This window comes from Nymphaea colorata, chromosome 13, assembly GCF_008831285.2.
Source record: "Nymphaea colorata isolate Beijing-Zhang1983 chromosome 13, ASM883128v2, whole genome shotgun sequence".
NCBI lineage: Eukaryota > Viridiplantae > Streptophyta > Magnoliopsida > Nymphaeales > Nymphaeaceae > Nymphaea > Nymphaea colorata.
The window spans coordinates 9664103-9732920 of record NC_045150.1 but is presented as its reverse complement, the minus strand read 5'-3'; the positions used below and the strand labels follow the sequence as shown (position 1 = coordinate 9732920).

The 68818-nt window shown below is 40.5% G+C and overlaps 7 protein-coding genes and 1 long non-coding RNA gene across 10 annotated transcripts; 7 read left to right on the top strand and 1 right to left on the bottom strand.

The window, feature by feature from the left end:
- Positions 1 to 631: 631 nt before the first annotated feature.
- Positions 632 to 3219, bottom strand: LOC116267132 (probable membrane-associated kinase regulator 2). Its single transcript, XM_031648718.2, has 2 exons — positions 993 to 3219; positions 632 to 886 (listed from the first exon to the last, which is right to left on the bottom strand). The coding sequence occupies exons 1-2, from the start codon at positions 2335 to 2337 to the stop codon at positions 807 to 809; spliced, it is 1425 nt and encodes a 474-aa protein (XP_031504578.1). The 5' UTR covers positions 2338 to 3219; the 3' UTR covers positions 632 to 806.
- LOC116267133 (uncharacterized) lies at positions 2435 to 3927 on the top strand. The gene is made up of 2 exons (XR_004175521.2): positions 2435 to 2575; positions 3213 to 3927. It is a non-coding gene; the product is annotated as an uncharacterized LOC116267133 (long non-coding RNA).
- Positions 3928 to 18839: 14912 nt separating this feature from the next.
- LOC116266542 (RING-H2 finger protein ATL67-like) lies at positions 18840 to 20607 on the top strand. The gene has a single exon (XM_031647779.2). It carries the CDS (start codon positions 19393 to 19395, stop codon positions 20002 to 20004), a length of 612 nt encoding a protein of 203 aa, XP_031503639.1. The 5' UTR covers positions 18840 to 19392; the 3' UTR covers positions 20005 to 20607.
- Positions 20608 to 32564: 11957 nt separating this feature from the next.
- Positions 32565 to 39344, top strand: LOC116266753 (uncharacterized). Of its 2 annotated transcripts, none has more exons than XM_031648076.2 (16): positions 32565 to 32783; positions 34298 to 34419; positions 34512 to 34600; positions 34687 to 34725; positions 35240 to 35333; positions 35805 to 35847; positions 35933 to 36033; positions 36154 to 36218; positions 36446 to 36942; positions 37023 to 37110; positions 37186 to 37314; positions 37537 to 38105; positions 38200 to 38335; positions 38429 to 38491; positions 38575 to 38709; positions 38824 to 39344. In XM_031648076.2, exons 1-16 carry the CDS (start codon positions 32578 to 32580, stop codon positions 38935 to 38937), a joined length of 2490 nt encoding a protein of 829 aa, XP_031503936.1. In that variant the 5' UTR covers positions 32565 to 32577; the 3' UTR covers positions 38938 to 39344. The 2 variants fall into 2 exon arrangements, with proteins under 2 accessions (XP_031503936.1, XP_031503935.1); XM_031648075.2 differs by having other exon boundaries at positions 35793 to 35847.
- A 242-nt stretch (positions 39345 to 39586) lies between these two features.
- LOC116266754 (F-box protein At5g52880) lies at positions 39587 to 47349 on the top strand. Of its 2 annotated transcripts, none has more exons than XM_031648078.2 (7): positions 39587 to 39906; positions 40063 to 40302; positions 41022 to 41176; positions 41664 to 41751; positions 41835 to 42025; positions 46420 to 46571; positions 46961 to 47349. In XM_031648078.2, the coding sequence occupies exons 2-7, from the start codon at positions 40127 to 40129 to the stop codon at positions 47099 to 47101; spliced, it is 903 nt and encodes a 300-aa protein (XP_031503938.1). In that variant the 5' UTR covers positions 39587 to 39906; positions 40063 to 40126; the 3' UTR covers positions 47102 to 47349. The 2 variants fall into 2 exon arrangements, with proteins under 2 accessions (XP_031503938.1, XP_031503937.1); XM_031648077.2 differs by having other exon boundaries at positions 39587 to 39944.
- A 1823-nt stretch (positions 47350 to 49172) lies between these two features.
- LOC116267321 (APO protein 2, chloroplastic-like) lies at positions 49173 to 52773 on the top strand. Its single transcript, XM_031649005.2, has 3 exons — positions 49173 to 49329; positions 50792 to 51153; positions 51533 to 52773. The coding sequence occupies exons 1-3, from the start codon at positions 49267 to 49269 to the stop codon at positions 52359 to 52361; spliced, it is 1254 nt and encodes a 417-aa protein (XP_031504865.1). The 5' UTR covers positions 49173 to 49266; the 3' UTR covers positions 52362 to 52773.
- A 4160-nt stretch (positions 52774 to 56933) lies between these two features.
- Positions 56934 to 59957, top strand: LOC116266782 (reticulon-like protein B1). Its single transcript, XM_031648136.2, has 5 exons — positions 56934 to 57240; positions 58742 to 58922; positions 59044 to 59185; positions 59271 to 59340; positions 59457 to 59957. The coding sequence occupies exons 1-5, from the start codon at positions 57045 to 57047 to the stop codon at positions 59621 to 59623; spliced, it is 756 nt and encodes a 251-aa protein (XP_031503996.1). The 5' UTR covers positions 56934 to 57044; the 3' UTR covers positions 59624 to 59957.
- Positions 59958 to 64694: 4737 nt separating this feature from the next.
- On the top strand, positions 64695 to 67685 carry LOC116266780 (reticulon-like protein B3). The gene is made up of 5 exons (XM_031648135.1): positions 64695 to 65055; positions 66509 to 66689; positions 66805 to 66946; positions 67036 to 67105; positions 67202 to 67685. The coding sequence occupies exons 1-5, from the start codon at positions 64710 to 64712 to the stop codon at positions 67366 to 67368; spliced, it is 906 nt and encodes a 301-aa protein (XP_031503995.1). The 5' UTR covers positions 64695 to 64709; the 3' UTR covers positions 67369 to 67685.
- Positions 67686 to 68818: the final 1133 nt, after the last annotated feature.

Below are 68818 nucleotides of genomic sequence, written 5' to 3'. Positions count from 1 at the left end.
ATACAAAGTGCAGGAGAGAGAGGCAGAGTACGAAATGGCGGAAAGCGATGAAAAAGAGGAGATTGATCTCCGGTGGAGGGCAGCGTCCTCTGCGCGCCTCTGCACGCGCGCTCAAGGGAGAGAAGACGTTCCCCACTTGACTGACGCCTTCGCTGTTTACTTTCTCTCTCTATTGCTCGCTCTGTTGTGGGGAGCAAGAAAGAGACGAAAACAGAAAACGGAAGGAATAAAAACTATGGAAGAACGCGACGAAAACAGAGCCGAATGAAAAGACGAAGCCGGGAACAAGTCCAAGAGGGCGGAGAGATAAAGAGATGAGACAAATTTCTGCCTGAAAACACCAGGAGCTCACGAGAACCGACTCTCACTCGCTTTCTCGGACTATTGCCGCCATCCTCCTACCCTCCCGGTAAAACCGAGGCCGAATGAGCAAAAAGGACTCACAGCATTCGTAAAAAAGAATTACTGAGATGCTTCACAGCCGCTTGCTTGTTGTCGATCAGAGCGTGAAAAAGCTCTTGGTTATATTCGCTACAGAAGTTCGATAATATGTAAAGATCTAATCAGATTATTACCAGTAAAAAGACTTAAATTTCGAGATAATAGAGAAAGAAAGAAGCACTCACTAAAGTTAGCGGAGGATCTGATGTATTCTACACCTAACTTGTCTACAAAATCAAGAACAAGAAGAAAAAAAGAGATCCGCCGAGTGGGCAGACGATTCTTGCTACATTTGGATCTTGTTTTATAATCCTAATCTGTGATTTTTTTTTACAGAGTGGTGACATCTACACACCGTCGGGTCATCAATAAGTAGAATCGCCTCCGGTTTCTCTGTTCCGTTCCTCCACTTTCTCCTTCTGAGAGTTCGAGGATGGCGGAGGCTCTGCAACATTTAATAAGAAAGAGGAAGCAGAGCGAGAATGAGACAACAGTCAAGACGCCATGAAACTGTGTGGAAGCTGAGCTAAAGATGGAGGGGAGATACTAACCGTTGACGGATTTTAGCGACCGCTTGCAGTGAGCGATGGCGCTCTGGATCCCGTCTTGCTGCTGCAGAAGCGAGTCATCTCGCCTCTGCGACTGCACAAACACCGTCGGGGCTGCGGAGGCCGATGCAGAGCGACTCTTACCGAGACGCTTGTAGACGACACGGAGTCCGGCCGGGAGGCTCCCCTGCCTCGACGGAGGAGCGGCGGGGGCGGCGGACGCCGGAGTTGTTTCAGGTGCGGCCTCCGGTGACGCGGGCTTCGCCGGGGTAGCAAGACTCAGGTGGCCGGAGATGCTCACCTTCTCGCCGTGCTTCTTGGAGACGCGCTCGTACAGTGGCTTGATCGCCTTCAGATACCGCTGCATGACTACCTTCGCCCGCTTCGCCTCCTCCGTGAGGCCGCCCGGCTGTGCTTGGCCGGAATCTCCACCCGACTCCGGCGTGTCCTTGGCCTTGCTCCCGCTCCGCGAGTTATCCCTCGTGAAAAGTGACGCCAAAGGTGCCTCCTCCACCTTGAGCTTCACAGTAAAGAACCGGCTTTGGTGCTGCTTCGCCTTCGTCGACGCGATATCCTCAGCCGTTTCTCCGGCGGGGGACTCAGCCGGAGGAGTCACTGTAGCGGCGGCGGCGGCGGAGTTGGCGGCTGGAAGCTGAGGGTGTTTCTTCAGGCCCAGGAAGAAAACCCTGAACCTAGTGGCTGACTTCAGGAAAGACACGGGAAACTGAGCCTGTTTCCCTTGAGACTCGTCGTTGAAGATTACGGCCGCCCCGGAGGGCTCCAGAGGGACAAGCCGTCCCTTGATAAAGAGCTCCTCGTCGTCGTCCTCAGCAGCGGGCGAGTGGTTCGAGTCCGTCTGCCCGTTATCCGACACGGTGACGTCAAACGACTTGATCTCCGTTAAAGAGTCCCTGGCCTCCTCATCCTCTGCACCTTCCCCATCCCCTCCGCTGCTCGTGGTGCTGCTGCTATTGCTGCTCCTCCCCTCTTCCTCGTCCGGGACGGAGAACTCCAGGTCGAAAAATGGCCCATCGTCATAGCTCGGCTGCAAGGCGGTGGCGGAGATGGTGGTGGCAGGAGTACCAGCACTACCTCCACCACCACCACCACCACCTCCTCCTCCTCCTCCCCGCCAGTACCTCAGCATACTGAAAACTTCCATAGTTGGGAGAGCCAGAGGGGAGAAGGCAAGTACAGGATAGTTGTAAAAGAGCTTGGTGGTGGTGTTAATGGTGGTGGGGCAGCCGAGGGCTAAACGTGGTGACAGAGGATGGCCTCCTTTTGCCTCAGGGCAGAGCAAGCGGGCTTTTGACAGTAGCGAGAATAGCACCATCCGTCTCTCCCTCATTTATTTTTCACTTGACTTGATTATTTTATACAGTTTCTGCAGGGAGTCATGTGAGCCGGTGAGTCTTCTCCTCAACCTCGGGCAGCCCAGCGGCAGGAGCAGGTATCTTACGTACCGTATCCTATACGTATACGGTATAATATTAAAATTGTTTGTGACAGAGAGCGTCCCGGGACGTTTTTGTCACCGTATCGTCTCCATCTTCAAGGACCACTCTGCTGTTCTTGATTTTAATATGGTAAGTTGGGGATTAAACTGGTGCCATGAAGTCTTTACTTTCCTGAACCTGATGTTCTTTTACTTCGCCCTTAGTAGCTTGTCTCTTCTCTTGACAGCGAAGTTCTAGGACCTTTGTAGGTTTCTCTACTGTGTTTTATGTAGTTTGCTAAGAGAAGCAGTTGATGGAGGAACCGTTTGTCCGGTTGTGTTTTGCTTAGATGTACTTGGGTAGAGCCTTTTTGTACTAATGCATCGCTCATGCGGGTAGGTTTTAAAATAAAAGCATGCTTTTTAAAGAAAGAATCACACATCAAAATAAGCATCAAGAAAATTTGATTTTGCACCAAGAAAAAGCAAGCTTTCTGCCAGTCATCTGTAAAGCTTCGCAAGTGGCTTGAGGCTTTAGCAACAAGATCCCTACCAAAAGGATTTACATGCCTTGTGCGAAATTTTGCAGATCTTGGGAGTTTTTTGGCTTTTCCTTGGAAAAAAAAATCTTGGGGAGAGTTGCTTTTATTAAAATATGTATAAATATACAGAATATAAATAAAAACAACAATGCCAATATTCCTGAGTATGAATCAGATTTGTACAGAATTCTGGTTGCATAACCGATTACAGAATTCTACAGAAATTCCTTCTCTTGTTTTATGCAGCAAGACTCGATTCAGTGCTGACTATGGCCGGTTGGTTGCTCGGAAATTTCCCCTAAAGGGGGTTGAAAGTAAAGAGCACAGACAGTAAGGTGGTTGACACAGGGGGTGCTTTCTTTATCTTTTTTTTTTTTTCCTCTTCTTTTATTTTCTTTCCTTAGCAATGGTTTCTTTTTTCTCTCCTTTTCCTTTTCTTTCTCTCGTTTCGGTCTTTCTAGGCCTGGAACTCATGTGGTCCAATCTCTGGGAGACCGTCTTGCACTTGTGTGAAGACTTTTAACAAAGGTATCATCTTCCTTTAGACAAAGAATTTAATTTTTGGCTTACCTTTATCTTTTATTTGTTCTTTTCAGCGCAAGGAACCAGCCATGCTAAGATCAACACTTTTCTTCTTCTTTGCAATAAAGTAGACAGTGAACCAGCGGCGTCGGGAAAGATGGTATGGGTCAAAGGGCCAGCCTGGGCACGGTGAACCAGAGACTCAGTTCTCTTGAATCGATGGCCATGAGATGCCTGTGGGAGCTCTCCTAAGCCTCGGTCTGTAATGCCAACAACTGTGTCAGTGTTTACGCCAGTGACGGCCCTTTGTGTCTTGGTTTTGACTCTGTCACGGCCAAAAGAACGAAGAAAGGCTGGCTTTGTACGCCTTAACTTACCCTAAATGTGTCATCTGTACGCTGACAGCATCCCAACTTAAGCACCTTCTTTTCTTAGCTAAGTTTCAATTGCTGTAGTTGGTTCGGTTGTGCGGCTTGTGCCTTACTGTGACTCGGTGACATGATGTTTGTGTGGTAGAAAGTGGTTTTTTCAAGTAATCAATGAGCTTTGACTGCACATGAGGAAATGACTTGGGCCTGTGTAAACATGGACAGACGATAACAGGTGACAGAGAAGGACTGTGCATCAGAGAGTGGCAGTGTGTAATCAGAAATTAGTGAGGATCAGGTCAGAGGTACCATAGGATCCTGACGATTTCTCCTTCATCTTTGCCTCCATTTCCAGTTTATCTTTGGTCATTAAATGTGTCTCTGTGAAATCGAGACCGCCGTGGTAAGGATTGCCTCTGTTTGAAGAGGGTCACCATATGCTGCAAATCCATGGTGTCTGTAGAGCATATGTCAATAAATGGCAGAGAGTGTTTAGTTCTAGACATGGTGGTTATCCGTCCATCATCTTGGATAAAGGGTAGCTACTCACTGTCAGGGAGGAAACCCTGACTGTTTACTGTCAGGCGTAGCTCTGCCGTGATCCTCACTCATCAAAAAAGTGTTGTGGCTGTACAAGTCAATTGCTTGAAAAGAGCTGTAGGTTGTGATACGGATGAAAATGGAAAAGGTTCTTTCATGATGGGAGCTCAGTAATCTTCTTTGGCTGTTACAATTCGTAGCAATTCCCCACAATTTAATTGCTAATTTGTTCTGGTTCACAATTCATAGGTTGGGACTGCTAGCCGATAATCACAGACATAGACATGAGTTTCATCCAATGCCATTTAGTTATACAACATACCTACGAGCAATAATCACAAGTAGAGAACAGATTTCAGAAAAAAGAATTGAAGAGTCGTAATCTTCTGTTTATTTAACTTACAATTCCTCTCGGCTTTTTGATATGAATCCTGAAACTCTCTCTCTCTCTCTCTCTCTGGGCCAGGGTCTTAGTCCTTGCCACTACCACGTTAAATTTGAGCAGTCCTTTCACATCTCAAACTCCAAAGCCGCTCTGCTCCTGTCCTTCGATTTTTTGTTTCAATTTCTAAGGATCCAACCATGGCACCTTATATTCCGGAACTAATACAGAGGCACCTTAATCTTTTGTTCATGAGCTGCCATCTTCCCACATAGAAAGAGAGAGAGAGCTGGATGAGTGCTGAATGTGGTTCTTTGAACTTTTCTCAAATAAGACACTAAGAACGAGCTTCATCAGCAAGCAAATCAACTGAACCCTTTTTCCTGTGGAATGCCAATTTGAAGTTTATCTTGTTTGGGCTTTTCTGGGCCGCTTATGAACAGCCAAGTTGCAGCACCTGCGGAGTCAATTCGAGCTGAGGCAGGACTATTTGTCTCAAGCAGAATGGCTGAAGAGACATAATAGAGCAAAAAAAAATCCTTTAGATAGAGGAGAGCAGGTGAAGGACATTCCAAGTGAAGAGCTTGTGTCCCAAACCTACCATTCTGCGCTCAACAATTCTTTCAAGTCTGGGTTCTCCTGCAGTCTTCCTCTTGGCAGTGAAACTGCAAAGCGGTGTGGTTCTTGATGCTCTCTCCCTCTGCCTCTCCCTAAACACCAGTAACCTTCTATATGTCAGCAAACTAATGCAAGTCGGGCTCAGAAGAACGCCACTTCCTGGTGCTTTACTTGCTCCATTAAAAAATTCATGAAACTGAGCTCCGTTTTTCACAGTCATGGGTAAAAGGGGGAGTCGGAACGAAAAGGGACATTTGGTACAGAGAAATGAGAATCTCGTCCACAGGAGAGTTGTGGAGGCAGGAGACCATCCATGCCACGTTCATCGTCAGGCACATGAAAGGTATTAAAAAAATATTGTCGACATTAAAGACGCGGGCGCAGCTGATACATGGACATTTAGATTTGAATTGGATTCGGCACAGTAAAATTTGCATAACACCTTCACCGCGCAACGTCTACATGCTTCCCCGCCACATCCCAACAAGGGGCCCCCATTGAGGATCATGTGCCCCCAGAGAATGGCAGAAACCATCTACAACGGAGGCAAGGCTACTCTGGTCGAGGACTTGTAACTGTACGTATGTGTGTGTTTATATATATATATATATATATATATATATATATATATATATATATATATATAACTGTTGTTTAAGCTGCTCAAAGAAAAGCCTGCTCAAAGAAAAGCCAAAGCCCAAGCTCGAGTCAGCAGAAGCTGTCCGAAGAAGAGCCGAAGCCCTTCTCCTCTCCAAGGTTGCAGATGTTTTGAGACTTGGGTAGACTAGATAAACTATTAACAGGCCCACCAATCCTACCAACTATACTATGCCCTTGAATACGAGCAAGACTCATGTTTTACAAACCCATTTCTGTAATCATCCACGAAAAACTGAGTTGAATCTATTTTACATTCATTTGGCTCCTTTACTAGGCCCAGGTAGAGTTTTTTCCATTTCTCTAGGGAACAAAAAAAGAGAACGAATGTCAGAAAATCATATTAAGCTACTACTCCAGAGCTCACGCTGCTCTCATGGGGTTTCTTTGATCCGAAATCTGGAAAAAACTTTGATAGAAAAATCAAACGCCGTATTGCATCCTCAATTTGCCTGTGAAAGTAAACCTGGTGACTCATGGCAGTTGGTGGAGATGAAGCCAACCACGGCCACGCTTGTGCACGGATGTGTGAGAGCGGAGTACAGGCTTTAAAAGCCATTAAAGATCAGGTATGGTGCTACGGTTGGTCTGTCACCATAAGTTTAATGGCATTCATCTCATTGATGGCTCCACTGGCCCTACAGTCCAATTTGGAGAGACAAGAAAAAATTAAGTCTAGCAAAATAAAGCAACTTGGCCTCTTTGTCTCGCCGGGAGATTGCCCAAAGTCAATGTAATTAGAAACGATGCTGTGCATTGACAGTTTAGAAAACAAAGACATTTTTTTCAAATCTCTAACCGCGTTAGAACCTGAAAGTCCTCTGCTTTGAACGGAACTGCTTCGATGTGCAAACAAGATTTTGAAGAAAGTTTAAAATTCAAAGTACTAAACTGTGGAAGTTGTAGAACAGTATTTTTGTTTATTGCATGCCAACAAGAACTGTTCCCCACCTAGTTGGGCTCTGCACTTGACGTCTTGTAGCTTAAGGTTTAAAGCAAGAGATGCCTGCTTGCATCATTAGCGCATGCCCACCTGCGTCATATGTGGCTCTAAGTTTACGTCACTCTTTTTTCTCTTTGGCTCTACCAGTTCTCGAGCCTTGAACATTTCGTTAAACTGTCATCAGGTGACACCATAAGGCCAAGTGAACACTCTTGGGGCCTTTTCAATGGAGTAATTTCATCACAAAAAAATCTGTGAGCATATCTTGGTAGTACATATCTTTAAACACTGTTTTAGAGGCAAAGCTTCGATTTGCCTAGTGCTATAACGGTGTTTAATGCGTGTTTAGGCGCAACTAATCGAAATTAGTTTTGTGTAAAATTCATTTTTGACCAAATAATGTCTTCAAAAACAATGGTGGAGTTAGGATTTTTTGGTTGGGGAGAAATCTGATGTGAGCATCCCATCCAATTTTTAAGTATCACAATGTAATTTTGAAATTTAAACTGAAACTTTTAAACTGGTGAAAAACCCAAGTTTTCACTAAAACCTGGTTTTAACAAAACGGCATTATTTTTTTGTGCTTGTTGGGAGTAAAATGTGATTGCAAGATAGAAGTTGGGGCTTGTGTCATGGAGATGTGGAGTTGGTGATGGGAGCTTAAAATCAAAAGCAAGTGGTTGAATGCATGCTAGAAAATGACATTTTTTATGGCCATATGGTGCTTATAGAAAAATAAGAACGTGGAATTTCATAATGGTAAAGAAATGCAGATTCAAGTGATGTGTGCTCCTCTGCGGGTGATATAAGAAATCTAGTTTGTAATGCAACTTGGGGTCATAACTTCAAGGGGAAGACTAAGTTATATGGGTAATGGATGCGAATAAATCATATATATATGTGTGTGTGTGTGTGTGTGCGTGAAAATTAGCACAAAAAAATGAATGCATCATTTAAATAAAAAGTAACATAAATAAAAACATTATATGTTAGTGAGCAACCCTAAAAAACATAATGAAAACTGAGTTAGAAAAAATTAAAACAAGTAAAATTAAGAAGTTTACATTCGCTTCGATCTAAAAAGTACCTAAATGTGTCCAAATACCCACTTTAAGTACAGGTGTGACAACATGGGAGATTAGACCTTACTGAAGTATCCATGTGATTTAAGGGAGATGTTGTCATGGATGTTTTTCCTTTTGAGTACCTGTTTGTTCTATGACTGCGCAAGTTTTCTCTGGCTGTGTTGAAGGAAAGGAAATTGTGTTCATGCTGGAGTTTAGTGGTATGATAATAAAGTCGTTGTTGAAATGCTCACTTGGTTTTGGTCAGCATGGCCAAATTCCTTTCTGCCAATTATCCATTTGAACTCGGCATTGTGGCTGATCCTTCTAGCTGGAGGACTCAGCTGATCAGAAGAGCAACAAGAGGCGGTCAAGGTAATGGCGTTGGACTGTAGGAAGATCTGAGAAGCGTCTCGGGTCTATAAGTCTCTTGAATTATCACTCACGCTGCGGCACAAAACTAGTCTTTCTTGTAGAACATGGACCATTTCCCTGGTAATTAGAATCCTTCGTGTCTCAGGTTATTGTTCTTTCGGGTGTGTTTGATAGTCTTAGACCTCATATCCGAGGCTGATACGAAATCCCTTGCATGCAAGACTGCGGAGTAACTTGAATTTTTTTAATTTGCCTTATGATAAAATTCTGAAAAAAAGTATTGTTGGGCCTTTGCACGAGTTTTGAAAATACTACTGGGTCCAAGGAAAATGGCTTCACCCCTGACAGCGATCACTAGTTTTGTAACATATTTAATCAGCTTGGTTTTGATTAGTAAAATAGATTTCTATGGGCAATTGATTACTGTACATTTGAAATCTACGGATGTGGATGTGATATGACATGTTATTATTAATATAATAATAGTTTTATGGTAAAATCTGTGGTTGATTAAATTAGTAGATCTTAGGTTAGGCCTAAGATCTATACTTGAGTCTCATCTTAAAATGCATGGTTCTCAAATCCTGAAGATTTTAGATGAGAGGCAATCAAACGCCCCTTTAGGGCATGCTGATTTTTCAGTGGGAAATGTGAATATACAATGTATGTCTTCGGTTATTATAGAGATTCAATGTTTGTTTAAAATTGGATCCCACAAAACAAGGATTTCAGATCCCCCCATATCTCATATTCATGGGAAATTAAACAAAAACCACACCGTGTGGATTTGTTTTCCAGACCCGCAGGAGGCAACGGCCTCAATGTATGTTTTCGATTCTTTTGATAGAAAATTTTGCATGTACTTCATAATGGGGATCATTTCGAGATGTCACAATAGTGTTGGATTTGGTATGTCGCATAATTTGGATCCATTTGGTTGGTGAATCGGATTAAAACCGGGCTTGCATTGCAAGCTTGTTAGCTGGATCCGGATCATCTCTTATCCAAACACGGTGTTCCACTTTGCAACGTTTTCACATCTAGTAACAGGGACGCAAACATCTCCAACATCAAAAATGAAATTGGGTCCAATTTGGGACAGCCAAAATCTTCATCTTCAATAAGGTTTTTCTTTTTCCTGGTTTGTGACGTAGAGGAACGGCGTCCACACCAAGAGACTTTGTCGCTGCTCGGAGGCGTAAACCCACACACCCCTATGGTTTACGCATGTTTGGGCTTAGACAGAGGGGCATCGAACCAATGACTGGCCTTATACTAGCAGCTAACCCGACCAACTATGCTAAACCCTTTGAAGCGATCAGGCTATCTAGTTACCCATCAAAAGATACAAGGACCTAGTGCAATGTACTGGAGCTGATTTCGTTTATTTAGTTGCTACTGCTTTTCAGAATTGTAAGCGTATAAACGCGATCTACATTATGACAACATTACCTGAATAATAAGTCTCTTCAACATAAGGGCGTTGTATAACGGGAAATTGCAGGAATCTTGAAGAGTTGAATCATTAATATCGCCTCGTACCATCAAAACAGGCAAGTAATTTTAAGATCCAACATTCACATTTTAAAGCAGATCTTATCTTTATGGTCAAAATTTTAGAAAAGTTTGTTAAAGTTTAACTATCAAAATCTCTAACACTTTTTTGTGCAGCTGTATTGCACCCGGTTCTTACTCCTTGAAAAGGCTGGACAAATGTTCGGAAATAAGTGGGGACTACACCCAGACTAGCTCAAAATTCTCACAATATTGGAGATGTCCACAAGATAGATCCAGTTGGTTGGACCCACTACACTAAGGCGAAACGGATCAAAATTAAAACTGGTCTCAGGTTTGGTACATGATTCGGGTACTTGAATCTGGATTGAACCCATTTTGAACCTGCATTTGGTTTTAAAGTTTGAAATATGGATCCCAATGCGTCTGAATCTGATTAAGCAAGACTCTCAAGTAAATCAGATAACTGTGCCCACCGAAAAAAAATATGAAATGAAAATTGAAATTTCAGTTCTACATGGGTAGAAAATCTATTCAAATTTGAAGTACAAAAGTGGGACCAGATGTTTGACGGGTTAAACCAGTGTGCCCAAGTGATCCACCTTAACGCTAAATCCTGATTGAGTTATGATGAGCTTGAATTAGCGGGTTAGGACGAAGTTTGGCTCCTTTGCAAGGCCAAACATGCAAGGATTGGACTTGGGTCAGTGAGAGTCTGGTTGTTAGTTTGATTCTTTTGAGTTACTTTTTTAAAATGCAAACAATGGCAGTTTGATAACAATGCATTCAAGAATCAAGCATCTTTAGTTTCATATATATATATATATATATTAATTGTCTTTTCACCTTTTCATTTCTTTAATGAGTTTTCAAATATTTTTAGCTGATTCGAGCAATTGGTTGAACTGATTTTTACAAATTTATTGGTAAAGATGAAAGGGTTCTTGATTTTTTAATTTTCCAAACAGAGACTAATATAGGGCCAAATTAAGCCGCATCAACTTGCATCAGTCGAATAGGCTTTCACTGCCGACGTCTTAAGAAATATATATAATAATGATAATAATTATCTTTTTTTCATCTAAAGTTCATTTAAAATAGCCGATACTGTTCGGTGCATGTCAATGCATATCGGCGAGACGGCGACGACACCTCAGCCGCTGTCGCTGGGCTCAGGTATGGCATCTCGTCTAGAATGTTAATGAATCGGATTCAGATCCAACTGAACTGCCTGACCGGATTCAGGTTTATCGTATTCATATTTGGTTTCAATTAAATTTAAATATTCATTATTTAGTATCCATATATTTTGATTGTGGGTTTTTGACATATTATAATGTACTTCATTCAAGTTCACTTGTATATTTAAATGTTAGATTTACAGTTGAATGTGAGAATAAAAGCAGGACTCAGTTCGTCATCCACATTGTGAATTTAAAAATAGAATTTAGACTTTTTTTTCGCATTTAAATATGAATACAGAAATATTTATATTAAATTACACATTCAATTTGAATTAAATCCATCGACAACCCTAGCCAGATGATCTCTGTCATATTAATATGCAAGATGCTTAGTACCTAAGAGTGGCAGCTCAACCCTTCATGCGCATCTACATTTGGCCCCCAACGATTAATTCACATAGCCAGGCATGTTTTCAACTTCGTTTGGATATTCAAAAATGTTTATTACCTCTTTCTTTTTACAAGACGTGTTCTGGTTAATGAACAATTGGTAGAAGGTCAATCTTTTGCCGTCAAATTTTATGTTGTGAGAGTAAATCTAAAAAAATTACCGGCCTAGTATCTATTTTCTACTAAATGAAGCACTTGGAAAGATTGTATTTTACAAGGTTACGTTACTCAAAAGCAATTATGTATCTTCGAAGAGTATTTCTCACTGGCCAAAATTATATATATATATATATCAAGGAAAATCCTGAATTGGATCCCAAATTGTATCCTGAATTGGCAGGTTGGCGTGAGCTTATCCATGCACACATCGAATAGGAATCAATTTTCTGAAAGATATTGGCTTTGGTGCTTTGGTGGGTCGCCTGAGATCCTTTCAATGACCTATGTTGAAGGGATATCTATATGATCTAATCGATTGCGCAATGCCCGCGGTAGCAATGGAACCAAGGAAAGTATACAAAAAAGACAGTTCTTTTCTATTATCTTAGTATTAGTTAGTGATCTCGGCTCGGTAAGTCCTTTTTTCCGTGATGAACTGTTGGCACCAGTCATATATTTTGTCTCTGTGAACCGATGAGAAAGGAGGGCTGAACGGGAAGAGGATTGTAACAAGAGTATATATGCATGTGCATTAATTTATGAGTGAATCATCGAATGAGTATTTCATCCTACTAGCAAGATGAATCCTTTCAAGGTGTAGAGTATGTTTTTGGTGCCTTGGGGTGCCGCTCCGATACGCTTAAACTTGTATATCAGTGGCTTCCTTTTGCAGCATAATGAGTTGATATTTCAAGGATTTGAAACGAAATTTGATCGCCTATCAATCCACCTCAACCGTTACACCAAACTTCTAGAAGACAATATTCGATCAATTTCATTGATGGTTTATAATATGTTGGTTGTAAAGCTACCAAATTATATTTTCACTTGAAAAATAAGAAACTTTACATGTGACCGAACTTCATAAGCCATCAACTAAATCGAAGAGACAAATCAATATTATGCAGCAGCAGTTCATGAGATTTTGTGTAAAAGAAAAAGGGAAAAGCAAGACAACGATGGCTGCACAAGATTATGATCAACTTCTGTGGAGTGAAGACATCGTTGTCAGTGATTGGGAGCTTGCTGTCACAGCCACAGACGCCAAAAAGAGTTATCGGTTGAAGCATGCTGCTTACTTATCAGCGGCGCTTTTGGCCGGCCTCGCTTTTGAGTTTTGAGCTTTAAGCTTTTCAAGGGGAGCGCCAATAAATGCAAGAAATTCCAGTTTAGAGCATTTACTCGCAACCAACTTTTTTAAGCTCAAAGCTGACGGCCAGGTGCATCGCGCCTCACGGGCATATCGCACAAACTAATGGTCACCAGAAAAGCCACCCTTTTGTTGCCGAATCGCCCTGAGAATTAAACTTCTTTCGAGTTCAAACCTTTTCGTGTCCACACATTCCGAAGATCTCGTCGTCGCTTTGCATAGTCTCGACTTTTCTTATCTTTATCTTCTCTTCTCTTCTCTTCTCTTCTGATTCACTTGATTCTTTTCCTTTTTCTTTTCTACGTAAGTCTTTTCTTGAGGGGATGACATCCAAGATTTATTGTGTCACCGCATATCTTAAGAACCTTTTTTCCGAAAATCTGGAAGTCTGACTGCCATCATGAATTCCAAATTCTGAAGTCCACGATATGGGTGGATGCTGAAATCCACAGTTTGATACAACTGTGGATTACAATTATCATGGATTTGAGGATTCCTCAGGTTTGAGATCCGTGGAGGATCAAACGCAACGCAACATAAATGTTGGAACAAAAGAATCAAGAATCAGGAAAAATTAATCGAACTTTATGAGCTGAAAAAGGCCGTTAACACCATCTGCATATCATATTCTTTTACTTTTCTTTAACGTGTAGGTAGCATTTGTGTCGCACTAAAAAAATTGGTTCATAAAAACTAGTTTTCAAAGAATTAGTCTTTTAATCATATTTTAAAAAATTAGTTTATGTGTTTGGCTAATAGGATCAAAATACATTTTTTTTTCTGACTCACTTAAGGGGTCTCCCGTGATTAACTCTCTTTTGGAAAACGGGTTTTACCAAAATTGAGTTTATTTTTTGCATCATCTAAATGTGCTTGAAATGGCGTTTTGGAAGTAAAATTATTTTTCAATTGCAAAAATTGGTTATGGTTTTCATATATTTTAACAATTAGATATTGAGCTTGGTGAGAGATGCTCTATCTTTACTAAAATAGCCTTCATAGTATGTGGGTTAGACCGTTTTTAATTCTGTATGACTTCCACCATTTTATATGGGCAGTTAGGTCATTAACTATGCACACATTGCAATGTGAAATTTAAAAACTATACATAAATTAAGGTCATTTATTGAATAAGTTAATGCATCTTTAGTCTCTCCTAGTTAATAGCCTAAGCTTTCTTCCTTCTCATTAATGCTCTCTCTCTCTCTTTCTCTCTCTCTCAAGTATTCTGAAATTAAGTATAGTTAACAATCATTTGCTATTAAAGTTATATTTTTGAATTCATTATACATAACACTAACCATTTGATGTGACTATGGTTGATGTTGGCTGGCGAGATATCTAACTCATTTTAACAATTTAAAAAAAATGATATAGAAAAAAAAAAAAGTATACTATAGAAACTATAAGTTCTATTAAATAATGTTATGTAATGACTATATGATATCAACTCGATCAATGGTCGATAAGATCCCACATATAAAGTTCTTTTTTCAAAAAAAAAATAATGACAATTTGTGACATGATTTAGAAAAACTAGTTTGTCAAGGAACACCTTTTAACTATCAACCAACTGCATTGAACAACTTGTAATCAAGTTACATAGTTCTCATACTTAATTAGCTAACATTTTTCAATAGGTTCATATATAAGAAAGGAAAGATCTTGCAACTGTAAATCCTAGTTAATTAAAGTATCTTACTCTCATCCTAATGGGTTGTAGCGTACTAGACAGCAAGGTGGTCTATCGCCGCTAAGGGACTTGTTTGAAGTTCAAATCCTGGTGTGGTTACTCTGTGCTCCTCCTCTGAAACATGATTGATTCAAAAGTAAGCTCAGAGAGTGGAAGACAAAGTGGAAGACAAAGAGCTAAAAGGGGCAAAACCCACTCATCTCCTTCTTACTAATTCACATTTAATGAAGAGGAATTGATAGCAACTAAGAAAGTCAAAGATGTCATGAATGTTGATAGTAAGTAGCAAGGGTCCCAATGGATCGATTAATTGGACAGCGTTCTCCAAGATGGATGATCGTTGGTAGTTACGAACCACTATTCCAATTGCGGGCTCCCATATTTCCGTTGAAGATCGAGCTCATCAAAACTCAACGACTCAGATTGAGTCGCGGGATTTTATTTTCGAAATATATGAATTGACGTATATGCTTCTCAATGGAAAATTGGTGTTGAGGTTATAATCTAAATAGTCTTGCTAATGGATTTGGCTATGTGTCGTTCATGATTGTCTGGTGCCATTCGGCTGGCTCAACAAAATTATGCGCGTCCAAACCTATGAGTATAAAAGAAAAATTATTGAAACTCATATATATATATATATATATATATATATATATATATACTCTTGAAATTTGAGAGTTTGTCTGTCTCCAAGACCCACATACTCTTTAATTTAGGCTCATGAGGTGCGTGTCATTATTCTCAACCAGGAAACCTGGAATTTTCTAGTTTCCGCGAAGGAGGAGGGCTCTCATTATTGAAATCTTGACTGAAGATCTTATAATAACCATGAAAACTTTGTTTTCGTCAATCAAAGAAGATTGAGGCCTTGGATCTCCACATGTTCACGTAATCTATTGGGTTCTCCCACTTTGCTCAATTTTAGAATACTCGACCCTACTTGATGTGGTTCCATGTGGCTTTGCTCCATTTCCTCGAAAATATTATTCTGAATTATAGCCTTTTATATATATAATGGAAAAAAAAAATTTCTTCAGATTCATGTCAAGTTGAGGTGGGTTTCATTAAATAGACTGATCAATGGAAGCTTCCTCCTAATTAAGAAAATTAATAAAATAAAATAACGGATGTTAATGCTGGATTAGCTCAGATGTTCATAGGCAGGAGACCTTTGAATATATATGATCAATTCACATGCAGTTGTGACTATTAGAACAAAAACATATCTTAATAATTTGAGCCGCAGGATTTGCATTGAGAAAGGTGCCTTACATTCAGGTTAAACGTTGACTAGATTAATGGCATTAACACCAACTTCATCTCATTAAGGGAACCCAACCGTTGCAAGTTATTCCTCTTTTTTTTTTTTTGTCTAAGAAATTAGATTGGCTAAATAAATTAAAATAATTCCTCCTGCCCATAAATATTCCCTTCCTTTTTGTTGTCAAATCATGTAATTTTTCACGTAAAAATTTGCAAGTTGTTGAATCAGATCCAAATCTTTACATGTTAAGTCGATCCAAATTTGACCCGTTTTTGTCAGGTGGGGAGGCACTTCATAAGTAGGCGAATGTGCCTTAAATGAGCTCGTGGCTCGGAGCACATCTAAGTTGCACGGATCGCGCATTTATGGGGAGCGAGAGGCCGCAGCTGCGTCCGGAAATTTCGGGTTTGGATTTCTTATAGGGTCCAGGAATCCCCAGGCTCCCCAAAAAAACAAAGGGCTCTCATCTCTCCTCCCTCCAGTCCAAACGGTAACAATTAAGAAGTCCATGTCACAACCCAAAACTGATCCGGGATACTTTTTGTCACTCAAAACACATAATATTAATATGTCTTGAATTCGAGGGGCATATCGTAACTAGTCGGACCAGCGAGTGTACAGAATGTCTCCAGTTCAATTTTCATAAATACTACACCTTTGGATTATGGATTATAAAAAGTATGATCGCAACATTCTAATTGATGGATGTACCTTACTCCGCCCAGATTTTGATACAGTTAATCTTTTACTCGTCCAAAAGTCCAGATGGATTTTTTTGTCTATGATTCCTTCATAACAACGAGATGCTCAATAATTGAATCTATACCAGGATCCAAAGTCGACCCCTATCTATTTGCATCTATGAAGAGCTCTAAAACTTTGTGAGTCACGTGGACCCGGGTTGTGGTTTGCGATCCATGCTTCTGTTGGCATCACGTGCATTAGAACATTAATGGTCGTTGGTACCAAGCTCTAGTCTTAAACCCAAGAAATTGGATCCGTATTTGATCCAAGCTTGTACTTTAGACAACACAGCAATATCAAAAGACAAATGAGAAGGTACCAACTGGGTTGGAGGCAGTGTGGTACCATGGCTTTGTCTAGACCCACATATCCATCAATGCGCGACCAAGTCAAAGTCGGATCAAGAATTTGGACCAAGGTCTGGGTCCACAGTTCGATAGTCTAATTGTGGACAAAAAGAGTAAGGTGGGTACCAAAAAAGACACATGGCTGAGTTTTTACAGGTGGAAAGAGACTACTCGAGCCTTGGAAGGGTGTATTTGTAGGAGGACTATAACGACCCGGCTAGAAGATCCTAACCCGTACTTTAGTAGTTTCAGTTGAGCCTTGAAAAAGTTAGGAACCCAAACAACCAATCACTTAACAACCCATTTTAGGTTTTCTAAAATTCTTTTCAATCTTAGTTACAAAACTAAATTTTTGGAGTATTACAATTCACTTCCCTTAAAATACATGAGTTTGTATTTGTGAGACTATGGGTTTGAGTGCTAAATTGACTCTGATACCACTATAACGACTCGGTTGTGAATCTCAACCCATCCTTCAGCAATTTTGGTTTTAATCTAAAAAAAGGTTAAGAAGCAGGACTACCAATCACTTAACAACCTCTTTAATAAGTTCTCAAGATTCTTTATAATTTTTTATATATAACTAAACTTTTGGAGTGCTACAATTAACACTTTTTGCACTATTATTGATAAAGGTAGCTCGTTGCACAAGCTGATGTGCAACTTAGGATCCAAACTAAGCACCAATGCAACTCAGACTGGAAAAAGGAGAAAGGGTGTTCGGCTTCTCACTTAGATGGTAGGATAATCCTCTCACTCATCCACAGCGGAATTTACAACTGCATAACTTATGCTATCTTTGTTCACCTCAAATTTGAGATTAAAGGTAGTCTTTGAGTATCTCATATTTGAGATTTTGACATCGAATTGGATTCATGGTAAGGATCTCATATTGGATGAGATAAGGTCTAGCACTTCCTCCTCCCTTTTAGGCTTTTGTTGTGATTAGAAGTTCTCTTCTTTCAAACAACAATATATCCGAGGCTATCAAACACGCCCTTGAGGTCCAAGAGATACTTGTCACGGGTTGTACAACACAAGGTTGGAGCCTTGTTTTGCTTTTATGCGTTTTCAAAGACTCAAAACACATAAGGGCAATGGTCTTTCACTATGAAGCCTCAAGCTCACATGGCTCGTCACTACCCTTATACAGTAAGATGCCCACATGCCAATAAAGAGCTCGGTCCCACTTTGGGTTGGACTTAAGAAAGTGCAATCTGTTCCTCTTTATATAATTGAAGAAAACACTCACTAACTTCCTTTTTAAACAAAAAAGAAAAAACCAGCAATATATTAAAGAAAAGATCCATATCCACAAATATGAGGCCACATGGGTGACTTATTGCTCCTGGAATGATTTTATGATTCATGGACATAAATACAAATAAATGGAGAAAAATTTAGATACGATCCAGATCCAACTTGGACCCTACCATATCCCAACATGTTCCATTCATAACCTGTAGAGGATCGTGGAAGGAAGTGAAGGAGGCTCCCATTATTTGTAGGGCCACAGGTCCACTAACAGTTTGGTGTTGGTGGGACCTCTGCCCACCTCTCATTTACAGTTCAAGAGGGATCTTCAGACCATGGTCACCCATGTCCGGATCACCAAACATTTTATAAATATTTCATGACATGATTAAAGAAAGGTTCCATTGAAAACGATGGGTTTGAATGAAAACAAATTACAGGAAAAGGCCAAACAGATTTGGGGTTGGAAGACTTTCTCAACTTGGAAAGTTGTGGTGAAGAAAAAAGAGAAGAGTTCCGTGATTTTCTTTGAAAATCAAGATCGAGCCTGCCAGAATTTAGATTCATAATATGCTTTCTTCTACGTCCGGTCTTTCTCGTGTAGGAAAAGTTGAACATGTTAGCTGCTGTCCATTATAATATTCATTACGAGAAAGCTACTGCTTTTTCCTTTTTCTAATCAAGTTTTATCGATGTCTCAAAGGGTTTGATTGTTGTTCATTAGCGCCTAACATCACAGGAAACGAAGTTCTTCTCTGAGTTTGAAAAGAAGATCAGCGTCCTCGAGCTCGCCAAGCGAAACATTTACAGGTTTCGAACTGTGATCATTCCGTGTCAGTCATGAACCAGTGATCGCATCAATGATTCCATCTACCACTATCTTTGGTTGTGGGGAGAGGGAGAAGGGGAGCCATGGAGAGACAGAGTCGAGGAGGATCTCTCTCTCTCTCAACCCGCAGGCGCAGTAAATGCGTTGGGGGACGGTGCCACGGCCCACCCTCCTCCACTCTCCATCTCTCCCTCTCTCTCTTTCCTCTGGACGCCTTTCTCCATAAAGAGGAATTCAACGCCCCCCATTAATTGCAGTTAGATGCCAACAACACTCACCCCCAAACCCTCCCCTTCTCCCTCCGCGAGCCCCTCTTCTTTATTCCCATCCTTCCCCACAATGACCCCTGAACCCAACCCACCAATATGTCCTCCCATGCCGATGGTGGTGGTGGTGGTGGTGGTGGTGGCGGAGCAGGCGGTGGCCTCTCTTCCTTCCTGCAGCAGAACTTCAGCAACCTCGGCCTGGGCTATGCCATCGCCATCGCACTCGGCTTCCTCGTCCTCCTGTCCACCGTCCTCCTCGCCTCCTACATCTGTTGCCGTGCCCGCCGCTCCTCCGTCCTCCCTTCTACCTCTAACCCATCTGCCCACCGAGGGGTGGTCCTCCCCAGTATCGTCTTCGTGGCCGAGGACGATGAGGAGAGGGGCGGCGATGGAGGCGCCGACTCCGGCGGCATTGCGGGCCTCGATCCCTGCGTGATAGCGACGTACCCGAAGTTCGCCTTCTCAAAGGCGAAGGACAGGTCGTTTGGTGATGGGGTCTGCTCCATCTGTTTGAGTGATTACAAGGAGGGGGAGATGGTGAGGATGCTGCCGGATTGCAGGCACTTCTTCCATGTGGGGTGCGTAGACTCGTGGCTGAGACTCAATGCGTCGTGTCCCATCTGCCGTACATCGCCGCTGCCGACGCCGGTCTCCACGCCTCTGTCGGAGCTCGTGCCCCTTTCGCATTACCCGGTGAACTCAAGGAGGTGACCTCTGGTTTTAGATTTGGGAAAAAATTCCCCCCTTCTTCGTTTTTTTTCTTCGTTTAATGAAATGGGGGTTGTGTTAGAGTTTTTGAGAAGATTGGGGATTTGGGGTGGGAATCTGGGATTTTGGTGTTTGTGTACAGGGTGGTCTTAGAGCATGAAGTTAGACGCGCATACCGTTGTTTGATCTTTGGTTGGTCCAGTAATCTTCTTGGAATGGTAGAAATTGTTTGGCTCTCTCTCACTTTCTCGCGCTCTTTTTCTCTCTCTCTGCGCGTCCTGTAACTGTTATAATGGTGGAGTGGATGGAGAGAAGACAGTTTGATGTGCTTTTTCTTGTCAGAATTTGGTATTTTGGTATTCGTGTTGAATATTGATACAGGAAGTTCGCGCTTTTTTCCTTCCTTATGTTTAGGCCATGTAGGGTATGAATGAAGATGAACGAATTGTTCAAATTTCATTGTAGTTGCTGTCGATTCTCCCCTTGATTATGTTATCTTTTGCAACCCGAGATGGAATGTAAAGTACTCCGGTGCCTGTTTGGCTCATATTATCCACAGTGGTCATTCTCTTTCACAGGTTTGAATAAAACAAAATTACTTGATTCTTTTTCGTGTTTCTTCTGCCGTGACTTTGTTCTGTTATCATTGTAGCAAAAGCATTCTATTTATCATATCTGTAGCTATGCTGTTTCTGAGCGGGTCCAACAGTTTTTTTCGCCCTATTTCTTGTGCATGAAGATATTCAAGTTTTGGAGATGGGTATTGAAAAAAATCAAAGATACAAGTTTCCCTGCTGTCCTGTAAAGGGCAGACCTTCATGTTCTTTTCTGTATCGTCTTCAGGTGCTTGATGTGGTCAAGGTTACGCTCTCCCTAAGAACAGAGTGGTAGTAAGATAACTATCACTAAACAGGTTAGGATCGAGCTGTTTGATTTGACTCTACCTACAAACAGCATCTCGGAGCTTTTGAGGACACTGAAAGTATGGATCTTGGTTTAAATGTGATTCAAGTTTTAGGATCTCAGGTGGCAGGAGTTGGCTCCGCATCCACAGACCATTAAGATTGTGCATTTTAAAAGAAGTTTGTAGGTGAAGTGAACAGAACGTTGGAATCTTACAAGGCACCATATGCGGTTGCGTCAGGCATAATAAAGCGTTTATAAGGAGCTGTTATTTGTACCGTTTGATATAAATGACTCTTTTTTCGACATCTTGTTTCCAACCTCATTACTGATCGATGGTAGTGGAAACGATGGAATACTCCAGCTACTTCCACAATCTTTGTAGTTTGTAGTTTTGTACTCTGAACATGGGCTAATGTGTGGTACGCATAGTTTTCCATACGCGTAACCTTGTAGAAAGCTGAAATCTTTTGTCAAATATGCTGCTGATTGACTTATTTTGGTATGCATTATATTCTGTAAGAGTTAAATGTATATTGTGCTTGGGTTATTCTTCATGGATATAGCAATCTTTATGCACTATTTCTGAACATAGAAGTAGCTACAAATTTTCTTATCAGGAACTTTGACAGTTGGAAATAGCAAAATGGTCTTATATTGATTGATTGGCAGTTTGATGGAGTCTAGATCTGATGTTGGCGAAATAGTTGGATTGCACTTTTCTTCTGTTCTAGCAATCAGCTTTTCAGACCACCATGCTTGTTTCTGGTTTCCTTCTTTGCCATTATTAAGGGTCATTACCTCTCGTTGTCAGTATCTCTTACCTGTTATTGAAAGAGCAGTCATTTATGGTTCTTTTCCTTGTAACCACGGTTATTGATTGCTCCTTTTACCAGCTGCCATGTAATGCTTACGTCATATTATTCTGCTCAGCTGTAGAATCTCTGTCTCTTTGCGTCTCCTAATCATACAGTCGAGTACAGCTCGAAGACCGGTGTTCTGCAACTTAGGTTTGCTATCAGATCTCGTTCACTTTAGTTTCTTTTTGTTGAAACGGATGATTCTTTGCCGTGCACAGGCAAGAGTTTTACCACCACATCTTTCTGTCCCGTTCTCCTTGTCACCATTCAAAAACTAAAATGATTCTCTCTGCAACTATTGAGGCTTGGAGCTAAGATTTCCCTTTTTACACCTTTTGATTGGGCGTCAAAAAGAAAAGAAACAAATGAGTATGACCAGTCGCTGGTACATTCGTTCACATATTTTAACATATTTATTAACAAGCTAATTATGTAGATATGTCATTCATGCCCAAATTAATTGTGATTGGAGGCATGAGAGGCTTTGCTTAGGACATATTTTGATAACCATGCATGTTGTTACTTTCTTAGTGGCATAAGCTCTTGTTTGGATGGATTAATTTAGATATAAAATATTGTTGAATGTATCCATTTATATACATGTGCTTAGATTCATCTTATTGGTGCAGGTAACTAATTAAGATTCGAGATTTTTTATTCTAACAAATCAGCAGCTAATAAATTGTGAACATGAGACTGATTTGAAAGTGATCCAAAGGAATCGCGTTCCATTTTTTAATTGTTTGTGCTTTCCCATGATGGCAGTTCCCTTGCATATGGTTGTACACGGGAAGACGTATTAATTAGAGTAAATGCTATGGAGTGGAGTTTTTTTTTTTTAATTGTAAACTTGTAAAAATCAGAGGTTGAATGCTGGAATTGGGCGGGGTGCTGACTCGGTGAATTGAAAAATTAATAAACAATAAATGGGGTATATGCGAACCGCCTGTTCAAAAGGGGTATAGATTCAATCTACTGTTTAGTAAAAATTACAAATAGCGGCTCAACTGTAGAGAGATTTAAGAAGACCATTTAAACTTTTGATGTTTAACAAATTCACGGCCAGGGTTTCACTCAAATTAACTGATTTGATTTTATATATATATACATATATATATATATTCCATAAGAAATAGTTCTGAAAATACACTTGAATTTTAAATTACATTTCAAGCAAATGAACAACTGCAAATCTAAGGTTTAGATGTTTCAGTCTTCTGCTTGCAAGGCCTTGGTGGCCATGAAGTGGATGGGTCAAAAATTAATTCCATTAACTAAGAATAAAGTAATAAACTATCATGTTTAACACATGATAGCTGTGTTACCAGTATATGGTCGTGGGATGCAGCTATTTGGGAAACTATAATTGGAAACATGCATGGCAAGCAAATTTTGAGTATTTCTTTCAATATGCTTTTTCATTTTCATTCATTCGGATGGTTTAATTGTGGCACCACTAGATGTGCAAATCTACTTTGTGATATTCTCCGTTTGTGCATATGTATATGTATAACTGGCATCCAGTTTGCCCCTAAACATTTAATGTGGTAATTTGATCACAATGAGTTTCAAAGCAGTAAAATTATGATTCTCAAATTAATCTACATGCATTTTATGCGGCTTTTAATTTCAAGTACCATTTCTTTTCCAATAAGGATCTACTGGAAGATAGGTTCCCGACCATTTATTAATGTATAGAGCAGAGAAGAAGTTTCCTTTCTTTTCAAAGCCACTTATAAGTTGTGTCATATATTTGTTGTGAGATGGATCATAGACAGTAGTGGAGCTACAGTGTGGTTGGTGTGCGCAACCACCGAATGTCCATCCAACCTTTAAAAAACGCCATTGTAGTGAAACTGGAACTGGTTTCAGTCACATGCAATGGGCTCATCAGACCCGGGTTGGCAACTCAAAGTGCTCTTCAACAAAAAAATTCTGGCTCCGCCATGTTACAAAAAAATTTTTGGCTCGGCCACTGTTCGTGAAGCCAGAGAACTGAATCCTAAAAAAAAAAAGCTGCAAGTTATGTGCCAAAAGTTGCGCGTGCATTAGATGATGACGGCTATTAACTTTTACAAAAAATGAATTACGGCTCCCAAGTGTCGAACGAACAGGAAGCGTTATTGAACAACCTTAAGCCGTTGATGTAGAAGAAAAGTTTGAGAACTTAAGCAAATACTACTGCCAGGAGCCAATAGATAAATATTTTCCATCAGATCTAAACTTCTTATGCTCAAAAGAGTTCATTGCTGCTATAGTAGATACGATGCTATGCCAAGTGATCAAATTGATTCGTCACGCGCATGCCAAAAGGATCTTGGTTTACATAATTATTCTGCGAATAGTCCTGCCAACTTCTGTTGATGAGCGTGCCGATAGCCGTCTGTTTGGATGACGACCAAGAAATGACGTTTCTTTCCAAGACTGGTCCACCTCCGATCAACAAGGCACCCAACCCAGTCGGCATTGAGTAAATTAATAGTTTGAGATATGAAGATTTTGGAAAACGAAGTCCAAATTTGAATATTTTTAAATCTCTTTGACATAACTCCAATGTTCATGAGAGGGTTCCTACATAAACTAACAAGCTTTTTTAACCTCATAAATAATACCAGTTCAAGTAAGAGTAGCATATTGAAGTTCCCCACATTATACTCGGGTAGAGTGGCCCATCTTCATATTTGTTTCCGCGATGCTAGAATAGAGTTACATTGGCTGCTGCTAGAGTTCCCACATAGGTTTACCTTTTCTTCACCTGGGCTTTTTCTTTGACACAGGTAAAGTCCATCCTCAGTTCAAACGGCTTCAATTGCCAGGTCGTTGAGCATGAAATGGGTATTAAAGGAGGTGTATCTACATGCACTCAGGAGAGTGGGAGGGAACACTACCATCTGAGTGAGAGGGGCCGAAAAGCCTCCAATGTCCCTGGGTTTTAGAGCTATGTCAGGACCTGAATGAGCTTTCGGTTTTTTCAATTCCAGAGTAGCGACTATCACATTTTGCAGTTGAAATAAGTAGCACCTATAAAAATTGAACTTGAACTGATGATTGAGCTTTGAGTGGCCCACTAACCCAACCAGCTATATTGCGCCACCTTAAGGTGGTGTATCTACATGCACTCAGAAAACAAAAGATGGCAATCTTCTTAAACTTGAGGTGGCACCCAAGTCACAAGAAGAGAGTCTTTGATAAGAAGGGCAAACAAATTGTAGATGAAGGATTTCAAAGTGACGACTGCAATGTTACGAAATGTCAATTGGAATCGAAGGAGAAACCCGGGGTTCGGTTGATGTTGCCAAGCAGCTATAAGTAATGCCAGGCATGGTCTCTCATGCACACAAGAACATATCATCGTGATATTGAGAAGAGCCATTTCACCATGGATGCAGACATTCAATCGAACCAACGTAAAAGTGGTCTTGCCTGTCTTGTTTTGCTGTTGCTTTTATTCCATCTTAGGAACATTTCTAACTTCGTTTCTCGAAAGTTCAATCAAAGCAACTTCCTTCTGCGGAGGACTCAAGCTCTCCTGGTAGTCGTTGAAAGCCAGAATGTGCAGGATTTCTGACAGGGAAGACAACAGTGCCTTCTGAATTCGTTGTAGGACATCATCAAGCCCAAGGTTATTAACCCATCGAGACCGACTTCTTGAACAATGGATCGTCACCACCACTCTCTCAGAATCCGTGTCATGTCTTGTTGTTAGAATCAACCGTTTAATATTTTGCTTCAAAAATTCTTCTGCAGTCTATCTACATATGTACCTGTCTTGAGCATCCTCAAAGGTGATACATTTCCTTTCTGCGTAAAAATAAATTCATTGCTGAATGAGGTTATGCATTAAGAGGATAAGGATGACTCCAATGCAGCAACGTTGATCAAGGCAGAGGTATTGTTGCTGATGAAGATTACGGCAGTTTTCAAGACAAAACATGTCATAGTTATCAAATAAATAAAGAACGGTAAATCTCTATTGTAACAGCTCCAATTATTTAGGAGCAATCTTTGAAGATCCTTGTAGAGAACCCTTGTAAATGGGAGGGGACATGTTTTATGGATTTTAAGGCCGAAGGCCTTCAGTGGGTAATGAAAATATGCTCCATGTTAAGGTTTTTGAGATCTTTTCTATTATTGCTTTATGTTTTTCTGTAGTTACAAGTTAAGAACAACATATATGTTCTAGCTATCAAATGTACATGGCGCATCTGCCTTTTAATTATTTCCAATAATGAGATTAGTAATGAACTCTCTGTCAAAATTCATTCAAAACTCTGGTGCCTCTAAGGACTGTTTTTTATCTATGTCAATTTTACTGATGTTAATATTAAATTTACTTGGTTTTATCCACTGAAAGGAAAATCAGATTTTTTTCATGCTTTCAAGCACTTCAATAAATATGTTGAATGCCATTTTGAAAAGAAGTTGAAAAGTTTCCAGTGGGGTGAATTCTCAAGACAAGAGCTGCTAGGCAAGAAACCAGCACATGTGAATCCTCACAATCTTCCTTTCTTGATTCTCTTTTCATGTTGGCGAATGTAATTTTTAATTCCTTGGTTTTGAAGAAACGTCACCTTCTCTTAAAAATTTGTACTGGCCCTTCCATTTTCCATTTTGCTGATTTAATAAGACATTGAACCACCACACTTTCTTTCAAGTCTCTCGAGTGGTAGTGACATCCAAATTAGCTCTTCTTATTGTTGATTAGTGATCCAACTAATGAAATTAGCCCCCTATAGCAGTTGCAATGGTACTTGGGAGGGAAATTGGTATTGAAGTATCGATGAGAGATTGAAACTGCTCACCTCCCTCATGTTGTAGGAGTTCAAGGCTGCTTTGGGACCTAAGTTGAAAGTAGAAAACTTATCAATTTGAGTGCAGTAGGTCTATTATTTGTAATTTAATAGGAGTAGCACCAACAAAAATCGAGATAAAAACTTAACTTTCACCGGCCTGCCAGCCCGATCAGATTCAATACGCGTCTCTCGAGGCCAGATTCACTATCAATGTCCCTTTTTCTATGTTAGTTTTGCCAAGTTAAAAAATAATAGATGAAAGGTCAGAATCTGATAATCGACAGTGAACATTTAATGAGATGAAAGAGTAAATCTAAGTTGCTTCAACCGCTATTATTTAAATAGAGGTAGCCTGGAACAAATTAGTTATACCCCATACTTGCTTCAGCCCAGTGTAAATTACCCGAATCTGTCCCAATCCGTCCGAATTGGCCGATTCGAATCCAATCAGTGGCAAATCAATTTCATTCTCCGGTTGATTCGAGGGTGCCATGAAATTTGAATGTTAATTGTTTGTTAATATGTTTTACGAAATTGGTTAAATAATCTGTAAATATATCTTTAAAAAATCATTTTTTTTATTCCATTTGAACTTTTCTTATACAGAATTTCCGATTCCGCCGGTGTCACGGTGACCAAACCTTTGGTCTCAGAGATTGCGACTATTTATTCCTAGTCCTCAAACACAAAATACTGGGACATTTGATATATCTAAAATCATGCAATTCTAAACTCAAAATGCTTATTTTTTGAGAATGTAGAATTATTAAACAAACGGGGTATTTTGTTTTCGAAATTAAGAAAATGAACATGAATTTTGATTTCATTTCAGTTTGAAAGGGAACCATGGTTCTGAATTTTAATTTTTGAATCAAAATTCCAAAACATCAAACGCCCAAAATAAATAGACTGCACTCCACTCTTGTTATCATTTATGAAATATAAATATCATCTGCAGGAATGGTAGAACGCATGCAACTTCCGATAAGGGCGTCCACTTATAAAGTGGCCCTGCCATCAATGAGAGACGGCCTGATCCAATGGTTGGTGTGGGTCATCGAATCCTCTTTTCAAACTAAGCTCTGTGGAGATCATATTGATCATTGATTCATTAATACACCCCATATGTCAATTTCTGCCTTCGGTATTTAAAGTACATCTCATGTCCATGCTTTCTTTAAAACAAGCAAATCCTCTGTCTTCTCATAGTATAGCATACTACCTAATGCATTGCATTGAATGGTCATAACTATATATATATATATATATATATAACTCTTGAATTTGTTTTTCAAAAGGGTCACTTGGTAACAAGAACAGTTTGTTACTATTTGGTGAATCTGCCTCAATAATTAATTACTTACGAATTTCAAACAAATTTATGAAACACCTATTGTTACTGTGGCAATCATTTTCCTTTCTTTTGTACAAACAAGCTTTTTGTGGTACTTTTTTTTTTTTTCCTTTCTTCATTCGTTTCTTTCTCTAGTAAGACACCTTGCTGCCAGAGTGTGTAAATGTAGATGGCTCATTTCCCATTCCTTTCATATAGGAATGGAGTGACCTAACTGCTGTTACCAACCTCACTTTGTTTAATCTCAGATTCACCATGCCCTTCACTCTTTGACATTTTTCTATGCTTAAATTCACTAAAAACAACTTTAAAATGACAGACAGAGCACACATTTTCATAATCCCCTTCGTATTTTTATATTCCTTCAAAAACATGAGCCCGTGCACGTACTCACCCCCACACACACACGCACACAAAAAAAGGCAGTGGCTCGGTGGCTGCATGCATGACTTTCCGGTTGCCGCACATAGTTTGCCATCCTACGGCCGTGAACGCATCTTTATTTCTCATCCGACGGCGGCGAAACCTCGAGATCTCAAACGATCAAACTGCCCCCCCCCTTTCCCGTTAGCTTCATTCTCACCGTCGGATCAAGCTTGGGGGGGGGGGGGCTTGTGTGTTTGGTAGGTGGGTCCCACCGGCAGCCGCTATTGGGCCGCAAGGGCCGGCGTTTGCCACGTTGGTCGCTTTTGTCCCTTTCCCGCTTTATTGAGTGACTGAATGTCATGGCCTCTTTAGATTCTTTTTCTCGTTGTGTGTGAACCGAAACTCAACTCAAATGTGGATTCCTCATCGGAAGCACTCCCAGTTCCAGTTGGCCTCCTTTTTCTTATTCTTTTTAAAATTCTTCGCCCTTTTTATTCCTTCATGTATCTGCATGCGACGCATGTGTACGTGCAACGATATATTATATATAATATGCTCACATATATAATGTATCTATGTTATATCTAAAGTTTCATCATACATAATACCTAAAGGTTCGTGATATATAACACCTAAAGGTTCATGACGGTGGCTTTATTAAAGTGAGGCGTTTACCTAGGGGTGGAGTTGCACTTTATGGTTGGCATGCTCCCTTTTCTTTGTCATGAAGAAATGTTTAAAGAAATAATGAATCGAAAGGGAAAGGCACAAGTTGGGGAGTGAAAGTTGTAAAGCTGACGGATCTTCTTCTTTGGAAATATTTGGTATTGTTGAGGAAACCCATACTTTATTGCTTAAGCTAGCTTAAAGTGTTCAAATTGATAAAGCCTACTCTCATTTTCCGCTAGAATTGGCCGGAATCCGCCTAGTCAAATTGAATCCTCTGTGGGCTCAAGGCCTGTCAGGTGTCATACGATCTTCGCCTCTAAAAAAAAAAAAAATCTTTTTTTATCATGCTGTCGATCTGTAACCGGCTCGAGGTTAGCCAATCTGACTCAATTTTCAATTGTGATAACATTGTTGTCCATGCCAAGTGCACACTAAGTCTCCATGCACTTAGTTTGCTTAAACTTGGCAAATGAAAAGTGGTGTATAGGTCTTCGCTTAGAGGCCAAAGTAACAAAGAAGGAGAGTTTGATGGTGGAGCACCTTGGCTTTTGCACCAACTATCTTCTTGTTTTTTTGTCCATTAATTAATGGGAGTACAGTTGAAATGTTTATTAAAAGCGTGGGCATGGGACCAACCTGGCTTGTGGTGCTCAACCTATCTTATAATGTCAAAAAATGATCATCAAAACTTTTTGTGTTTGGTATCCTCAGTCGGAGAATTTGAATGAAAGAGAAAAAAAAACTCAAACTCAAGGAAAGATTTTAGTATAGTTTGACAAGGAAATATTTTTTTGAAGAATAAAAGGTGTTAAACCATCCCATTTAAAATTTTATTTTTCCAATTGTATTAATTTATTTATTTAAAAAAAAAAAAGAAAAGAAACGAGTGATCTGGTAATTGCTCCCACGTATTAAATAAAAATATGGAACACTGCGCTGCGCTTCCCAATGGTGGTTAAAATTGATTGCCAAACATGGCTTGTGTCACGGCTCCACTCTACGAGGGCTATGAACGGGAACAGTCTCAGCAGCGAAGGGCAATAAAGTCTTTTCGGACCGGCTCTTTGCTGCATGACAAAATTCCAACGGTTATCAGTGTCATGAGATTCAATGGGCCACCCCAAGATTTTTGCTGATACCTTTTGTAAGGGAGCCCTTGGCAAGTACTGCCTTCAGTTGTGTAAAATGACTATATCGTCCTCCGTGAACCCAAGCCCGTTTGACCTAGACCTAGCACGGTCCATGATCGAATCGCGCGAACCACAGACTTGGACAACTGGTCAATGATCAAACAGGCCTTGCAGCCTTCTTCGGCTCGGTTGGCGGCATGAACCGGACTTGGACAACCAGAACGAACGGCGAAGTTGTAAGGCATCAATGCTAGCACAGGTCAGGGACTCGAGCACCGGTGGAACCGAACCGAGTGAGGGGACGGGCAATACCTAACTATGTGGGTGCTTTGGTAATTTGGATAACTCCCACCTTCGGAATCTTCTTGGGGAAGTGAACCGATCCTCGACCCACGCCCCGCTTTCATCTGTCGCTTTCATCGGCCATACATCGCCAGAAGATCCGAACCGTCCAATTCTGGGCTTGGGTCGATCTGCGCCGTCCGTGCGGTTGCGTGATCCAGCTGTGCTCTGCTGACGTGTCATTTTCGGGGCCGTGGAACCAAACCGCCCCCCTCTCGGAGGAAAAAGCTTTTCACCGTCCACCGTGGCGTGGTGGCAGCCATGCTGACGTGTCATCTAGTGGGGTCCGAGTCAGCTCCCCGTCGTCGGTGGCTCGCACTGCTAAAGCAAAGCAAAGAACGGGAGTTGTTCAAAAAGGACAAAAATCCAAAAATAGAAAAAAAGAAAAAAAATAGAAAAAATAGCAAATCGTCCGACGACACGTGTTTACAAAAAGGCATTGGAGGAGAAAGAACGAGCCGCTCCTTTAAGACCAAAAGATCACATGGAAGAACCATAGTTTTAAATGATATGACAAGAGCATGCTCGTGTTTGTTTCTTTTTTTTTCAGTTTACTGCCTTGGATCTAAGTAAGGTCCGGCGACTATTCCAACATGGGTTTGATTTCCTTATTTTTTCTAAACTGTGTTTCTGCAAACAATTTCGGCTTTTCTAGAAATTTAAAAACTATTAAGATTCGGTAGCAAGAGATTTCCATTGTGAATCAGGATGAGTAAACGCTCGAAGAAAGCACTCTTTTCGTCAAAGTTAGCTTGCCTTCCTCCGTAAGAAAAGCGAGCAAACGCTTTCAGGACCTGCGCGATTGAACAAGATAGCCATAAACTTTTACCTGTTGAATTGTTGCAAAGTTTTGAAATTTCAACATTCCATTTGATGAAGTTGTTGTGATTACATTGGAATTTTTCCGGCACATTCTTCGTCGCATGAGGGGAAGACGTCACCACTAAATCGGTAGCGCACTTTCATTAATACACTGATGGATGGCTTTAGGTGGAATTTCATTGCGAGCTTTGATTGGTCGAGGAGAAGGCTCGGGTAGGTCCGTCTTTGGTAGCCGAGCCGATGGCGGCGCGACGCCGCTCTCACCAAGTCTGTTCCCAGCGAGAGAAAGGGAGGGAGAGAGGGGGCTGAAATGGCGGGAGGAAAAGGAGGGAAGCAAAACAGGCGGTCCCTGTGGCGCCGTATGAATGGCAGCCCGCCGGAAAATCTTGAAGTCCCCACCAGTCGCCGGAAGTCAAAGAAGGGGACTAGTTTTCCGTTCAGCCGCAACGGTGGATATCATGTGGGGGTCCAGTGGGGCCGGACGGAGGCGGGTTGCGGACAAAGGCCAGGCTATAAATATAGGGGGTTACCTGCCCCCTTCTCCTCCAGGTGGATGCCCGAACAGTGTGCTGTCCTTGGAGGGGATTCGGACAAGAGTGTTGAGAGGGAGAGACGGAACGTCGGTACCTTTTCCTTGCTTCCGGATTCCCCACCTGCTTTCATCTCCCGGATCGTCTTCTTCCCCTCCCTCCTTTTCCTTCTCTCTCTCTCTGCCTCTTTTGTTTCTCTTGACACTGACCCTCCCCCCTCTCTCCGTGGGAAGGATTTCCTGCAGGAATCGGAGATTCCAGGATATTCCGATTGGATAGAGCGGGAAAATTCTGAATATCGTCGGGTTCTAGCCGGGAATACGCGCTGGAGTAGTGACTTTGGCGACCGGACTCGGTTGGTTTCAAAATCCGTTTTCCTTTTTTGGCGTGGCGACGACGGCTGTCCTTTCCGGGACTGGGGTTAGGTCTGAGAACTTGGAGTTGCTTCTGGGAGTGACTGTTGGTATAAAGTCGCGGTTTTGATTGAGACGGGCAAAGAAACCGGGCTTCTCTGGCTGAGATAGAGTTCCTCTTGTTCATCTCGTCTCTTCCGCCTTGATTCTCTTGCTCGGTCTCCATTGAGAGCCATTTTCTGGTAAAGTTGATCTGTATCGGGGTTTCTGATCGAGGAACCGGGGAGGGTTTCCGGGCAAATCCTGATTTCTGGCGACGATCTGGTATTTTCTTTTGCTTTTTGCAGATCATCGGTTTAGCCCCGGTGGGGGATCGCTCCGAGACTTTGTATGTTAAGACTAGGGGGATCTAAAGTCAAGTTTGGTAGGCCTCAGGCTTGGGATTCCGACGGGGATGGAGCAGAAACACATTCTCATGTCAGCCTTGAGCGTGGGGCTAGGCGTCGGCGTCGGTCTCGGATTGGCCTCGGGCCAGGTGGTTGGGAAGTGGGGCTCGCCTTCGTCCATTAATTCCGAGCAGATCGAGAAGGAGCTGCTTCGGCAGATCGTGGACGGGAAGAATAGCAAAGTGACGTTCGATGAGTTCCCGTACTATCTTAAGTAAGGAGAGCCTCTGTAGTAGTTGCATTGCGGTATTGGTAGTTTCACGCACCGTTGCAATGCACATAATTCCTATCTTCTTCGTTCATTCCATTGTTACAGATAGTCATTGCAGTAGACTAGTCCGGAAAGTGTGGTATAATGACTGTTTCTGTAGTTAGAGCGAAAGAATCAGCCATGGCAGGCAAAGATTCTTCTTTTTGAATTAATTACTTACATTTATAGAACTAGTTCTCCATTAGTCCAATTTCACTGTATTTTATACCCTAAAATCATGACACTGTAGTATTTATTTTCATCGTTGACTATCTCTACTATTTATAGTTTCTTTCTTCATGTTCTTAGATCATTGGTCTGATCTCCAAATTTTGGTGATCTAGAGGTTCATGCGAATAACTATCTAGAAAACAATCGCCATTGACGAGTTTTCTTTTGAAAAGAACGGAATGCTTCGTGGATATCGAGTAGTGGGGGCCTTTGGGTTGTTGAGATATAAGCCATGGGGAGTGCATATTCGTCTAGGAAAAGGAAGCGAGTCTTTTTCCAATTTTATGGTATTATTAAGTTATTGACTCGTCAATATGAGCACACAAGTCACATGTATATTCATGTTTACTATTGGTGGTTGACCATGAAAATAATGGCCATATTAGTGCCTGTTGGCCAATATGGGTAGGCCATTAACTCTTTCGCTGGAACCGACCGGAGGGTTGATCTCAAAGCCACATGAGATGGGGCAATAGAAATATCCTTCTCATGCATGACCTTATTGATGTGCATGCCGACATCAACAGGTCCAACTGGCTGGTCTTTCATCGACTGTGAGGGTCAAATGGTCACTGATCACATAGTGTCGACATATCTTAGAGCGCTTCCATGTGATCATCATCATATGTCCTCATGGCGTCGGCATTGTTCTCGCTTAATGTAGATGGCAATCACTATGCTTCAAACATATTTCATAATGATTAATGAAAGGCTTGTATTTTGGGATGTGTGCAGCGGTTCAGCCATTAATGTTGTTGTCTGATGCGGAACCATATTTTGAAATGTAAACGGTGGGGCTCCCAACAGATGTCACCTTATTCTTTTGTACTAAGTAGTATGGAGTCACTGAAGGCAGAAAACAGAGGATTTGGTTATTAGGTATATGACCAATACTTGTTTGGGATTGTTTACGCTCGTTAGTTGCGGTGCATGTTACAGGTGGTCTTCAGTTTAAAAGGGCACAATATGAAAACTCAACAATTTTGCATTAACATGCATGTCAAATTTTCCGTTGATAGTCATCTCTGCTTGTGAAAACTGCTTGCTTGGTAATAGCTTTGGATGTAACTAAACGGTGTATATCTGGAATTTCCGTAATGCTGCATGATTAACCTGTCATTGACTCATTGGTATTGGAATTTGGTATATTTTATTTTTTTAATCATGTATTCCACGCCTTAGTTAATTATTCATTTTTAGTTATTTAGTAGACCAAAATCTTAACGTGTTTACTTGCATGTCAACAGCGAGCAGACAAGGGTCTTATTGACAAGTGCTGCCTATGTACATCTAAAGCAGGCCGATTTTTCAAAGTATATGAGAAATCTTTCCCCAGCAAGTCGGGCTATTCTGCTATCTGGACCCGCTGGTATGTTATATGCATGTCATTTCGTCCTTTTCCAAATTTTGGTTTCTTCTCATATCATTCTTCATGTTGATTGAAGCTTTTTCCTCCTGCAGAGCTTTATCAACAAATGCTTGCGAAGGCTTTAGCTCATTATTTTGAGGCGAAGCTCTTACTACTTGATGTGATCGACTTCTCTCTAAAGGTAGGAACCAAAAATTTATAGTTTAATCATTTTTTAAGTTATTACTCGTTCGCAGCTGATAATAGAATGTCTTTTGTTAATTACAGATGCAGAGCAAATATGGCAGCAGCAGTAGTGGCAGTAATGTGAGTAATGTCGGGTTTGCCAAATCTCTTGACTTTTCCACCATTTATATACTCCCCAAATTCCCTGAAACTTCAAGTCATGCATGATTATGTAATCTGCGGAGTCAATGGTTGCTGCGTAGCAGCCATGTTTATGCTCTTCAAGCTTCTCTGGTTAAAAAACATTGAGTTACCTAGCTTGCTTAGGAGTTATAGTCGTGCTCACTGTCCACTCAATATCGACCTGATTATTTCGACATAAATTTGCGGTTGGAGAGAAGATTTTGATACGTCACCTCCTTAGTAATGTCAAACACTTGTTTTCCGGAAACCTGCATAGATTCATCTAGTATTCCTGATTAGCTTAGTTAAGCTCGACTAGACTAAGTCATTCACAAAAATGAACCTGGTCTTATACTTGAGCTTTGCTCGTTTATGCACTTGAAAAGCTTGTGCTTACAGGAGATGAGATGGGCTTCCATTTCAGTCAGTTATATCTTATTTTTTTCATACAACATTTCTCTTCTCCTTGCAGTCATTTCGGCGTTCCATCTCTGAGCTGACACTTGAGAGAATGTCAAATTTGTGGAATTCCTTCTCCGTTCTGCCATCTCGTGAGGAGACGAAAGGTACTTTCTTTCAGTCCTTTTATTCTTGCTCTAGGAATCACTCAACCACCATGCTAGACAACTTTTGTCTTTTCCACAGAGCCATGCAAAAGTTGCTGCAAAGTAAATGTATAGCCCCAACTATCTTGCTGTTAATGCGTCATCTGCATATAGTTTGTACTTTGTACTTATTGAAGTCATATAATAGATTTTCATGACCTCGTTGTGGCACTCAGTGCAACATACTTTTGCATCCACAACTGTAAGTGCAAAGAACATAAATAAAGTGCACAAACATCTCAAGGTTCCACTGTGTAATGTTTTTATCCGACAGATGAATTAATGTGCCCTCCAATCAATGGTTGTGTATACCAAAGCTGCTTGGATTATGACATATTTTAGATCATAGAATTTAAGATGATCCAATAGGGCTTTTAAGGACAAATTTGTTGAGCATTCTGGAACTGAACTTGCTTACAGGCTCTTTTGCAGGCATGTTACGCAGACAAAGTAGTGGCTTGGAACTGCGGTCGAGGTATATTTTTTATCACAGTTGCATTTTAGTTGTATTTAGTCCTGGCATGATTTTTGCTTATAAGTTCTTTAATTCTTCCTTCCAGAGATTCTGAAGGCATGCAAAGTAGTCCAACACTTAGAAGAAATGCCTCTGCTTCTTCAGACATCAGCAGTCTTGCATCCCAAGGTTCTCCTGCTAATCCAGGTAAGACCAACAGTACTTAGGCTGGTTTGTCCAAATTATGTCATACATTTATTTGTTTGCTATTTTATGTTGTACCGTTGTACGTTATCTCATGAATTCTTGTATCTTGCTGGCCTGTAGCTCCACTCAAGCGTACTAGCAGCTGGGCATTTGACGAGAAGGTTTTTATACAATCCCTTTACAAGGTAACACTCCAAATATTTGCCTTTAGATCTGAAATGCAGGTTGCATTTACAATAGTTTATCTTTATCAACCACACCATGCTTTATTTTCTTTTTCTCATTACTTTGTTTCCATTTATTTGCTCTTTTGGAAGTTATTATTCTTTTAATTGGCTAGCCGTATATGCTTGGTTTTTTTAATTATTGAGGTGTAGCTTTGTTAATTTCGAATTTTGATTATACTTGATAGGTTCTGGTGGCAGTCTCGAAAACAAAACCTGTTGTACTTTACATCAGAGATGTTGAGTGTGTTCTCCTTAGATCACAGAGGGTCTACTCCTTATTTCAGAAAATGTTGGATAAGCTCTCGGGATCTGTTCTTATTCTTGGCTCAAGAATTTTGGAGCCTGGTAATGATTGCGGGGAAGTGGGTGAGAAGTTATCTCTCTTATTTCCTTACAATATCGAGATTAGGCCACCCGAAGATGAGGGTCATCTTGTTAGTTGGAAGGCTCAATTGGAAGAAGACATGAAAATGATCCAATTTCAAGATAACAGGAACCACATTACAGAGGTCCTAGCCGCAAATGACCTTGACTGTGATGATCTTGGTTCTATCTGCGTTGCTGATACAATGGTTCTGAGTAATTACATAGAAGAGATAGTGGTTTCTGCTGTATCCTATCATCTAATGCACACCAAGGATCCTGAGTACAGAAACGGAAAGCTTGTTATCTCATCCAAGAGGTGAAAAAGGTTGCTTGTTTGTTTTGCTTGTTTTGATACCTTGTACTTGTCGTTTCACTCTTCACATCTTTGTTGATCAGTCTCTCTCATGGATTGAGTATATTCCAAGAAAGCAAGCTTGATGACAAAGACACTCTGAAAATGGAAGCAAATGCAGATGCCTCCAAGGTAGTTCTATTACATTGTGAGATAAATGAAACTTTCAACGAGAAATCTTTTGTACCCAACAAATTCTTCTTGCAGGGGAACGAGGAGGAAGATTCAGTGGCTTCTGTTAAGCCTGAAGCAAAAAGCGAATCATCAGCACCTGAAAACAAGGGTGAGGCAGAGAAGTCAGCTTCTGCAGCGAAGAAAGATGTTACTCCTGCTAAGGTACCTATTTCTCATGCTGTTATCCTGTTCTCATGAAAATTTGTTCCCTCAATTTTTTTACCCTATGGTTTACAAGTTGTGTTCTGTACTTAACCCCAACTGTACTTGTTAGATTTACTTGCATCTGCTTGAAGTTTAGACCATTAATTTCTGACCTCTGAATTTTTGGATAGTAATCCACTTTCTGTCCAGTCTCTCTTATTGCTTTGCATTTATGAACAGGAAGTTCCTCCTGATAATGAGTTTGAGAAGCGTATCAGGCCTGAAGTCATTCCTCCAAATGAAATTGGAGTAACATTTGAAGATATAGGTGCCCTTGATGATATAAAGGAGTCACTGCAGGAGCTGGTTATGCTTCCCCTTCGGAGACCTGACCTCTTCAAAGGAGGGTTGTTAAAGCCTTGCCGGGGTATACTACTATTTGGACCACCTGGGACTGGTAAAACCATGCTTGCCAAGGCGATAGCAAATGAAGCCAAAGCGAGCTTCATCAATGTCTCCATGTCCACCATCACCTCAAAGTGGTTTGGTGAAGATGAGAAAAACGTCAGAGCTCTCTTTTCTCTTGCTGCCAAGGTTTCTCCCACGATCATCTTTGTGGACGAGGTTGACAGCATGCTTGGGCAGAGGTCCAGAGTTGGCGAGCATGAAGCCATGCGCAAGATCAAGAATGAGTTCATGGCCCACTGGGATGGTCTTTTGACAAAGCCAGGTGAAAGGATCCTTGTTCTCGCTGCTACAAACAGGCCATTTGACCTTGATGAAGCAATTATCCGACGGTTTGAGCGCAGGTACATTTCATACTTCATAGACATGCATGAACCGCCCACACGTATGTATCAGTTCACTTACCGACCTAACTTACTCCAATGACCATCTATGCAGAATTATGGTTGGTTTACCAACAGCAGAAAACAGAGAGCAAATCTTGAAGACTCTCTTATCAAAGGAGAAAGTGGAAGAGCTCGACTACAAGGAACTTGCTACAATGACAGAAGGATACACCGGCAGTGATCTGAAGGTCAGTTGAAGTTGATACTAATGGTTTTTAGTAACAATTCCTAGATCTTTCTATCCTCTCTCAGAATTTCAGTATCTTCTGCATTTGGTACAGAATCTTTGTACAACCGCTGCATATCGTCCTGTTAGGGAGCTACTGCAGCAAGAATTGGCCAAGGTGAATAATTTATCGAGAATTTCTTAGTTTGACATCTTGCCTATTTTTGTGGCTCAAAGTCTTAAGACCACCACATCTGCTAGGAACGAAAGGCGAAATCTGAGGAAGAGGCAAACAAGACAACGGAAGAAGGTGAGACTTCTGAAGGGGATAAGGAAGAGCCACCAATTACACTCCGGCCTTTGACGATGGAAGACATGAGGTGGTCAAAGAATCAGGTGAGCCCCATCTTTTTAGTTGATTATAGTCCAACCCCACGGAACCTTCTGGCCTGTGAAGTTCAACATGGTTGTGGTTGGTAATTCCGCTTCGTTTTTTCTTTTCATACACAGGTGGCTGCAAGCTTTGCATCTGAAGGATCTGTAATGAATGAACTGAAGCAGTGGAATGACCTATATGGTGAGGGCGGTTCAAGGAAGAAGCAGCAACTCACATATTTCCTGTAGCATGGATAGAACGAATGAGTCGCTTCGGCTCCTTTCTGGCTACTCTTCTCTCGAAGGGTACACGTCTTCCACGGTTCGCTCGGAAGGGAAGTCTTGTAGACAACTGCAACTCCAAAGAAAGCTCGCTATTTTTGTGGGTCGCAGTCATTTGTGAAGATCCTATTGATTAGTAGAGGAGATTGAGAGGCTGTCCAAATTTTAGTGTATTGGTTCTCTTTCTTTCCCAAAAATTTTCGCGGTTTCATAATATATAGCTTCTGTACGTATTTTGCTTAGGGTGGTGGTTGTCTATTGCGTTTAGTAATAAAGGGTATGAAAAATTGGAGACCGGAGTCTCTATGTCCATGTATCAAAGTGTATCAACAAATGATAAATGAAGCTTGTGTGCTATATATTTTTCTTTTCTATTTTTTCCTCTACGAGTTATTTAAGTATTATTGTGCTTACAAGCAAAGCTTTGAGAGGTTAAATGTAAGCATGTTTTTGTTGTGAGTTTAAAAACTAAGCGCTTTTTTGTAGGAAAGACTTCCTTCAAACAAGCGATGATGATGAAGGGTAAAATCTCGAAAGGTAGCAGTTACGCGGTCATTATAAGCTATAATTGGGTGTTTTTTGTAATTCTCTAATATTATATCCATATCCTCCTTCGTTAACGTGTCCCGACCCTTCCTTTATGCCGCACCGCGAGGGTTAATACGGTGATTCAGAGCTTCAGACCCAAAACGAGGGCTATTGGAGGCCAGACAACTGCCGCCCTGCTTCCCAACGAGAACAGAGGAGATGCGGGCGAGGGGAGCAGCAGCAGCAGAATAGGAGAATTTTCCGAGAGGGATTTCTCTGTGTGAGGGTAGAGAATTTGCAGTTCTGTGCGGAGGGATTTCTCTATCTATTTGCGCGAGGCTTGGAGGCTGTAATCGAATCGGACATAAAAACTTCTTCAGAGGAAGGGAAAGCAAAAGAAAGATAAATGTAAATCCAATCCCTTTAAAATTGGAGAAATTGAGACAGTAAGAAAAGATGCTTGACATCCTTTCCTCTTCTTTCCCTCCTCATTCTCTTTTCCTCCTTTTCATTTTCTTTCCTTTCAATCCATTCCTTTTTCTCTCCTTTCCTCCATCCAAACAGGGCATAAGGAAAATCGTGGGGGAGGGAGGAGAGGAGGTTGTTGGACAGACTGCTGACTATACGGATGTTGGAGAGGTACAAGGGGATAGGGGTGAAGGACGGTCTGTCGAGAGGCGTCGACTACCCGTGGGCGTGCAAGGAGCTGTCCTTCATCCTTAGGGACGTCTTCCCCAATGCCTCCAAGCCCCTCCGAGAGCTCATCTTTCACGACACTCTCTCCGCTTTCCGCTTCCTTCCCCAGTATGTTCCTTCTCACCAATCATTATCTTCTCCTTCGTGTTCTCTCAAAGTGATGTTCGTCTATAGTTAATTTTGTTTAGGCTTTTTCAACTTCCTGAAACTAATTCGGAAGTTTAAGAGTAACGCGACACTGACCGGAAGAGCCTTTACATTTCGTGGGAAATGTTCCTATCCTCCTATAAAGGATTGCCTGTGGGAATTATAGATTGAGATAGTAAGTTGAACTCTACTTTCATTATCTGAGGCATGGGTTGTAGGTTTCCAAGATCGTTTCCTGTGCGTTTTATGCCATCTTTCTGCAAATGGTGACACCGGGAAAAGCTTTCCCACGTATCTAAGATCATCTTCCCTGAAGTTTGACAAGATGCAATTTCTGCATTACAGTTCTTTTGACGTTTACAACGAAGCAATTCGAAAGCCATGATGATGGTGAGAAAAGATTTTCCATTTTGAATCTACTGGCCACAAGAATTACGGTAGAGGTAGTTGATTTGATGGAAAGTTAGAAACGTCAGATACAATCTCTGATTATTGTTATCTGACCGTCTTAATTTTTTTTTCATAAATCAAAGGTTTTAAAGTTTGCTTTGCATTTGTTAGAAGAGGTGTAATGCTTTGTTTGTGGACTGTATCTGCTTTATTGCGTGTATTGATGTTAATAAGAGTCTGAAGTATCTTGTACTGTTTATATACTTTTTCTTATGAGCGATTTTTGCCAGAGTGCACACAAGCCGGGGAATATCATCAGCTAGCCTTCTTCTCCAAGCGGCAGAGGCAGTGTTGCCAAAGCAGAAAAGAGCATTAACTGCTAGTGAGTATAAACATGCGGTAGTTGCATGTAAAAGGCGTTCTAAACATCAGAATGATGAAGAAGGTAAATCGGAGTGTCCCTGACAGGAGCTCCTCATCCTGAACATGCTTGTTTATTCTATTTGGTTCATGTCTTCTCTATCTTCTTGTTGTTTCTATTCTGCCTTTTAACTATGATCCTATTTATTATTTCACTTTCTCTAATGATAATATCGATGGTTTTCTAGAGGAGGTAATCCCTCTTTCTAGCTCTCCTATTTGAAAAGCTCAGTTTCTTTGCATGTTTATTGCCATGCAATACAAGACCGAGTTTGAACTTGAGGAAATTTAGGCAATTGCTTCTTTTTCAATCTTCCTTATTTTTCCATTTTGTTGGCATGCCTGACACTGGAACAAATTTTAGCAATCACTTATTTTTCATGCTTCCTTATTTTGCCATATTGTTGGGATACCTTTCATGTTCTAGTTTTTCCCTGTGCTTTCAGTTCAATGCCCTTTGAAGTATTATGAAGTTCCTTTTGTGTGTTTTTTTTTTCTGGTGTTTATTTCAGGCCCATTGTCACTGCCTCACGATGTTCTTGTCCATATCTTCACCTTCCTTGATATACGGTCTCTGGCTACAGTTGGTTTAGTGTGCCAGTAATATCCTCATGCACAATGGTTCTTTATTTCAGTTCCAGTTTTTCTGGATGAGCATAATTCATCATTATGTTATTTTGAAGGTCTTGGTACTCTGCTGCAAATGAGGATAAATTATGGAAGGCACAATACAGTCTTCTTTTTGGAGACCATGAAAGGCTTCACGGAAGTAATGGACAAGGGATGTGTTCGTTGGACCAGCATCAAGATGAGAAATTAGTTCATCATACTGCAGATTTTGATTGGAAAGATGTTTTTAAGAAGGTATTTGTAGGTATGTGGACATGGTTCTTTAAATTAATAGTTTTATCTTTTACAAGACTTTAAGGTATTTGTAGGCACGTGGATGTGGTTTGACATCTGATATAGTTTAACTTTTACAAGCCTTTAAGTAGTTATTATTAATCTCGAAAGAAAACTGAATTTCGTTTCACACACGTTAATTCTGCTTTTTCTTATTGATGTAGCAAACTGTTTCTTTTGTATGTGAGTCATTGCAGCTTATTAAGTGTGCACCAAACAAATAAGAACTGAGCTAACCTGGCTGAGTTGCCCGCTGAGCCCATTCTGTTTTATATGTGTAATTGGGATAATGAATATATAATTCACACGTCTGACCTATGCAAAGCACTAGATCTATATGAGTTGCAAAACTGTCATGCTTCAAGTTACCGAGTAAATTGGCAGTTAGTCATTTGGGTACATATGGTTTCTTGGTTTGAATACTGAAAATGTGCCGTTCACTTAGTAGCTAAATTCTGCCCTAGGCTAAGTAGGTTGGTTGAGTCGGTTGTCAACTGACTACTGTTGTCAAACCAGCGACTAGTTGGTCAAAATAGTCAACTAGTGGTGGGACTCACGACTGGAGGGCTACTGAGTGGCGGAGGCACACGGTCCAGCTGCGGTCCTTGCTCCAAGATCCCAAGGCGTTGTTCTTCTTGAGGTCCTAGCAAGGTCGAGCACCAGGGCATGGTTGGGGTGCCTTCTAGGAGAGTAAGGAGAGAGGCGGGACATTGTTAGGGCACTGGGAGTGAGGATGGGGCTATATATATATATATATATATATATATATATATATATATATATATAGAGAGAGAGAGAGAGAGAGAGGACTAGACTCTCTTCTATCCGCCGAAGAGCTCCGATGCATCCCCGGGGACCCGGGGTCGCAATGATGAGAAGTAGGGCCTCCATCCAAGTTGGAGACCTCTGGTGCTTCGCCGGAGTTGCAGCTGGAGGACTGTCAGTAGAGTTGGTTGGACTAGCTTACTGTAGCTTGGAATTAAGACAAGAAATGAAGGACACAATGAAGAAATCTCTCAAAGGAGAGCGAAGACAATTAATTCAATACGCCGTTCAAAGATGACCCCTTACATTGTGCATGAGTTACGTTTATGGAAAAACTTGAAAAATAATAATTATACACAATTAAGCATATCAAATGAGAGAGAACTGATGCAGGAATTTCAACAAATAAAGAATGAGCACATCTTTAACTTTCACAAACAGAAAACAGTGGATGCTCTTCTTAACATGCACTCATCTTGCTTGAAGTTTAAGTTGGGCACCGACTAATAGCAAGCTAGAGCTCCTTCATGGACTAGTGTGCATATTTCTTGTCCTTCAAAAAGTAGACCGGTGGATATTCATGCATTTCTATGCAGGGATTTCAAGTTAGATGTGGTCCATGCATATTAAGCTATCCATGTGAACATGTCAAAAGTTGTAGGCATGTGCTTCTTCTTTTTCTTGCTTGAGCTTTTCTCCTTGGGCGTTATTAATTGCTTCTCCATAAGTGTTAGGCTGTCTTTTTTCCAATTGGGTGTAAGGGAAGCCATGAGTGTTGGTTGGAGGAAGAGGTCTCCTTATGCACGAGACTCTTTTGAGGGTCTTCATTAAATTGTGTCCAACAGGAAGTCAGCTTCAATTGAGCATGGGGTGGTGATATCCTTTCCCTTGCTATGCGCCGTGTATTCCTTTCCTTACTTAATATAGAAAAGTGAAACATTGTAAGCATGGAAGTCTTTCTTCTCTATACGAGCTATTCCTTTTTGGCTTCATTAATTGCTGCTCATAGCTCAACCTATCAGCTATTAGTTGACAATTACATTGCAAAAGGAAAGGGAATGGTAGAGAAGGTCTTCTTATTTATGCATGTGAATTAAGGAGCCTCTCTTCCAAGTGCAAGAGAGCATGTGTTTCGCTGAAGTCATCGAAGGTGGGCTCCTTCTCCTTCCTTACGGTTTCTCTCTTGGAAGATAATAATTGCGTTGCTCAGCCCTTCCTCCAATCATACGAGTTTTGCCAAAACAGTTGAGCAAGAGGCTTTGAAGAGTCAAGAATTGTAATTGTAGGCCTCTTTCCGTCTTGCTTGTTTTCTTTTGAGGTGTTTTTGATGAGCTGCTTACCCTACCACCAATCATATTCGTTCTCTTAAGGGTGTGCTGGTGGAGATACTTCTTTCTCTCCTTATGTGCACCAAGCTTGAGTAGGAGGCTTGGCCCATCACGTGCCACCTCACCTCTTTTAAAAGACCGGTTGATAGTATGCTCAAGATGAACATTTGGGTGGTATTTGGGAAGACATCTATTCTTTATCCCTTTATGAAGTAAGCTTAAGGAGGTGGTAATGCCTTGGTTTGTGCCTTCTCCATGATGGTCTTCAACCAATAGGAAACGAGATCACAAGGTATTGAATTTTCTCTTCTGCATGTCCCTCTTGGTTTGACTTGTGCTTTTGCTTCACCCACTAAGAGTTGAGCCCAACAAGGTGATGGTGGACAGTAATAAGTGCTTGGTCCAAAAGTGATCCATATTTAAGAGTAGTAAAGGAGGCAGACCTGGATTTGGATATTCACAAGTGAAACACTCCAATAACCATTCACCTAAATGCCCTCTGTCTTCTTGTATGTGTTGTAGAAGGTTGGAAGTACCATCAAAGGACATCATATTCATGGCACCCTGGTCTAGTTGGGAACTAGACCTACTGAAAGTCCTGTTGCATGGCGGGAAGCTCATTTGGGAAGCTACTGGAGTGATGCACTGAAATGATAGTGCTTGTTCTGCAGTTGGTGAGCAAGGATTGTCCGCATGCAGACTGCTAGATGAGTCTAAGTTAAGAAATGAGGTGGCACACATCTGTTGGGGCTGGATTTTGATCTCCGACTTGTTGTGCATGATTCCAGAAGCAAGAGAAAAAGAGGTGCTACTTCTGGTTCTATGTAGATTTGATGATGGCACTCCGAGGCAGACCTCTATCTGCAAGGGAAAAAAAATGGGGGGTTTATGAGGCTAATATGGTCATGGCTGGGATTGGTCACGGGCTCATATCAACTAGTCAGCCTACTCATTAGCAAACTCTGACATTATGCATTTTGTGTGTGTATTTTTGTGCATTATCAGCTTGGACAGACTAGTCCTGACTAGTCTTTTATAGTATTGAACTGTTTATGTCTCCCTTTTGATTTTGACAACTTACGTCGTTTGAATAAAAAACTTAAATTGTTGAAATATCAACACCCAACATCTTGTGGGAAAATCCAAAATCTTGTCCTTTTGACATTGTCATTAACAAGCTCACGAAAAATAATTGGAAAAAAAATTACACAGAAATGCAGTAGAAATACTGTAGGTAAAATTCTTTGTGTTTTTTGAAAAATTGCAGAAATTGTTGGAAAGCTGCAATCTTGGTGAGACACCATCCAGTGATGTGTTTTTCTGTAAAACTGCAATAATTGTAACACGATCAGTGGCACAATATTTTCTTATGGTTGATTGGGACTTGAGAGTCTTTCCATACTCCTTGTCCGGAAAATACAAGACAATAGTGTTAATGAGATATAAATGGATGATGCAGAATGTACTACCTGGCATAAACAAAGATTATCTCAAATTATATGAGGAAATGGAGGTGGCTTCTAGCTTGACAAGGACTCGACTTGGTAAGGAGCCTTGAGGGAGCTCAAGGAAAGCTTCTTCCCATTGTCAATCTGAGGAAACTACCCAAAAATGTGGGAGTCCTGAGGATTCAGGCATTCTCGGCTTACTTGTCATAACTCTGCGATGTAACCTTCAGCTTGAATTAACACTGTGGTCCTGCAAATGGAAGCAGGTTGAAAATTTTAAGACTGTTTTCAATGATAATTTCCCCTTGGCATTAGGACCGTTTCAGATTTTGCACTACAAGGTGTGTTTTTCCCATTTTCTTATATGTTTAAGAGCTGCAACATGGTGACCTCCTCCTTTCTCATGGGAGGATGTCTAAGATTCATAGGACTTGCTGTTTGGAAATATGAAACGTTGTAATGTATTTAGCAAACACACCTACATAAATTCAATATACTTGTCACTGGATCAATCAAATGAGCTTCTTGGTTGAGCTTTCCAGATGCTTTTTCTTTTCCCCCTTTTCCATGTCAAATATGAAGGACCTATACCATACCGTGTGGTGGAATTGGTGTTCCTGATCTGCTTAGTCTAGGTCACTTAGCTGGGAGGTCTTGTACTGTTTGATCCAGTGAATGCATGCCTGAACATGTACGGTTAACAGAACAAAAAAGGTTTCAACTTGAGTTGCTCTTGAACTTTGTAATTCTTTTCTTGTTTTCTATTTAGAATTATCTCCATCTGCTCCTTGTTACATGCTTCGGCCATTTTTTTGCAAATGCAGGCAAATCAGCTAGAAAGCTTGTGTCAAGCAGGGGATACTGTCCACAGTGCAAGTCAGTGATCTGGCTCAGCAACATAGCAAGGACTGGAATACATTGTGAATTGGATCTTGGAAGCCACCGGTCAAAAGTCAAGCCTATATCACCTAATCAGGTATGTGAAAAACCCCTTCGTGCTTTATGGAGATACATATCCTGAATTGATTTTTGTGGCTTCATGTCATTAGTAACACTGTAACAGTGCTACCAAATAGGTATAGGGAATGAATGTTAGTAGAGAAAACGGTATTTATATTATGGTTCTTGAAATAAATCACTTATTTTTAGGATTTTTGTGGTCGCATTCTTATAGTATTTCTCTATGTTTAATTAACAAAAAATTGTGTGAACTCTCTCTCTCTCTCTCTCTCTCTCTCATGCTCTAGAAGTTTCTTCAATGCATTGGTTGCTAGTTGCTACTCGACTCGATGTCATCATAGGATCTTCTTAATCATGGGGTTTGGTAGACGATGAATTGTTAAGGTAACTTTTTCCTTTTTCCAGGTTGTAGATTACCTCCTTGGGGAGTCCCTATCTGAAAGCTCATCTTCCGAGAGCGACGGTGATTCAGAAGAGACTCTCTTTGCAGATGTCAGACTGCCCAAGTTATGGGCCTACCCGAGGCACATTGCTGAGAGCTGGTAGCCCTTTGTCCTCGTCGATTTTTTGAAGAGGTTATATGTAAAATTGGTTATATACTTAGATTCTTTGCTAGTGAGTGGGGCGGAGAAGCTGCTGTATGCACCAGTGCAGCTTTGTGCTATTTCACCTGGGCACAATCCCAAGAAAATGGCCGTTGTGTTTACTGTATGTCTCTATGATTATCTATGATTGCTACTTTTTCCTTTGAAGTCCTTGAACAACCCAATACACCACGCAGCCACTTAGTTGCATTTTGGGTACTTCTAATCTGAAATCTTCTGGCCTTAATGGCTGATTCTGCCTTGTGGAGAGAGAATTGTTCTTTCAACATTAAATAAAGCCTCCAAAAGGTTGCTGGAGATAACAGTACAAGCAGCAAAGCTCATAATCCGTGACTTGGTGTTTTATTCAGGAATTCGTCTTGTTGCTCCAATCTTTGCTTTTTTGCCCTGCAAGTCGAGATTTGAATAACTCGTCTTTGAATGCTCCTTGACTTTGTAGAGTTGCAGTGGTTGGGAGTAGCTTGTTCCATTTTTCTCATGGCCCGCCCTAAAAAACGATGGTAGCACAATAGGATTCATTTGAGTTATCGCTTCTAATTGGAGACAGTTTCTATTTCTCAGCCCTTTGTTCTTTTCTGTTTTTACCACGAGACTGAGTAAATCGTGTTCTATTGAAAATGTTCATCTATCATACGCCTTATCAAGGACGTGGGTGGATTTGGGCCTTTCTCATAAACCCCACTTTTAAGTTCCGGAAGAAGGCTGAAGGTTAGAAACTTTTCGTGTTTAGTCACAAATGCCACTGATATTTGAGAACATGTCATTTTTATAATCAAAAGAGCATAAACTGTCTTCGAAGATACGTTCAAAATATCATCGAGAAAGTATTTCTCTTGATAATTTAGTACTTACATGTTTTCCCATTTTTGTATTTTAAAATTAATGTACTTTAAATATACGTTTTTGTTTCTGGTTAGTTAACTTTGAAACTATTTTGGTTTTTTTTTAATGTATTTCTAAAAAGACCTTGCTAATGAAATTGGGAGAGACTAATAGTTTGAAGCTTGAGGACTTGGTAAGTGTTGTGCATTAATAGTTGGTAGTTTAAGGAGTAGCACCTATAAAAATTGAAGTAGTGATCGGCCTTTCAACACTCTACTAGTTCAACAAGCTATGTTGTTTGAGACTTTTATAATAAAAAATGAGTCAATAGAGAAAAAGTCTGACACTCAGTTTTTGAAGGTAAATATACTGGAGACAAAGTACACCAAGATGCACTATTTGGACGGACAATCGTTTACAATATGTTTTTGTTATCCTTTAAAATGTTGAATTGCTTTCCGGCGTTGGGTGTGCTTTTACAAATTTTTGATTGCTAATCAATGGCTTGTATTTTAAATAAAAAGGTATTATTAGCTCATTGTTCTGAAGTCTCGTTGTTTGTTATCTATTTTATAGAACAACCTTTTCGTGGGGTTTTGCATGTTTTGTAAGCCTCCATATTGTCTATGGCTGTGTTTAGGTGACATTTGCATCCAAAACCCTGAGTTTGTGAAAACTTGATTTTATCAAAACACACAATGTACATCTAAATTAATGAGTTGTGGGGAGGAATTTATGTCACCAAAACAGAAACAAAAGCAAGTGATGGATTCAAAGCGAGTCTTAAAAATTACAAATTGACTTATTACAGTCATGATTATGAAACCCTTGCTACTGATATCTTGGCAGCATTCCAAGTAACTCCTCAACTTGGAGTTATGGATCCAAAATTATGCGTGACATTTTGAAAGTCGAATCAAATAATTAAACCTGTTTGAGCGAAAGGGCATAACTAACGAGTTTTATTAAGAAAGTGAAGTAGAATTAGAAAATTTAAAATCGAAAGAAGAAATGGAAGAAAATATCTGCCCCTTCTGACGGTCGGACACGATGACAACTTTCGCGTCTGGCAGTGCCCTTTAGTCTATATAAAATGTTTCGGAAACGAGAAGCTCCATTCTGACATTACAAAGAAATAACCGAATCTTAGATGAAATTTTCCTTGACAAAGGATATGAGGTGAGGGGGAGTGAGGCGCAATCTTTCCCACGGCTCTGTTCTCCCGCTCTCTTCCACGGTTCTTGTTCTCCGGCTGCTCTCTCTCTCTCTCTCTCTCTCCCCGCCATGGCCATCATTGCTCAACCAGAGTTAAAGCTCTTCAAAAGCTCGTCGCTCCAAGGAGTTCTGGTATGCAACTCTCTCTCTACTCTACTCTTCCTTTTTGCTTCAGGGTGTATTTTCTTCGTTGGGTGTATCCATATCTTCCTCTATAATTGGCTCCAATTTAAGATTTTCTGTTTTTTTTATCCTCTAATGATGATCTACCTGTTGCTGAAACTGTGGCTTCTGATTATGAGCTTTCAAATATCAATGTCTGGTAACATAAAATGCGTATGCTTTTTGGCGTCAATTGCTGAGTATTTGTCTGAAGTTTTTGGGGTTTTTGTTCTCCTACTCACGAATCCTTGACATAGTATGGCTTGCCTCTCTTGTTTCCGGTTGTTGCCAGAAATGAAGAGTAAAAGAAAGCCAGAAAGTGAAAAAGAAAATCCTAACTGCATAATGAATGGTAAAAATGAACAATAATTCAATAAATGGCGGGCATAGCCTGACATTGTTTGTACAAAATTATGACAAAAATATTTCTTTCTTGGAGAATTTAAGCTATTCTCCATTTTGGAAGCTTAGTTGATGAAGGCCACCGACCATCGTTCTTCATCCGCTCCATATGATAGCTGGTCGAGGCCATTCAATTTTTAAAAGTCGTTTTTCATGCCTTGATGGTCATAGGCGTTTGATTTTGGGGATTATATACTTTGGGATATTTAACCACTGAAAGTTTCATACAAGATAAGCTTGGTCGATAATTTCCTTTGGGAATGTTGGTGAGCATTGATTCACTTGAATAGGTACGGTAACCGTTGTTTTCATTCTAGTAAAGCTTTTGCTTACTTGTATTTCTGATCTTTCTCTCTTATCAGGGTTGCCTTTTCCTGTTTGCTTTTTGATATTCTTAATTATGTTATGTCAACCAGGTATTGTCAATTATCTTTTTTCTTCTTATTATTTGCCTTCTCTCCTTATTTTAGTAAATCACGTCCATTATCACAAAGGCATGGTAACTGAAGCCCTCTCGAAGTTGATTACTCCAAACTTTTTATAGTTGCAATGGTTTGGATTCCGGAAAAAGAAAAACTTATTATAGAAAAGGAATAAGTGCTCTGTTATTTATAATGTCTTAAAAGTTGAATCGTGATCTTATATGTTTTTCAATCAGTAATCTATTTCACTTGGATTTATGTGAACAGTGATTGCAATGACTGACGTTCTTCTGAATAAGTATTAAAGAAAATCATCTTCTGAGAATTTGGCCGTGAATTGCCTGAACAATTTTCTTGGCAAACCCAGTTTGTGTGGCAAAGCATAACTTCAATCCTTCACAATTGGTTAAGGAAGCCTAGCTGGGCTATACTGTTTCTTGGTTGGAACAGAATGAGTTGAATCATGATTTGTTGGTTACTTAAATTTGAAAGTGTACTTGGAATTTTTATCTGTCTATGAGAAGTATTTGGTTCTCTTGCTGCTGATGAAAAGGCATACTTCTGTTAATTCTTAGTTGAAGCCTAATTTGGTGCATCATCATTTGCAGCTCGGCAGGAAGGGCACTTATGCACCGTTATCTGTTAAACTTCGTGTCCACTTTTCCTTTAATCCCAAGATGAAGAACTCTCTAGTAGTTAAAGGAATGTGTCCACAAAATGCTGATCTAGAACGCTACTATTCAAAAAAGGAGAAGAAGCCATTTCCAGTGCCCATTGTCGAACTACGTCGTGCTGCAAGAGAAAGAATTAAACGTCAAAAATCTCTGCCTCGCAAGCCTATTCCACCTCCAAAGAATGGACTACTGGTTCGAAATCTCATTCCAGTAGCATATGAGGTGCTAAATGCACGAACTACACTTTTAAACAATCTTAGGAAGCTCATAAAAATTGTTCCTGTTCATGCTTGCAAGTAAGTAGTTCTGTTTTTCTGTCTCATGGAAAATTAATTCATGCATTTTGATACATCTGCAGTTCTGCATCTTCATGTGCATGTATGTGTTTGTAGTTAGCTTTGACCCTAGAGGTGTGTACCGTAGTGGGGCAGAAGCCGCTAGGTGGGCAAGTAACTAGCTCAAACACACGGCATTTTTCCCTGTATAAATTGAGATGAGCCTTGAAAAGGAGATCTCTGCTTTTTGTCAGTGATGCTTATGGGTGGAGTTGTGTCAATCAATAATCTGATAATGCCATCTAGGCAACTAGGTAGCCACATGCATTTCTTGCTCCCATTGAATGCTTTACAGGGAAGCTACAAGCTTGGCTGATATGTGGTTCTATTACATGTCCAGGGCTTGCACAGAAATTCATGTTGGACCTGTTGGTCATCCTTTCAAAACATGCAGAGGCCCACGATGCGAGGCTCGGAAGGGATTACATGACTGGACCACCGCTAACATCCATGATATAATTGTGCCCGTCGATGCGTTTCACCTTTATGATCGACTTGGCAAGCGAATAACCCATGATGAGCGTTTCTCGATACCAAGAATCCCAGCAGTGGTTGAGCTCTGCATTCAAGCAGGTGTTGATCTTCCTGATTACCCAACCAAAAGAAGAAGAAAACCTGTCATCCGGATCGGAAAAAGTGAGTTCATTGATGCCAACGAAGACGACCTGCCAGATTCACCACCACCAAATTCTCCTGCTTTAGTCCTTGAGGAGGTCCACAGCGAGCCCATCCTCCCTTCCACCATGGCGGAGAGAGTTCTTCTTGCAGAAGAAACACTCAAGATGTGGGGTGTTATGAGACATGGTGCAGAGAGGCTAATGAAGAAGTATCTTGTGCGCGTCTGTGGCTACTGTCCCGAGATCCATGTTGGGCCAAGTGGTCACAAAGCTCAAAATTGTGGAGCTTATAAGCACCAACAACGCAATGGCCAGCATGGCTGGCAAGCAGCCGTCCTTAATGATCTGATACCACCAAGGTACGTCTGGCATGTACCAGATGTTAATGGGCCTCCACTGCAACGTGAGTTGAGGAGTTTCTACGGGCAAGCACCTTCTGTGGTAGAGATATGCATTCAGGCTGGCGCTGAGATACCAGATGAGTATAAGCCTACAATGAGGTTAGACATTGGAATTCCTAGTGATGCCAGGGAAGCAGAATTGGTTATTTGAGTCGAAGGCTGAGCACGCAATACTGCTAACGAATTACTCTCCACCTGTAAGGCTGCATTGCAGACGGAATATGAGATATATTTGCAGGCCTTGCTGAACAATGACCGCTGGAGTTCGATCAGTAAGAGGGACTGCGGCTTGTGTTGGCGAAGAAGGTTAAGATTACTCACACCAATGGATCAGGATCTGTGAGCCTGGTCACAGTTTTAGTCTCCTGTGTTGTAACTGTCATCATGTTCCTTTGTCAGACTATGACGCTTAGATGTTCAATTATAAGTAAGGTGGTGATACGCCAGAATGGAGATGACAGCTGCAGGTCAGGGCTGCTGATACTTTTACAAGAAATTTTCCTTTTTTGCCTTCTTATTTCTGTAAATATCTGTCATATCAATGCAAGTCATAGTTCTTTAAATCATACAAGATCCTTGTATATGGAAAAGTGAATGCTTCCGAATATATATTGACTTACTGGAGGGCAGGTGGTAAGCAGGGAATTTGTGAAGCTTCCGGAGACGGGATTCCCTGGATAAAGTCTTTCACCCTGCCAAGTACTTTGCTTCGTCATGGTGCTACCTTCGAGAAGATACCTCACACTAAATAAACCAGAGACAAAAGTCAAACCGCTGAAATTCTTACTAAAAAAATACTCTAAACAAGATATGAACATGGGAACATGTTTACGAATACTAATTTAACATAAAACATGTTTAATTGAAGGTGCGTTTATGCAAAACATTGACTTGTGCACTACAAAATTATGACGTTTATCGCTAAAAAACACATTTAATCTTAAATGGTTTACTCATACGTTTTTTTTCTCTCCTTCAAAATGAGATATGGATCTGAACTTTTTAATTAAGCCATTTAGGGGTTCAGGTTGTCACTAGGTAAAGTGCTTAATGTATTCTATTCAGTTCTGATATTTATTTGTTTATTCATATATTCAATCATTTGATTGAAAAATCAGACACCCTAGAGTGAGGCCACACAACCATCCTCTTGCTTTTAGTTTTGCAAAACATTTTTTTTGTTAAAACAAACTATGTTGATCCACATATGTCAACTCAATAGCAATCAAACAGACCCCTCTTATCTTTTTCTTTTCCTTCCTGACTTTGCAAAGATATTAAAGATGATAATTAAATGAACCACATGGGCCATATCTATGTGTCGGTCGGTCGATTAATTAGTAGCCAAAATGTGTTAGGTGAGATCACTCTATCGAACAATTAGTAAGCAGTTGGATCAGGTTAAGACATATGAACAAATTGTGTAATTAATTTCATTCTCATTTCTCTCTCTCGTCTATTATTAGGCGAACATGATAAACATTTCATCCTACTATCCAACAAAAGAGTGTAAGCTTCCACCCTTCCTGTGATCTCTCAAAGTAGAAGGTTTGCTTTTGGTGCCTCGAATTAACACTGCAAAAGATTGGAAAGTGCCGCTTGAAACTATTTTTTTATTGTCTTAACCAAACTCAAGGTTTTGTCGTAACTGATTGGACCAGCAATTAATGTGAGCTTCAAACTCTATGGATGCAACCTTAGACTCTAAAGACAAAAAGAAGAATAAGGAGCCCTTGGTTTTGGTTCCATAGTGAAACAGCAATTAAAAAAGTTGTAAAAGTGTATTTGAAATAAAGAAGAAATATTTAAGAATAATTAGGAATACAAATTTAGATTATTTAAAAAAAGTGGCACATGGCACTCTTGAAATTCATTTGCCATTGATTTGATTCCATTTCAGCCAAAGGATGGCATTTTTCAAAACGTTCTCTCCTTTGGTTGGGCTTTGGAGTAAGCTCAATCAAATAGCAATGATTCAAAACATTTTTTTATATTATTTTGGAGAACCCAATGACCAAGGCCATTCTATGCCCCCACAAAGTCCAATTTCAAACTTTAAATTTACATTTTTTGATTTACTTAAACGTCCAATACAAGCAGCTTCATGAGGTCAATTGAAAATTTGTTAACTATATATTTAAATGTTTTTGAAAAAAAACTTTTTGGTTCTGCCCTTGCAATAACCCAATCCCAATTATATAGACATGTAAAATACATGACTTCCAATGAATGAGAGAAACCCCTACTCAATTTGAAGTGGGTAAACCATCTGAATTCTAATTGGACCGAGACTCGGTGAGCAGTTCAGTCGACTAAATCTAAAACCGAGTCCAAGATCCAGGAAAGATTCCACCTGAACTACGTATTCGGGTCTCATGGATTTGGATGCCGCCTCAGAAATTCAAGTCGTAATCCAGATCCGAGTCTGAACAAGGAGAAAAGAGTTCTGATGAGGTTGGATCCGATAACCGAAAGATCCATCTTATGGTCAGGTCCACACGATATTGACTCTACTAAAAAAAAGTTAACAATCATCACACAAGCGACGCAGCATGTGCTTGTCGTGAAGCAACGTGCTGTCTCTGGGGTTGCCTCTCTCACTCTCAATTACCAAAACACCCTCGACCATCTGCCACCCATTGCAATTGCCTCCATAGTCTTTCCCTGGGAGTTACCAAACACAATATGTCTTACTTTTGGTTATGAAAGGTCTTGGATATGGATGTAAATGGTTCACATTTCGATGTTAAGTTGCAATGTGACTTTTTACATATTTATACCAAACTGCCTCTTAATACTTTAAAACTCAGTTTTGAAATGGTGTTTTGCAAACAAAACTATTTTTTCAATTTCAAAAATTAATTTTGAGCTATCATCCAAACACCCAACACCTCCTTAGATTTTTTTTTTTTCTTTTCAAGTTGGAAGAATGTTGATGACGTCAACTAAGTCAAAAGACCCTTTCATGACTTTGTTGCCACCCATATGCCTACTCAAATATATAAAACGAACAAGTGCCTATTCAAATATATATATATATATATATATATATATATATATAAAGAAGTTTCCTTTTTTTTTCCTAATTCCCCTTTTGACATGGGAGCTTTCCAGTTGAGAAAAGGGAAAGAGGAGAAAAGTGCTCCAATTAAGCAAACTTTGGTAACTCAACTTGTGAATTGATCATTTTGTTGTATACAAACTTTAAACCTTTCACAAAAGCCCACTTCAGAAGCGATTCCCTTTATAGTACTAAAAAGTCGACAAGAATTTGCCTTTAACACGGAGATTCCAGCTTTCAAAGAACAACTTAAAACTTTCTAGGGAAGTTACATCTAGGGTTTTATCTTCACATAGAAGAAAATAAAATCTCATGATTCTATGATGATATAATGAGTTAATAACGCATTAAAGGATCGTTGGCATATGTCACATCTAGCTTATTATCTATATACCACCACTTTAAAAAAAACGCTATATAATCTTTTACTCAAATCTTTATGACTGTTCAGATTATATAAAAGAACAGAATAAAGAGAAGAATAAAAAGATCAACGGAAACATAATCGACTTTGGGTGACTGGTGTGCCTAACGGCACGCACCATTCTACCGGTCAGCTGGCGAAGAAGAGCCCACCATGCCATGGTCAAGGGTCAACTGACAACCCCAATTTCGTCATCTTTTCCAAGGACGAGAACAAATCGGTAATTCGTGGTGCCACGTGTAGGATAACGGAAGATTAACGCCGTTTAAGATACCCTCCGATAAGAGGCCCATCAGTGGGATGCAGATTGAAGATCCCTTAGGTCGACGTCAACAACGGCCCCGTTAAGCTTCCGGATGAACATCAAATTTTGGCAAAAAAAAAAATCTTGCAGGAATTTTCATCCAAGTCACACTACTTTTCATTAATTTTCAAAGAGTACCCAATATTTCCTAAAGTTGTGATTTGTGTGAGGGCAACAAAATAATTGCCATTCAATGACAATTATGCGAAAAATCATATATGAGGCAGCAACAGCAAGACTTGACTCCCTTCTTTTTCCATGTCCCAAATCATATATAGGCCACTTACTTAAAAAATAAATAAATAATAATCATTTTAAGTCCATTTTGAAGGCTTTTACTTCAATAATTGAGAAATCTTCTATTCCTTCAGAATTGGCATATCTTTGGATCTACTTGTTTTGGGGGAAAGTTTTTCTACGCATTGCAGAGTATATGAGAGCTTCTGTTTTGATTATTTTTTCGTTAAGGACATGTTTGCTCGAGCAATCAAGTTGTATATTTCGGCTTCTAACATGTGTTATGAACTTTAAAAAAAAAAAAAAACAAAGTACCTCAATTCGTTCAATGTAAGAGACTCTCCCTTGCAAATATGAAAGTGGAATCCAAAGTTTTTTTTTTTTTTTTTAACCTGTTAAATTGCCAAAATACCTTTACATTAAAAGGTGAGAACATGCCTTTATATGTTACCTGCATAACTTAAATGTGCTTCTGAAAAACGATTCTTTACTAAAAAAGATGTAAAAACGTAAGGGGGTTTTCAAAATTAAAGGCAGAAGGTAACGGGAGAGCGAAATTTTCGTTATTTAACCCAAGCCAGAGGTTCGGCTACAGGCTCGGGTGATCGGACGGCCAATAGCTAGCGGTACAGGTGCGGGGTCCACAACGGGGACCCGGCGACGATTTTATAGCCAGAGAGCGCGGCAACATCGCGATTTTCTCCTCCTCTTTCTAATCTCTCTCTGCTCAGAGTCCTTGGGGGCGTTAGGTTTCCGTCGCAAGCTCTGTTAGGGTTCACTTTAGGGTTTTCGCCGTTGCCTGGAAGCCATGGCGGAACACGAGGAGGGCGCCGGTTCGGTGATCGAAAGCGTGGTGGAGAAGATACAAGAGAAACTGCATCACGAGGACTCGTCGTCGTCCTCCGATTCTGACGACGACAAGAAGAAGCCGTCCGTCTCGTCCGCTGTTTACCGGCTGTTCGGCAGAAAGCAGCCCGTACACAACGTGCTCGGTGGTGGAAAGCGTGAGTGTCTGCACTTCCTCGTTTGATCCTTTTCATTTTTCTGGGGCGTATGTATCTGGACAAATGGTTCCTGGGTTCTTGTGGCCGTTGAATGATGGAGTTCAGGAGTTGTTTCTAGACTTTTTGTTTTTTTGATTGAAGGTTTAACGAGTTGTGACTGGTTTGATAAAGTCAGGGTTTTAGATGAAAATGGGGTTTATTGATTTTGTCTGCTGATCCTGCTGTTGGCATGTCCTGTGTTTGGCTTTGCCGATCTATGGCTTATAACTTTTTTGCTTCGATTACCTGTGTTTGGTTATGGCCGATCGCCGGTGATCACGATAGAAATGGTTTTTCTTTCTTGGAGTAAAGGGCTTTGTTCTCCCAATGGGTGATTGTTTATAGGTGATGGCGATCCGAATGTTTTTTTTTTCTTGGGAGAGAAAGGCCTTTTTTTCCCCCATTAATTGCAGTCAAATTATGGTTTTATATAGATGTGGGGAAATTGGTCGCTTTTTCCAGTGGATTTTAAGGAATTTCTGGTGTTTTATGTGAGAGGTTGATTTCCCGTTCTGGTTTCATATCAAATAAGGTGGTTTTAATTTTTGAAGTGAGGCCGATGAGATATGTTAATTTGGAATCATTAATTTCATTGAAGTGTGTTCTTTTATGTTGAAGGAAAAATGTTGGACGACCAAAAATGCTGATCCAGTTGTGATGTATTGGGGCTTTAGATTGGATTTTCTACATTAGTCATTGTCTTTTCAGGCTTTGAATCTTCTTTTGGATTGCTGTCCTGTGGTTTCTTTGGACAATATGATGAATCTGCTTCAAGTAAAAGTGGAGGAGGGAAAAGGATAATGATGTTTTGCTAATGATTAAGATAAACTATCGTCTCGGTAGAATGGCTTGGACGCCAGGACATTGAACCAAATCCATGTAAGACTTTGATTGCTCCGGATATTGTGGTGCAAATGAAGAAAAAAGTGTCGTATTCTTTAGATCTCAAGCCTGTTGAATGCCTTTTTGATTTGGCCCTGTGTAAATGGGCTTCTGATAAGTTTTAGGGGTTTATGGGTGTAAGGGTAGGCTTATCTGTTTTTGGTGGACTGTGAAGTAATTTCTCTCTTCCCTAGTCTCAGTCCTTTTTATGAGGCCTTCTACACCAGAGGAGAAACTATTTGGATTAAGTTTTTTTGGAGCTTGTTTGCGACAAAAATAGTAATCGGATTAGCAAAGCGATGGGTCTCATAGAGAAGTGATTTGTTATAGACATTTATATTACTCCACTAAATAGTTGAATTAAATGCAGTTTCTGGATTGATAGTTTTGCAGATGCTTTAATTTCATTCCTGTTGTCGTCTTATGTTAAGCTTGCTTGCATTGAGGTACTTAGTAGTGTCTGTGCTAAACTATTCTACAAATGTATCACTACCTGGGTCTACGTTGGATGTTGTGAAATTTAGCTATGATTATTAGCATGTGGGTCTTAAATAAAAATTTTGTTGGTTTTGTTGTGCAGCTGCTGATATTTTTCTATGGAGAAATAAGAAGATTTCAGCTGGCATGCTTGGTGGAGTTACTGTGGTCTGGCTTCTTTTTGAGTGGCTTGGATATCATCTGCTCACCCTTGTTTGCCATTTTCTCATACTCGTGTTGGCAATTCTATTTCTCTGGTCCAATGCAACTTCATTCATCAACAAGTAAGCTCCTTCCTTTATTCATCAAGATAGAGGAACTTTGCATATTTGAATTCAAGACCATGATGGGAACTGTTTCAGTATTGAAATATTTGATGAGCTTTATTGTTTTGATTGGTCGTAGGGCTCCACCAAAAATACCAGAAGTCCATATCCCAGAGGATGTTGTTGTGAACCTTGCCCGTGGGCTGAGGTTTGAACTTAACCGGGCATTTGCTCTTCTACATGAGGTGGCTTTAGGGCGTGATCTTAAGAAATTTCTTGGTGTAAGCTTGTCTCTCCAGCATTGTGCTTTATTCGTTTATGCACCATGTCCTTTGATTGATTAAGATGCCTTCTTGCGGCATTCAGGTGATCGCTGGGCTTTGGATTCTCTCTGTTGTTGGGAGTTGGTGCAACTTCCTTACTCTGTTCTACATAGGTGAAGTTCATTTTTATCTCCTTTTACCATGGATGTTTTCTTTTTCTTTTTTTTCTTTTTTTTTTTTTTCCTTTTGCCGGAAGTTAATAACTAATGCCTGGTTCCTACTATAACAGCTTTCGTGACGTTGCACACAGTACCAGTATTGTACGAGAAATATGAAGATCAGATTGATTCTGCAGCGGAGAAGGCTGGTATTGAAATCAAGAAGCAATATGCGGTGTTTGATGCTAAGGTGTTAAGTAAAATCCCCAAGGGGCCATTGAAAGAAAAGAAATTCTAAGAACCAAGGGGCTTTTTAGCATCTGTACTTCTGGATGGGTTTTGCACTTTTCAAGGGTTCACTAGCTTCTTATCCGCTGTCAACTTTAATCCCTTGTAAAATTATCTGGCCTGCTGAACCATCCCAGAATGTTATATATGCGGGATTGTCTGTTATCAGCTGTTTCCCTGTCGGCTTTATTTTCAGATTTGTGTAACCATGGATTCACATAGGATTTTCGTGAGTGGGTAATGTGTTACCAAATTTCATGTCCTATCGGTCCGTGTTCATGCTTTTCTTCATGTTTTTCTGTAAGAACGTTTCGTTCTATGTTTATGTTACATTTGCATGCTCATGCCATTGGTTTCTGACAGTTAATTCGTAAAAGGAGTGCAGTAGCAGCAAGTTATTTGCTCTCGGCATGCAGTTGTCCTAAAGGATACTAATTGAGGGTTTGACCTACGATCCAAGAGAAAAGCTTATGGCTGGTGTCTTTCTGCCAAGGCTGGCAAACTATTGGGCAGACCGAGCGGGCATGTTCAAGCTCATTTTGGTAATATATTAAGCTTAGCTTAAACTGGGCGGTTGTTTGATAATATTGTCTGAGCCTGTCTTATGAAATGGTCGACCTGTATAACAAGCCAAACTTTCATGGTTGGTTTCAGATTTGAAGCTTCACCCTCCTGTCTTTTTTTTATTTTTTTCTTCCCACTGCAGTTTGTCTCTTGTACTGTTCTGCTTTTCGCCGTGGTAATGGGTGTTTTTGCGGTAGAAGCTGGTGGATCGCTTCAAAGTAACTTGCCATTACTAAACCATGTTAATCTTCATTTTCGCTGCCTTACAGTTCTTTGGTGGTGTTAATAGTGTGGGAGGAATGAACCATCTCTCAATGGAAGCTGTGGAGTGGATGTGGATTGCAATCCCATTGCCAGTTTTGGCCTTCGGTTTTTTAAGCCTTGGTTTACAGCATTGTGGTGCTGGTGGTAGCAGCTGCTGAGAGAAACGTGCCAGGTTTAATAGGGTATTTCTGCTGGCCGCTCTCCATCAAATTGCTTTCTTTCCCCCTCTTGGGCAAGCGTCGTTCATAGTAGTTTCAATCCAACTTTTTCAACTCGAACATTCGAGACCATAAATTATTTGTTTCTAGTGTGTTCCATATGCCGTGATTAAGCTGAATCGATGTTGAGCGGCTGTTTATTTCAAATTGGGTGTGGGCTCGTTATATGGGGGTGTTGGTTGGCTTTTCGGGCATTTCAAAATGGTTGTTGCTTTCAATTGGCCTTGTGCAATTTGGTCTGGTGGCTGGCTTTTTATCTCCTCGAACAAAGAGGCGTCCTTTACGTCCTTGAAATTAGGTAGCGGGGTTTTTTGGCTGTAGTTTGGGCTACCGTTCCTTATGAAATTTGTGCATCCCGCCTATCTTATGGGTCGGTAAAACGAAAAGCTTTACAGGTGAAGAGTATGACTTGCTGATCAACTCTCCCCCTGGGAGGCGAGAGGCGTTGGTCTCGTGCCTTGTTGGACACTGCTTAAGCACATGAAAGAGGCGCTGTGAGGTCCAATGACATCCTGTCAAGGTATGGAATACTCTCAACCTTTTTGCTCTTTTGCTTTCTGTCTTCTTTTACCAGCAATTTGTTGGTTGGAATTCTCTGTCAAATGTCCCACACATATTGGTCTTTTGCCTTCTCTGTTCTTTCCTGTCTCAGCTTTCATGGGGATCGGGCCCTTCCTTCATACCTTTGTTTGATTCAGTTTTGGTGCTTAAGAAACAGAAAATAGCAAAGCTTAGATTCTGCGTCAGTATGAGGTGGATGTGTAAGTGGTACGCTCTCCAATTTTATCCGATGTCTCGAATTCAGGGTATATTTTCTTATTGAAGACTTGCTAAGTGTTAGCCATAACCTGACAAATTTTGTATCCTTAAGACTTCGTTTGAGTGCAAACCAACACCGCCTACAAAACTTATCAAGCACATGCCCACCATTACTTACTTACTGTTATTGGCATCAGTTTTGGACGTCTATATGAGTGCTCAAAATCGTTTTGTCGGATGCTTACTTTGCAATATCAGGTCGGAAGTGGTAGAAGGAAAATTGGGACGAAGATCCTACATCGAATCTCAGCATCTTCACTTTTTTCCTGAATTTTTCACGTGTTAAGATCACGAAGCATTTATTGTTGGAGCTCAGATGGACTGAAGTATGCCTTCATTTATGAACTCTTTGGTCCTGTCAAAAGAAAATAACTAAACGAGTATACGGGTTCGAGGTTGGTGTTCGCGCTTGTCTAACCCGGATCCAGAACCACTGCCAGCTTATGTGGGCCCACTCGCAGCTGCATCTGGCTTCCCTTGGTGGGCCAAGAATCCAGGTGATGGGTACTTACTGGAGCATCCCATGAGTAGAGATCTAGACGGGTCGGATTTATCCAAATTAGTAATGTAATCTTTCTTGCTTTCTTTTAGAGAAATTTGGATCGGGTTATTATTTAGATTTTAAATTCAATGTCATATAAATGTCAGATCTTACTGTACTAAAAAATAAGGTTTGGATGTCAGTTATTGCACAGAACTTAATTAAATCAAGTTCAGTAAACGATGAACCAGACCTGAATCCGAACTGTTGATATTGGCGATGGGAGCAAGTGGGCATGGCGGCTAGTTTTCAATTTTATTTTCCATCGGGGTGGACCCAGCTAGGTGCCGTCGCGATCGGATCCAGTCCAGAAGCTCCCGAGAACGCTGGGGAAGTTTCTGGCGCCCGGGAGCGTAGAGTTACCGTAATGCCACTTTTTTTTTTTCTAGAAATCTCACTGGAAAAATGTTTACATGAAAATGTATTGAACTTCAATGTGATGCATAATACCGTCTAAACGGCACCAACGAACCCGAGAGTTTTTTCTTATCATTTTTATTTCTCAATAATTTCATTTTTCGTTTTTTAATTTAAAATATATATTTTTGATTTGATTCTACCTAAAAGTGATGTTCCGATTTTTTAGTCACCCGTTATTTTACATTTTCTCAAGGCCGATTCCAATGAATACCAGAATTTAACAGCACTAGTTATGTTAACGACATCTATTCATTTGCAAGAGGTTAACTATTCATCGTCCAGAAAAGGTACAGTCCTTTATTCTCTCTAGGAGGCATCTGAAATTCTACAAACAAAATTTCAATTTCATTTTTCCTCCTTTGTGTTTGATAGTCCAAGCTTTAGTTTTAAATTTGAAAATAATGTGTTTAATAAAATATGAATTAAAATTGTAGAGTTAGCGAACTAAAACCACAATGACATGTGCCCTAAAAAAATGAAAAAAAAAGAAAAATTCAGGAATTATAATTCAATTCTCAGGGTGGAATTAAAAAATCCAAGATTTTGGTTTAAGAATGAGTTAATAATTCTGAAGTTTTTTTGTTTTAATAACGTGATTCTTGTTTCCATTAAAAACGAGAATTTTCAGTTCATTAAACAGGCGTCACCGAGGGCACAATGACCGTTCAACGTTGAGAAAGTACGTAAGGGCGTTTACGTCCTTAAGAAATATGTGGGCCCGCTGCGGCGCTGCCGCTTAAATTCAACGCGCTCATTTTAGCCACGTGGACTTAAAGCATTGAAGAAAGTGGACCCCACCGGGCGACGCGTGGCAAATACTCTCGTAAAATGAGAAGCAAATTACGGCCATATACCGGACCACGAGTTATGGACAGGACGAAAATGGGTCTCGAAGATTTACAAAATCACTTTTCACAAAAAATACATAAAATTAATTGAAATTATAGTTTATTTAGAAAAACGATACGTTGCATTGCCGAATCGGGCCACATCAAAATAGTCTAGGCGGGTCGCTGACCCGGATTAATCCTGACGGGTCCACAAACATACTTCCAAATGCTTTTGTTTTTGCTTTACATAAACAAATGTGCTTATCATTTTTTATTTGTGACAAACATGTACTTTAATTTGTTTGGTTCCAGCAATTAGCTTACCCGTGATATCCGCGCGTCTCGAGCACAATAGACCGTTTGGTGGACAAAATTAGATTAGATAACAATTACCAACGCAAGATGGTAGCAATCGTCGAGAAACGTTGGTGACATGTGCTTTACTCAACATGATTAGTCTAACGCTTCTTTCCCATGTAATTATGTTGATAAGGCACGGCAATTCAAGTTGAAGGATGAACCTTTTAGGGCTGACACTGACACAACAAACACGAACTTTAAAAACATAGGAGTTTGATATAGCTGGTCGAACTAAACAATGCAACTCTTGACCTAGTGCTGCATATGAGCCAAGTTGAGCTCGAGTTGTTTGAGCAAAGTTTGAAGTTGACTCTACTCAAAAAACTTGTCCAGCTCAACATGATAAGTTTGAACTCGACTTGACAATACAACATTGAGCTTAACTCGACTCATTTTACATCAAACACGTCTTGTTTCTTTTACCGTTCATTCGTTATGTAGAGAGTTTGGTTCAAATTCGACTCGTTGAACATTTTGACTCGACCTCGACTAGTTTATAAACAAATAATTACTGCCTTCAACTTCTCATTCATCAACAAATTTTGTCGAAATGTAGGTTCAACATATTGCAAAAGTATAAATTCAGCTTTTTCTCCAAGTAAATTATTGAAGAAAACAATGTTTTGAGTAATAATTGATAGCTTTACATTACCTCTAACTACGAAGTGGAGTTCAAAAATATATGGATACGGGTGGAATAAATGCATTGGTGAGAAAGGGTAATTTCGTCAATAAAATGCGGAGATGTGTTTCGATTCCGTGATATTTGTGGAGCGAGCGACTTTATGGTCGGCCGACCGACTAGACCCTGTCCGTCCCTACAGGTGGCACATTGACGGAAACTTGACGCCGTTTAAGATCCCTCCAACCGATCGTTTGGATTCCTTATCGATGAAGGCAGAACGTCGCCGTCAAGTACCCTCGCCGTTAAGCTCATGGGAATAATTAAAAAAATGGGCCTTATTTATGTTCTCGTTCAGCGAGAAATCCGAACCACAGGTTAGGAATTAGGTTCGGTAGATCGGACGGACGTTAGAGGCTCCGAACCGGCCCTGCCGTCGCCCCCGCCGGGCCCCGGCGATGGTTTTTATAGTGAAGGGCGCGCGCGGCGGTGCTGAGGTCCTTCTTGTTCTGTCTGCTCGGAGATTTTCGGACATTTTTTTCCCCGGATTCCGTTGGGATCTCTCTCATAGGGCTAGCGTTTGGGGCTTTTCCTGCTGCAGGAAAGCCATGGCGGAGCACGAGGAGGGCACCAGTTCGGTGATCGGAAGCGTGATGGAGAAGATAGAGGAGAAACTGCACCACCACGACTCGTCGTCGTCCTCCGATTCTGACGATGACAAGAAGAAGCCATCCGTCCAGTCCGCTGTTTACCGGCTGTTCGGGAGGCAGCAGCCCGTACACAAGGTGCTCGGTGGGGGAAAGCGTGAGTCTCTGCACTTCCTCGTTTGATCTTCTTCGTTTTTTCTGGAACGTACATATATTGATAAATGGTTCCTGGGGTTCTTGTTTGTACATTTGATCGTTGAATGACGGAGGTCAGGAGTTGTTTCTGATTTTTTTTTTCCTTTGGGGGTTTGTCGAGTTGTGAAAGCTTTGGTGAAAGTCAGGGTTTTAGATGAAATGGGGTTTGTTTAGTTTATCTGCTGATCTTCTTGTTGGCATGCCCTGGATTTGGGTTCGCAGATCTCTTGCTTAGAACCTTTTTGCATTCGGTTGGGTATTTTTATTTATCGGTGATCCTCGGTGATCACGTCATGCTTTTCTGTTTCTCAGAGGAAAGGAGTTACTTTTTGTGCCCCAGCGGGCGTTTATCGGTGATCTTGATTCAAATGGTTTTTCTTTCTGGGAGGAAAGGGCCTTTGTCCCAACGGTTGCAGCCAAGTTATGTTTTTAGTGGGATATGGGGAGATTGATCGCCTTTTTCCAATGGATGTTATGCAAGTTTTTGTTTTTCTGTGAAAGTTTTATTTACCGTTCTCGTTTGAGATCCTATGAAGGAGTTTCTAATTATCGAAGATGCTGTGGACGAGATACGAATCGTTGTCAGTCATTTCAACAAGGTGTGTTTTGTGCTGTTACAGGAAAATGAAAGGCGTGAGAAAGGCTGATCTAGTTGTGATATTATTGTGGCTTTAGACGGGGAATTTTGCATTGGTACTTGTTTTTTGAGGCTCTCGGGCTTCCTTAAGATTCCTTAAATATGATGGATCTGCTTGGACACAGAATCGTTTCCTCTTAACTCTCGGATTGCTCCTGGATTTTGTGGTGCAGACGAAGAAGAATGCATTGGATTCTTTAAATCTCGAGCCTGTTGAATGCCATTTCAGTTTAGCTCGGTGCAATTGGTTTCTCATCTATTCTTTTTCATTTTGAATTAACTTCCCTCTTCCCCAGTTTCAATCCTTATATGTGGCCCTCTCCACCAGAAAAACTACTTAGATTAAGTTTTTTGGAGCTTTTTTGCTCTAAAGATATTGCAGGATTTGAGCAATCCTTTTTAGGAAAATGATCGGTCTCATAGAGAAGACAGGTGTAGTAGATAGTAGATAGCTCTACTAATCGTCCCACTAATGGAGGCGTTAAAAAAAGGTCCTCATTGAATTGAATGCAGTTTCTGGATAGATAGTGTTTCAGATGCTTTGATTGTGTTGAGCTTGCTTGGATCCATGTACTCGGTAGTGTCTATGCTAAACTATCCTACATATGTGTGATTTCTAAGGCCTGGATTGGATCATTGATCAATGTGGCTATGACTCAGAATCTATTGGGATCCTTTGTTTGCTATTTTCATGTTCAAAAGTTTGTCTCTTGAATTGGGGTTATCTTATTTTACTATGTGGATCTTAAATAATAATTTTGTTGGTTTCGTTGTGCAGCTGCTGATATTTTCCTTTGGAGAAATAAGAAGATCTCAGCTGGCATTCTCGGTGGAGTTACTCTGATCTGGCTTCTTTTTGAATGGCTTGGATATCATCTGCTCACCCTTGTTTGCCACTGTCTCATACTCACGCTGGCAATTTTGTTTCTCTGGTCCAATGCAACTTCATTCATCAATAAGTAAGCTCCTTCCTTTGCTTTATTCACCAAGATAGAGGGAATTTGCACGTTTGAATTCAAGAATTCTTGCAGTTTTGAAGAATTTGACGAGCTTTATGTTTTTGAATGACCGTAGGGCTCCACCACAGATCCCACAAGTTCATATCCCAGAGGATGTTGTTGTCAACATTGCCCTTGGTCTGAGATTTGAACTAAACCGGGCATTCACTCTTCTACGTGAAGTGGCTTTAGGACGTGATCTTAAGAAATTTCTTGGTGTAAGCTGATCTCTCAAAACTTGTGCTTTATTTATTCTTTTATGCACCATGTCCTTTGCTTGATTAAGATGCCTTCTTGCGGCATTCAGGTGATTGCTGGCCTATGGGTTCTCTCTGTTGTTGGGAGTTGGTGCAACTTCCTTACTCTGTTCTACACAGGTGAAGTTCATTTTTATCACCTTTTACTATGGATATTTCCTTTTTTCTTTTGCCGGAAGTTACTTTATAACTAACGCCTGGTTCCTACTATAACAGCTTTCGTGACGTTGCACACTGTACCAGTATTTTACGAGAAATATGAAGATCAGATTGATTCTGCAGCGAAGAAGGCTGGAATTGAAATCAAGAAGCAATATGCTGTCTTTGATGCTAAAGTACTTAGTAAAATCCCCAAGGGGCCATTGAAAGAAAAGAAATTCTAAGAAAGCGATGCGGCTTTTAGCGCTTGACTGCTGGATGGTGTTTGCGCTTTTCAGGGGTTCCTCTACTCTTCACAGTTACTTTAACTGCTGCATGGCCTGCCGAGCTATCCCAAATTGTTATATATGCGGGATGGTCTGTTATCAGTTGCTTCTCTGTTGGCTTTATTTTTAAGATTGGTGTAACCATGGATTTATGTAGGATCTTCATGGGTGGTAACGTGTTACCAAACATCATGTCCTCTGGATCCGTGTTCATGCTTTTGTTCATGTTTGTTTGACAGAACGTTGTCGATCTATTTATGTTCATTGCATGCTCATGCCGTTCGTCCGTGACGTAGTTCTTCATAAATGGAGGGCAGGAGCAAAAACCTATTGCCGTCATTGGTTTCCAGATGTTCTGTGGGGTTCTAATTGATGACTTCACCTGCGAGTCAACAGAAACGAGGAAGGCTGGTGTGTCTTTTTTCTAGAGCTGGCAAACTAGTAGCGGACATGACTGAAGCGTGCATGCTCAAGCTTAGTTTGTTTAATTTATGAAAGTAGCGTAAAGTTGGTAGTTGTTTGATAATGTTCATAGATCGTATAAACTTCTCATTTAAGTGTTTGATCGACATAACAAGCCAAGTTTGAATTCAATTTTGAGCCGAAAATCATTAAGTGCAATTCAACGATCATGTGATCATATGAGCAAATTGATACTTGAAATGCTGAGTGATTTTGTTAATCAGCTTATATGTATCGAAGAAAATTCATAGACAAAGTGATAGGCCAAATTCGATCAAAGCTCTATTACGAAGAAGGCTTGTTCATGGTCGGTCCATTAATTCTAGCGAGGTGGGTCAAAATTTTAGGTCGTTAGCTTGTTGACACTGTGGGGTGTGGTATGCGCGGAACTGGTACGAGCCATGAGTTGCTCGGTTCAATATCTGTCCTCATTTTCTTTCCAGGACATCTTCGTTGAGTTGGATTCGGAAGATAAAAATCTGACCATCTTATTGGCAGTTTTTTGGTGTTATGGTTGGCTGCAGAATTGGTGTCTGCTACTGTTTGGCTGGTGAGAAATTAAAAAAAATAAAAAGCTGCTCTTGGAACTGGTGGGCCACCAATTCACCGCTTTCGGTGGGGTTTGCAGGCATCCGACTTTCTATACTTGGTCCCCGTTTGTGCTTGCATGTGTGTGAGCGTGGAATTCTTCGCCCTCTTTCTGCTTTTCATGAACAGCACAACTGCTGTGCAGAGCACTGCCCCCCGCAGACGTGGACTTTCCTGCGTTTGGTTCTCTTTTTCTTCACGACTTCCATTCATTCTTGACCTCAATCTGGAAAGTCTACTGTGACAGAATGTTGCTTCGATGGCTTAGAGGGATTAAGACACACCGACTCTTCTGCCTGATTCTCACCTTTTCACGTCTTTGGTTGGCTGAGCTGCTTACAGGTACATGCTATAAAAT

Excerpts from the sequence above, each read along its gene's own strand:
- LOC116267132 (XM_031648718.2), bottom strand. The coding sequence starts at position 2,337 with ATGAGGGAGAGACGGATGGTGCTATTCTCGCTACTGTCAAAAGCCCGC. Across the intron at positions 887-992 it reads GTCGCTAAAATCCGTCAACG|AGCCTCCGCCATCCTCGAAC; the intron begins GTTAGTATCTCC and ends TAAATGTTGCAG.
- LOC116266542 (XM_031647779.2), top strand. The coding sequence starts at position 19,393 with ATGTCCTCCCATGCCGATGGTGGTGGTGGTGGTGGTGGTGGTGGCGGA.
- LOC116266753 (XM_031648075.2), top strand. The coding sequence starts at position 32,578 with ATGGAGCAGAAACACATTCTCATGTCAGCCTTGAGCGTGGGGCTAGGC. Across the intron at positions 34,601-34,686 it reads TGATCGACTTCTCTCTAAAG|ATGCAGAGCAAATATGGCAG; the intron begins GTAGGAACCAAA and ends TGTTAATTACAG. Across the intron at positions 35,334-35,792 it reads ATCTCGTGAGGAGACGAAAG|GCTCTTTTGCAGGCATGTTA; the intron begins GTACTTTCTTTC and ends ACTTGCTTACAG.
- LOC116266754 (XM_031648078.2), top strand. The coding sequence starts at position 40,127 with ATGTTGGAGAGGTACAAGGGGATAGGGGTGAAGGACGGTCTGTCGAGA. Across the intron at positions 40,303-41,021 it reads GCTTTCCGCTTCCTTCCCCA|AGTGCACACAAGCCGGGGAA; the intron begins GTATGTTCCTTC and ends GATTTTTGCCAG. Across the intron at positions 41,177-41,663 it reads ACATCAGAATGATGAAGAAG|GCCCATTGTCACTGCCTCAC; the intron begins GTAAATCGGAGT and ends TGTTTATTTCAG.
- LOC116267321 (XM_031649005.2), top strand. The coding sequence starts at position 49,267 with ATGGCCATCATTGCTCAACCAGAGTTAAAGCTCTTCAAAAGCTCGTCG. Across the intron at positions 49,330-50,791 it reads CGTCGCTCCAAGGAGTTCTG|CTCGGCAGGAAGGGCACTTA; the intron begins GTATGCAACTCT and ends CATCATTTGCAG. Across the intron at positions 51,154-51,532 it reads GTTCCTGTTCATGCTTGCAA|GGCTTGCACAGAAATTCATG; the intron begins GTAAGTAGTTCT and ends TTACATGTCCAG.
- LOC116266782 (XM_031648136.2), top strand. The coding sequence starts at position 57,045 with ATGGCGGAACACGAGGAGGGCGCCGGTTCGGTGATCGAAAGCGTGGTG. Across the intron at positions 57,241-58,741 it reads CGTGCTCGGTGGTGGAAAGC|CTGCTGATATTTTTCTATGG; the intron begins GTGAGTGTCTGC and ends TTTGTTGTGCAG. Across the intron at positions 58,923-59,043 it reads GCAACTTCATTCATCAACAA|GGCTCCACCAAAAATACCAG; the intron begins GTAAGCTCCTTC and ends GATTGGTCGTAG.
- LOC116266780 (XM_031648135.1), top strand. The coding sequence starts at position 64,710 with ATGGTTTTTATAGTGAAGGGCGCGCGCGGCGGTGCTGAGGTCCTTCTT. Across the intron at positions 66,690-66,804 it reads GCAACTTCATTCATCAATAA|GGCTCCACCACAGATCCCAC; the intron begins GTAAGCTCCTTC and ends GAATGACCGTAG. Across the intron at positions 66,947-67,035 it reads ATCTTAAGAAATTTCTTGGT|GTGATTGCTGGCCTATGGGT; the intron begins GTAAGCTGATCT and ends TGCGGCATTCAG.